Source organism: Pongo pygmaeus, chromosome 4 (genome assembly GCF_028885625.2).
Source record: "Pongo pygmaeus isolate AG05252 chromosome 4, NHGRI_mPonPyg2-v2.0_pri, whole genome shotgun sequence".
In the NCBI taxonomy this organism is placed as follows: Eukaryota; Metazoa; Chordata; class Mammalia; order Primates; family Hominidae; genus Pongo; species Pongo pygmaeus.
In genome coordinates, this window is record NC_072377.2 from 1,356,031 (window position 1) to 1,416,978 (window position 60,948).

The following is a 60,948-nucleotide window of genomic DNA, read 5'->3' on the forward strand; positions in this document are numbered from 1 at the left end:
TGAATTGTGTTTCAAAAAAGGTGGCTTTTTTTCTGTTGTCAGACATCAGGAACCAGTTAGAGGCTGTGACCTTTGGGCCAGTCAAATGAATCTACAGAGATTAAAGGAGGATTGTGGAGTGAAAACCAAAAAAAGCCAAACATAGAGGAATCCATTTACCCTTTCAGCCACGTATTTCGCTGTTGCCGAACCTTTATTAAAATGCATCTCTCAAAGGAAAAATTGTATAGTGTTTTCAGGCTTAAAAAACCCAGGCCATGTGTCTAAAGGTCACTTGATGAACAGCACAAATCCGATGGTAAAGGGCAGGGTGCGGAGGGGTGAGCCTCCCGTCCGGCACCAAAGCGGGCTCTGCGGGCTCATCCCTCCCAGGGAATCCAGCACCAAAGCAGGCTCTGCGGGCTTATCCCTCCCAGGGAGTCCAGCACCAGAGCGGGCTCTGCGGGCTCATCCCTCCCAGGGAGTCCAGCACCAGAGCGGGCTCTGCGGGCTCATCCCTCCCAGGGAGTCCAGCACCAGAGCGGGCTCTGTGGGCTCATCCCTCCCAGGGAGTCCAGCACCAGAGCAGGCTCTGCAGGCTTATCCCTCCCAGGGAACTTGGGTTCTGCACAAACAGTGTCAGAAGAAAAGACTTCTTCAGACATTTTGAAATTAACATTTCATTTGTATTAAAGAGCCCAACCCTCCTTGGACAGCAGGTACTAAATACAGCATCCACACAGCCAGCCCTGTAGGGGAATTTGAGATTGGACCAGAATGGCAGACTTGACAGGTCATCCAGGACCTTCCACCCATCCATCTGCACATCTGTCTATCCCTCCACCTACACATCCACTCATCCATTCCTCTATCCATCCATCATCCATCCATCCATCCATCCATCCATCCATCCATCCATCCATCCATCCACCCATGCATCCATCTATCCATCCACCCATGCATCCATGCATCCATCCATCCACACATCCATCTATCCATCCCCCCAAGCATCAATCCATGCATCCATCTATCCATCCATTCATCCATTCATCCATCTATCTATCCATCCCTCCAACCATCCATAACCTACCCACACATCCATTCACCCATCTACCCATCCATCCATCCATCCATTCATCCATCCACAAATCCACTGGTCCATCCATCCATCCATAACCTACTCACCCCCCACATCAACCCATCCACCCACACACCACCTATTCATTCATCCATCCATCACATACCCACCCACCCATCTGTCTATCCATCCATCCATCATCAATCCATCCACTCACCCATCCATTCACCTACCCATTCATCTATCCACCCATCCATGCATCTATTCATCCAGCCATCATCTGCCTGCCCATCTATCCAACTATCCATTTATCTACCCACCCAACCATAATCAACCATCCATCCACCCAGCCATCTACACACCCCCTTTCCCTCTCACCCTCCCTCCCTATCTCCCTTTCTTCTTTCTTTTGTCCATCAATACATCCATTCATTTACCCATCCATCTATCCAACTATCCACTCATCCATTTATTCATCCAACCATCCACCACTCATCCATTAACCCACCTGTGCATTCATCAATCTATTTATCCCTTTCTCTCTCTCACACCCTTTTCTCTCTCTCCTTTCATCCATCCCTCCTTTCTCCTGTCCATCCATCCAGCCTTCCATCTATCCATTCATCCCTTATCTATCCACCCATCTATCCACCCACCCACTCCTTCACCCACCCATTCATTCATCCATCTGTAAACATATATTAAATGCCACTGCCTTCCATGTACCAGGCCTGTTCAAAACACTGGCAGAAGTGAGTGAGACTAACTCAGTTCCTGCTGGGAAAAGAGACAATGGGCCATCTGCCTTCAATATGACACCTGCTGGGGAAGACCTGGGGAGAATGGGGGTTTCAAGGAACACTGGCCAAGGGCCAGAACCCAAAAGCTCGAGTGGGAACAGACTTACAGTGGTGATGTCTATGGGAAGCTGACATGGCATAGGAGCTAGTGGGTTAAGGTTGGAAAGTTCATGGTGAGAACAGAAAGAAGGTAGTTCCAGATGAGGGAACAAGAGGAAGTACAGGATGGGAAGGAGAGTGAAGCCTGGGAAGGTGTCCCAAGGGCTGGGAGAGTCTCAGGTACCCAAAGGCCCAGGCAGGATGGACCTACTTTCTCTAATGCCCTGGGGACGCCCACCACAAACTGGGCACTTGAAACAACAGAAGTTTATCGTCTCACAGCTCTGGAGGCCAGAAGTTTGAAATCATGGTGTTGCCAGGGTTGGTTCCTGCTGGAGGCTCTGGGGCAGCATCTGTTCCATGTGTGTGTCTCCAGCCCCTGGTGATGGCTTTGCTTTGCTGAGTCTCTCTGCTCTCAGTGAGTCTTGGTTTGCAGGTGCATCTCTTGATGTCTGCCTCCGTAGTCACACAGAGGTCCTGTCCTGGTCTCTGTTTCACTGTGTCTCTCCTCCCCTTCCCAGGACACCAGTTGTGTTGGATTTAGGGTCTCAGTGTCTCTCCTCTCTTCTTATAGGGTCCCTGTCATATTGGATTTAGGGCCCACCCTACTCAGGTATGACCTTGTCTTATCTAATTGCATCTGCAATGGCCTTAATTTCACATAAGGAGTCAGGACTTCAGCCTTCTCAGGGGATACAATTCAACCTTTCCCACTGCCCCACCAGCCAGTGCCACAGCTCACGGGCCCTTCCTGCCATGAGCGCCCACTCAGTGCTGGCCCTTCCTGCCATGAGCCCCCACACAGTGCTGGCCTTTCTGCTGCTCCCAGTCTCAGCTTTTATGGCCACTGCACATGCCTCTCCATGTGTCTCTGTCAGGCATGGAGAGAGAACTGTGGGGCTTGTGATTGTCTCCCTTTGGTTGGAATCCTGCAGACTCTTGAGTGGAGATTGTTGTGCTCCTGACTCACTGGGACTCGCAGGAGAAAACCTGAAGGAGACAGCGGGAAACAGGCAAAGGGAAGGGAGAGGCCGGAGCAGACGTGGTTTCAGGTGGGGTCCAGTGGTCCTGACGGGGACTCTGGACATACATTAGACTGCAGGTCGGGATGGGGGCTTTGATCTCAAGGTGGTCAGGGTCTGTCCCTGGGCCACCCTGGCACAGGCTTCAATCCCAGGGGCCCCTGGACGAGGGCCCAGCTGCCCAAGGCAGGCCCTGGGGGCTCCAGGTGTGAGCTGCTAGGGTGGCACCTGTAGCAGGCGGGGTGTAGCCGCCCCTGAGGGTAAGGGGCATCCTATGTGACAACGGGGAGGGTGGGGGGCACTAGTAAGGCTGCAGGCAGGTTCAGCCCTTGTAGGCAGCCCAGCACTTTTCCTGCCACAGGGTTCACTCACCCACCTGAAACATGCAAGCGTCCCTCCTGTCCACATGCAGCCAGGTGCATGTGGCATGTGCTACGATGCAGCAGTAGCAGTGTCCCCAGGTGCTACAATGCAGCAGTAGCAGTGTCCCCATGTGCTGCGATGCAGCAGTAGCAGTGTCCCCATGTGCTGCAATGCAGCAGTAGCAGTGTCCCCATGTGCTGCCAGGCACAAAGCCGTCGGTGTGGGGTGTGCCCTCAGGCAGTTTGGGGCACGGCTGCAGGTGGGGCTGGTAGGAGTGACGCTTGTCTTATCACAGGTCACTGCCTGGAAGGGGTGGCTGCCATCCTATCACAGGTCATGCTGAGGGCATTGGCATTTGCTCCAAGCACCAGGATAATCCTGGGGTTTCCTTGGGCTGTGGCCTGATCTGTTGGTATCTAGAAGAATCCTTTAGGCCACAGAGCGATGAAAGACGCTTGGACTGAGGGCCAGGAGCCACTAAGATCTGGGATGGGGCTTGGAAGAGGCTCTTGGGTTGGGCAGTGGCAGTGCTCAGGCAGTGTGGTTGGAGTCTGGACACGTGGGGAGCCCACAAGAATGCTGACAGGCAGGTGAGGGACTGGGGGAGAGCAGTGCAGGACGGCATGGAGGTCCAGCCTGAGCAAGTGGGCACGACATAAAGCAGGTGCCATGACCTGCCACAGGGGACCCTGCAGGAGTGTGGACCTGGGTGAGGGTCACCACTGGACCCAATACTGTGTGGCAGCCCAGGGAAGGGGAAACAGATAACACCCGGCACACCTGCATGGGAGCCCAGGGAGGGGGCAGGTCACACCCAGCACACCTGTGTGGGAGCCCAGGGAGGGGGGACAGGTCACACCCAGCACACCTGCGTGGGAGCCCAGGGAGGGGGGACAAGTCACACCCAGCACACCTGCGTGGAGCCTGGGGAAGGGGAGAGGTCACACCCAGCACACCTGCGTGGGAGCCCGGGGAGGGGGGACAGGTCACACCCAGCACACCTGCGTGGGAGCCCAGGGAAGGGGGACAGGTCACACCCAGCACACCTGCATGGGAGCGTAGTGGATGTGTTACCTCTAACATCTAGGCTTTAGGGGAGGCCGGAAGGAGAGATGGGCCAAGAGGCATCAGGTGAGGAAGCTTTGCTGTGAGTGGGCTTGGGTGGGGCGGAAGCTGACCTCGGGGTGTGAGCAGGTGAGCTGGGCCTGTGTAAATGGACGGGGCTCAGCGGAAACGAGGCAAGAGGGCTGAGGCAGTTTTTCCATTGTGGATGTCTTTTATTGTGCTTAGGGACCCACATGATGCTGACTAGAGAGAGGTCAACAGACATGGACAACACCTGGGTTGCTACACGGAGCCCCTCCCCAGAAGGCGATGGGGAAGCCGCTCTCTGTGCTGACTGCAGTGGCCAGAAGGCGACGGGGAAGCCGTCCTCTGTGTCCCTCCCCAGAAGGCGACGGGGAAGCCGTCCTCTGTGTCCCTCCCCAGAAGGCGACGGGGAAGCCGTCCTCTGTGTCCCTCCCCAGAAGGCGACGGGGAAGCCGTCCTCTGTGTCCCTCCCCAGAAGGCGACGGGGAAGCCGTCCTCTGTGTCCCTCCCCAGAAGGCGACGGGGAAGCCGTCCTCTGTGTCCCTCCCCAGAAGGCGACGGGGAAGCCGTCCTCTGTGTCCCTCCCCAGAAGGCGACGGGGAAGCCGTCCTCTGTGTCCCTCCCCAGAAGGCGACGGGGAAGCCGTCCTCTGTGCTAACTGCAGCTGCCTGGCAGTTCACAGGCTGACGGCTCCCACCGAGCATTACACTCCAGTCCCTGGAGTCCACGTCCACTTGCAGGGGACAGCCGTGACTGGCCCTGCACGGCCCCTGCCCTCGGGCAGCACGTAGGCAGGCCCACCAACTCGAGGCATGAATTCAAACTATGGCATCCACTTTCCTGTCAGTGGCAGAGGGCAGTGTGCCATGGAAAGCAGCTTTTGGCCAACATCCTTCACTCAGTATTGCTAATTATTCTTGTAAACAAAAACTGCAATATCAGCAAACAGGCTCGCAGATACTGCATTCTTGAATTTGTTTTGATTCACAGGTAAATATGATTTTAAAAAGCCATTCGCAAACATAAAAACTGTTGTTATTGATGTGACACGCACCTGAGAGAAATAAAATTCCCGTGGGGTCCCTTCCTGGAGGTTATGGCTCAAGGCCAGGCAGAATGTGGTCTGCAGGCTGCCTGCATGGGGGCCCTGCATGCGTCCTGGGGTAGTACACGCTCCTGCGGGGGCCCTGCATATGTCCGGGGATAGGACACACTCCTGTCAGGACTTTCCCTACACCGCAAGGACCCATAGGCTGCCTGAGTGGCAGTAGCCTGAGCTGGTTTCAAGGAGTTTTATTTCTCTCTGCTACAAGAACATAAACAGAATTTCCTGGTGAGACGTACCAGGACCCCTGTCCTCCAATGCCTCTGAACAGTGTGTGTGCAATGTGTCAACTGAACGCTCAATTTACAGCCTCTGCTGGGAGCCACGCATCGGGAAAGGACTTTGCATGAATTTGTGGTTTCCTCCATTTCACCTTCTGCACAGCCAAACCAAGCGGGACACTTGGCTTTTTAATATGGACAAAGTAAATGGTCTAGGAAGCTACTGTGAGCACAGGGATTCTCAGCAGGTGCGTCTACAAGGATCGTGATCCCCGCCTGAGAACACAGTGCCCCTGGGGCAGCCTCGGAGCCAGCGGCAGGGAAGGAGGGAGCCAGCCTCACACAGGCAGCATGAAGTTAGACGAGAATGGGGTGGACCTCACTGCACAGATCTACGTCATTATTACAGCAACACAAGACACGGTGAGGTGCGCTCCCGGCACGGAAAGGTGTAAACAGTCAGAAGAGAGGAGTCTTCTGCTTTGTTGTTTGTGTTTTCAGTAGAGGTTGAAGAGTAGAAGTTGCCCTCCTTTCTCTTGAAACTTAGATTTCCTTGGTTTGTTCGTGTCTCTCCCATTGCGGGATGACTTCCTGGGGTCTTCGTCTCTGCTCCCTCTACACCTTGAGCCAGTGGCGGAGCTGGAAAGAAAACAGGTTTATTCAGAAACCCTGGGGCGAGGCCCCATTTAAGAGCAGCTGAAGGTGGCTAAGAGCAGCTGAAGGCAGTGAGCAGACAGTTTGCAGCCTCCTGGCCATGGGGCCTGCGAGAAGGGGAGGCTCATTGGGGGCCTGGACCAGCACATACTTGACAGGTGCCAGGGATCCGATGCCTCACTCAAATTTCTATAAATCAATTATTACTTGATTTTTTAAAAAGCCGTGAGACAGGTGTGGTGGGTGTGACCTGTCCCCTCCCTGGGCTCCCACGCAGGTGTGCTGGGTGTGGTTGCCGTGGTGGCCATGGTGGCCTCTGGGGCATATTGATTAGCTGCTGAGTCTGAGAGATGCCGGGCACCCTCAGTCCGGGGCTGGTTCCAGATTGTACCCCAGTGACTTGGGTGAGACGTGGTGATGTCACCTCTCCCCCATGTCCGCCCACCTTCCTGGGGGCCTCAGATGCTCCATCTGAGTGACACCCTACCTCTGCAGCTCCGTCTTGCTCTCTGCGACCCGCAGGGGTGCAAGAGCAGCGTGTACTGACTGCTCAGGGACTGATGAGATAGACAAGAGCAGCTATTTAGACCACCAGCAAATGTCATTGCCTGCTATTATGCAGCTGTTAGTTCAGCCTGTTTGTGAGCGTAAAAGCCCCTTGATAGAACTAAATGGCAAGAAGTGTGCTTCATAAACATTTCCAAACAGGGGCACATGGGGCTTGCTTCTGACAAAACCACGCTGGCCATGGAAAGCCACTGAAGCTACCACTGGCCACACCACAGGCTCCTCCCGCCACTCCACCGAGAGCCTGCAGGGACCTCCTCAGCAGGGTGGGATCACACTGCAGGCCACGGGTCTACCGGGGGCCTGGAGCAGCCACAGCTGATGCCAGCACAGGCAGCATCCAGGTACAGCTAGGGGCTCAGTGAAGGAAGCTGGGGGCAGGGAGCCCGGCCAGGACCCACAGCCAGGGGTGGCCCAATGGCCGGAACCCTAGAGCAGAGACTCTGGGTGGCAGCCCCACTTCAGGCCAGCGATGAAGGAGCCATGCTTGGGACTTCAGCTGTGAGCCCTGTACCCCCGGGGTGAAGCAGTTCTCTGTCCTGCCCGCTGACAGAAGCAGAAGGTCCCCTCTGGAGGGAGGTGTGCTTGGGGGCTCCCAGATTCCCACAGATTAAGATCAAGCCATAAATGTAAAATAAAGACTAGAAACAGAAGACAGCCGCCCATTCTAAGTGGGCCCCCAGAAACCAGACTGCAATTTGACCCCAAAGGACCAGAGCTGTTGCAACAGATTCCCGGACGGCCACACAGGGGACTCTCAGAAAAGTGACACACGCACATCACAGTGATGAGAATTTCACAAGAAACAGCAGAGCACACACAGCTTCCAGAGATGAAGTAGAAAAGAGAATGGCTGGGATGCAGACCAGGGGCAGGACAGTGGGAGGTGGAGCGTCCATAGCTGAGCTGTGGTTTGTTCACGTGACGGATGGTCAGGGACCAGTCACGGTAGGTGAAGCGTAGCTATGGACACAGACATTTCTGACCTAGATGGAATAATAGGGACCGAATTTACCCTACTGTCTGAAACAACCCCCAAATAAACAAAACACACGTGCTGATGACCTTCCAGACTGTGGACACCAGACTGTAAGGGTCAGTGGTCCCTGAGGGAAGCCAACAAGGAGGCCCCCCTGCCACACTGCTCGCTGCCTTGAGGGAGTTTCTAGATTGCAGCACAGGGAGGGTGCAGCCTGGTGGACTCCTTGAGCTGAGAGGCTGGAAAGGAGAGCGAGGGAAACGGAGGTGGCTGCAGTTTGCAGGCCAGAGCACCAGAGAGGAGGTGGCCACACAGAGAGAAGACCCGGGACAATGGCCCAGGACCCCCGCTAAGGGTTCATCTGAGCACATCCCGCTGTGTACGAGGAGGCTGGGGAGAGATCCGCCGACAGGACCAGAGGGAACCACCTCTGATGCCCACACAGGGCTGGGCATGGTGCCTGTTCCCCCAGCCAGGAAAATGTCACGATTCTCGGGGATTTGCATGGAGTGTGCACAAGGTCTTGCTTCAGTAGGGGTTGGTTAGGGCTACACCAAATGCTGAAGACAAATAATACACTTTTTAGGAAGCTAGAAATATCTAGAGATGCAACAAATGAAATTGTAACAAGGGCAAGGGAAAGATCAAGCTAGACGCAGATACAGAATGGGTGAGGGGCAGGCAGTTTCCAGTGTCTAGTTTTCCTGCTGTGGGCTCACAAGGGTCTGTTTGTTACGGTGACAAGTTAATAATTTTAAAATGGCCACATGTGGATTAATGATAAGATGCGTTACTCAACTGTGCACCTAAGATTCAAACGAAAACAAAATCTAAGTGAGGTAAGAGACCTGGAGGACCTGGGGCAAAGTGGACACACCAGAGCCTCATAACGGAAAACACAGAAAGGCAGAAGGCAATCTTTCAATGTGTGGCTGCAAAATTCACAGAATGACAAGATTTGTGAATCCACAGATCTGGCCACACAACATATCCAGAGAGGAAAAATAAAAAGAAACCAAATTAGCGGTGGCGGGTGCCTGTAGTCCCAGCTACTTGGGAGGCAGAGGCAGGAGAATGGCGGGAACCTGGGAGGCGGAGCTTGCAGTGAGCTGAGATCACGCCACTGCACTCCAGCCTGGACGACAAAGCGAGACTCCGTCTCAAAAAAAAAAAAGAAACCCAGGTCCCGACACTCCACAGTGAACCCGCGACACAGAAAGCAGAAGAAACTTGGCTGAGTGCAGGAGTCAGGACAGAGCCCACCACAGAGCAGGCTCACAGGGCCACACATCTCAGCACAGCCAGGGAACACTGCTGCCTCCAAAACACAGAGATAGTCCCTGTCAGCCTAGAGCCCTGAGCCCACAACAGTGCTTTTGTGAATGAGAGCAACATAAAGACGTTCCAGACACCAATAGTGAAGGAGGTTGGCAAGAGACCTCCTCAAAGGAATGTCTGAAGGATGCCTTTTGAGAAGCAAGAAAATGGTCCTAGAAGAAAAGAAGTCTATAACAAAAGTATGGGAACCAACAAACACCAAGCATGCACATGAGTCCAAGGAACACGATGAGTCCATACAAAATAATAACAGTGTCTAACCTGTGGGTTAAAAAGAGAGAAATAGATTTGAACAATCATGGCATGTTCATCAGTAGGAGGAAGATTTAAGTCCTTGTAATGGGATGGGGTTAAAATATGGTTTATCTGTAGAGTTTAAGTGAAATATGTATGGTACAACCTCAAGAGTAGCTATTAAAGGAATAGAATAAGGCCAGGCACAGTGGCTCAGGGCTGTAATCCCAGCACTCTGGGAGGCAGAGGTGGGCAGATCACTTGAGGTCAGGAGTTCGAGACCAGCCTGGCCAACATGGTCAAACCCTGTCCCTACTAAAAACACAAAAATTATCCAGGTATGGTGGTGGGCACCTGTAATCCCAGCCACTTGAGAGGCTGAGGCAGGACAATTGCTTGAACCTGGGAGGTGGGGGTTGCAGTGAGCAGAGATCGCACCACTGCACTCCAGCCTGGGTGACAGAACGAGACTCCGTCTCAAAAAAAATAAATAAATAAAAATAAAGTATGTAAGTTCTAAGCAAGTAGAGAGAAATAAACGGAATAATAAGAATGAGTGAACCAAGAAAAATCAATCTATAAAAAGGCAATAAAGGAGAAAAACACTAAAAATGGGACAAATGGAATAGAAAGTAGAATCAAGTTCAAATATATCAATAATCACAACAAATGTAAATGGATTTACCTGTCCAATTGTCAGCATAAAAAATTCTGGGTGTATGCTGGGTTTGCAAAAGACACTTAAATCTTAAGATCACTGCAAAGTTGAAAGTTAACAGATTGCAAAAATATATTTCAGGCAAACTCAAAAGACACCTGGTGCAACTATATTTGTCCCAGACAAGTCAGACTTTAAGACCAAAAGCATCATTAGGGAGTGAAGATGGGCTCATGTCACCAGGAAGAGATGATCATCCTAGACATGTATCAGACTACAGAGAGCAAAACCTGATAGAACTGAGGGGAACAGCAAACAAATATACTATTGAGGAAGAATATGCCACAGGCATCTCTCAATTACTCATGGTGAAGCACCCCTAAAGTTGATAAAGTGTAGACAATGTGGGTAACACGATATATAAGCCTACTCAAATGGACAGAAGCAGAACCATGTATTGACAATTAGAGAATAGCACATTCATCTAAAAGATGTGCAACATTTATCAAAGTTGATCAGGTACAAGGCCCTAAAGAGGTCTCAACACATTTTAAATAATAGGTATCATATGTGTCTGAGAACAATGAAATTAATTTGGAAATTAAAAACAAAAAGATGAGTAAAACATCCCCATATATTTGGCAATTTAAAAACAGACTTTTAAGCAAGTTATGAGTTGACAAAGTCACAATGGAAATTAAAATATAATTAGAACTAAAAGATAAAAATACTATGTAAAAAAATGTGGAATGCAGCACATGGAGTATTTTGAGGGAAATTCATAGCCTTGAGTGCTTACATTAGAAAAGAACGAAGAATGCAATTAATAACCTAAAGTCCAAATTAAAAAGTTAGCAAAACTATAACAGAGTAGATCCAAGAAAAGCAGAAGAAGAAATGATAAATACAGGAGTTGAGATTAATGCGACAGGAAACACAGCAAGAATCTCACACGAAGTCAAAGTTGGATATTTGAGAAGACTAGCAAGATCCTATACAAAGTGTAAGACCCCCAGGTATAGGACTCTCAGAGGAGAGAGGCTCTGGCGGAGCGGGACCGGAGGCCCAGTGGGGAGGGGCTGGTGTCCCCTGGATGGATGGGATGGGATGCCTGGATGCTCCTCCTGTGTTTGGAGCAGGCAAGTCACTGGGAGGACAGAGGAAAGGGTGCCAATGGAGGGAGGCAGAGCCCACACCAGAACCTGACTTGCAGGGAGGAGGAACAAGCTGTGCAGATGTGTGCTCAGAGGCAGCTTCTCCCCACTGCCTCCCAGCCTGTTCCCTGCTCAGCGTCTTGTTCTGCCTGACGTCACCGCCCACCTCCCAGGCACACAGAGACCCCTCCCTCTGCCTGCATCCTTGCTCCTGCCCCATGTGCAGGTCCATCCTGGGCTCCTCAGGCGTGAGCTCATGAGACCCCTGCTGGGAGGACTGTTTACGAGAACGAGCCACAGAGAGGTGGCCAGAGGGAAGAGGCAGGTCCGAGGTGGCGCCGCGGTGCCCTCCATACTACGGCCTTCTCTCCCTTTTGCTGTGCATTGGACTCTGCTGTCGGCATTAGGCTGATGTTAGTGTCTGGAATCAGGTCGGGGCTGAGGCCACTCTGGGGTGGAGGAGGACAGTGCCACAGGCCCAGGGCACAGTCCAGGCTCCTCTCCTGCCGGCCAGCTCTGTGATCTTGGGCACATTCTGGGGCCTCTCTGGGTCTCAGGGACCCTTGTGTAGAGAGAGTGGCGGGCTGCCTCTTAGGGTTGTGGGAGTAAAAACACATCAAGTGTTTACTGTGTGCCCCCGGGAATGCACCTGCTCCACGGCATGTCATGAACATGTGCGCACACACCGTGGATGATTCCCAGGGTGCAGGAAACACCTGGTGTGACCATCCTCTCACTGGAAGTCAGCCCCAGGCTCCCAGGCCTCTCCCAGCCCCTCCAGGGCTCCCTGTGGCTCCCCATGGCCAGGCCCAGGCCTCCCCTCCTGGCACTGTCCCTCGTGCCTCCGTGAGGCGGTGGGGGGGTGTCCCTTGCTGGTCCTTAAGCTGGCTCAGCCGGCCTCACAGGGCACTGCTCCTGTGGTTTGGGACATGCCCAGGTCTTTGCAGGGACCATGCTTTCCTCAGGCGTCTGTGCAGCCACACCTCCCGGGGCCCCTGCATCATGCGCCCCCCGTCCCGGGCGCATGTCTCCACTGTCACCTGCCACCGCTGGCTGCCCGTCCTCATAGAGCGCATGCTGGCTGAGTAAATGAACACCATCTACACCAGCCTTGTCTACACCAGCCTTGGAGCCCTCTGGGGGCTAAGAACACTGAGCTTGGGATCATTCTGAATTCCCCCGAGAGAGGCCCAGCAGGGATGGTGACCTCACCGTGAACTGGCGCACCTCCCCTCTGTCCACCAGCTCGCGGTCCTTCTCGGGCGCAATGGCGTAGGCCAGTTTCTGAAAGAGAAGGAGAGTGCGGGGGTCAGTGCAGACCAGCACCCACCGCCAGCACCCACCACTGACTCACACTGCCAGGACCCTCACCTACCAGCACCCTCACCACCAGCCCTCCTCACCTGCCAACGCCCACCCCCCGGCGTCCATATCACCAGCGCCCATCACTGAGTCACACTGCCAGTGCCCACACCGACCAGACAGCCAGTCAAGCCCGAAGCCGACATCCTGACAGTCCCCTTAAAGTCTAGCACAGAGCAGAACATCAGCATTTGAGCCCTCACTTGAAATAAAACGTGGTCCTGGAGATGGCTCTTGTCTCTAAGTTACCACGTGTGCTGGGCTCTGAGTAAGAAAGTGCCTACACCCAAATGGGCTGCCTCGGGGCCACCTGCAGCTGACATGTTCCAGGAGCACTCGCTTTTTGTCACCTGCAGCTCCTGGGAGAGTGAACGCTGAATCTGCCTTCCTTCCACTGCCTGCTGCAGCAGCTCCTGGGGCCTGGACGGCACCAAGTCCTCCCAGAGCAGGCGGCATCTTCAGGAGCTCACCCTCGGGGGCCTGGATGCCTATGTCTGGATCTCTGAGGCCAGGTGACCTCTCGCAGGGACCCCTGTGTGTGGCCCCACCCCACGTCATCACCACAATTCCACTTGGACCTGACTTAGCTGCTGAGGTTTTACTTGGCTTATGTTCAGTGTCTGGCCGTGCGAGGGGTAAGGGTACTGGCTATTCAGGCCCGCCGGGTTGTAGGCATCCTCCAGCTCTTCGCTGACCTGGACCCCACCTCCCAAGTCCATCCAGCCTCCCAGAGGAGCTCTCTCCCTGCAGGGACTGCCCGGCTGCCTGCTCTTCCCCTGCGCTGGGTCCTGGCAGGTCAGCCCATGGGGGTCTGAGAGGGACTGTCCACAGCAGGGTGCTATCAGCTTTCCTGGAGCCATGGCAGCCCCAGAGCTCCTCCCACTCCACAGAAGCCCCCAGCCACACACTGTGCTTTGCCTGCACTGGGCCCTGGCCTGGCCAGGCTGCTGGAGAGACTAGCTCAGTGCTAGCCTGGGAGCACCTGCCACATGTCTGAGCCCAGGGGACACCGTGTGGCCCTAAGCTGGAATCCTTGAACACAGCTGGTGCTGCTCTGGGGTTTTGCTGCCCAGGGCCAAGCGAGTTCTTTCTGAGAAAGGCTGGGATTTGATGAAGCAGCTTCCGGGAGTTCCCAGTGATGGGATCTCAGGTTAGGGCAACCCTCTTCCAAGGAGGGAGTGTCCTTGTCTCTTCTGGGAACCACAGAGCCAGGGTGTTAAACGGGGCCCTGTGACTGGTCCACCTGCCTTTCTTCTACACAAAGGCAGCAAAACCAAGCAGAGGAAAGGAGATGCGTGTCAGTGACTCCGCAAGGCTTCCTCCACTGCCTGGGGCTCCAGCCGCCCCTGTTCAGCCAAAGCTGGGCTCGGCCCTGGGGGGACCTAGATCACCCCTGATTCTAGCGCCCTCAGATGGCTGCTGTGTCCACCCCACCACATCCAACAGTGTGTAGGCACGCATGCACTCAGCACACACAAACACTTGGACACGCATGTGAGCACAGACCCAGGCCCACACACACGTGCACACGGAGACAGCACATACAGACACAGAGACACAGTGGACGTACACACAGGCACATGCACACACAGACACACGCACACATAGTCACACACAGACATGTGGACATACATAAAGACACACATGAATACACATATGGACGCACACCCATGGGCCCAGGCGTGCAGGTGGACACACACACTGCTGTGGTGGCCACCTCCAGTCTCCTCCTCTTGGTCACAGATGACCCAGGCAGGTGAGGACTGGGGCCATGGACACCCACGCAGCCTTTCTGGTGGCCTCACACTCAGGTGAAGGCGCCCCGTCCGAATACCCACCTCTCGAAAGGACCCAGACAGGCTGCAGAACTTGTAGGCCGCATAGATGGGCACCATGGCCATGGAGGATGTGGCGATGACCCAGCCCAGCGCGTTGGCCCAGTCGGGGAAGATGTAGGCTCCGTAGTGGGGGGGTCTGAAGGTCACGATGCTGACCACAACCACGAACTGAAACCAGCAGATACAGAGGTCAGGCAGCTCTCAGCCGGCAGAGCCAGGACAAAGCAGGGATGGGGCAGGCACTTCATGGCAGAGGGTCTCTCAGCCCCCACAGCTGTGCCTGTGCAGACCCCGGCCAGGCCTGCAGACATGGCAGCTGGGCATCCCGGGCAAGCCATGTCCTCCTGAAGCATGATCTAGCCTGCCCTGTCCTATCCTGTTCTCTCCCCTCCCTTCCCTTCCCCTCCCCTCCCATCCTGTTCCATCCCCTCCCCTCCCCTCCCCTCCCATCCTGTTCCATCTCCTCCCCTCCCCTCCCCTTCCATCCCATCCTGTTCCGTCCCCTCCCCTCCCTTCCCCTCCCCTCCCATCCTGTTCCGTCCCCTCCCCTCCCCTCTCCTCCCATCCCATCCTGTTCCATCCCCTCTCCTCCCCTCCCCTCCCATCCCTGTTCTGTCCCCTCCCCTCCCCTCTCCTCCCCTCCCCTCCCATCCCATCGTGTTCTATCCCATCCCATCCTGTTCCATCCCCTCTCCTCCCTTCCCCTCCCATCCCATCCTGTTCCGTCCCCTCCCCTCCCCTCCCCTCCCATCCTGTTCCGTCCCCTCTCCTCCCCTCCCCTCCCATCCTGTTCCATCCCCTCTCCTCCCCTCCCCTCCCATCCTGTTCCATCCCCTCTCCTCTCCTCCCCTCCCCTCCCATCCTGTTCCATCTCCTCCCCTCCCCTCCCCTTCTATCCCATCCTGTTCCGTCCCCTCTCCTCCCTTCCCCTCCCATCCCATCCTGTTCCATCCCTTCTCCTCCCCTCCCCTCCCATCCTGTTCCATCCCCTCTCCTCCCCTCCACTCTCATCCCATCCTGTTCCGTCCCCTCCCCTCCCATCCTGTTCCATCCCCTCCCCTCCCTTCCCCTCCCATCCCATCCTGTTCCATCCCTTCTCCTCCCCTCCCCTCCCATCCCATCCCATCGTGTTCTATACCATCCCATCCTGTTCTACAACATCACATCCCGCTCTATCCCATCCCATCCCATCTCATCCCATCCCATCCCTTCCTGTTCTATCCCACCTTGTTCTATTCCTTGCTTGAAATCACAACAAAAACAAAACTGACCACACCCAGTACACTGAATCTATGATCATCCATGGCCTGAAGACACAACGGTGACCCATGTGGGACCACCCTAGGGCCATCTGAGCTCCATATCTCTACTCATTCTAGAAGCAAATCTGATAAAGTCACAGACCTGTCTCAGAACCACCACAAAGGTAACAGAGGGTGGGGTGGATGCCACTTGGAGGGGAAGCTTCCTACTCTCCGGAGGCTTCTCCTGAGGCAGCTCACATTTGTTCATCCACTCCACAAACATGCACCACCATCTAAAAAGATCCTCCACATGCCTACATATGCACCTCACATCTGAATGTGTTCTGTGCGCACACATGTGTACTGCACGCCTACATATGTGTTCTGTGTACCTGGGTCCTTCCCAAGGAGACAAGGTAAGCTCTGATAGATATGGTTTATGATGTAGCTTAAAATGCAATTTTTTCCAAATTGTCCACTTTTCCTCAATTTCAGAAAAGTTAAAACATCCAAGCCTTCCACCTGAAAAGCATGTTGGATGCGAGTCTCATGCCAGTCTCAGCATATTCTTCACGTGCTACTTCGGGCCACCTGTAGGTTTGGAGCCAGCTAGCAGGGGACTGGGATGGGGGCTGGGGTTGTGTCTGTCACGAGACCAGAGCCAGGGTGAGCAGAACTTTGGCAAGCAAAGCCAGTGGCCTGCAGCATCTGGGATCAGGGGTGGCTCCCTTGGCTGCACAGAGAGCCCTGAGCATGCTTTAAAGAGCCATGCGTGCGTCCCTGGACATGTCGGTCTTGCGTATCTGACATGTAGGTATTGCTGTAATGTGCTTTCTGGTATTGTTCAACTTCTGGCTAGATATCACTTTTCTTAGAAAGAACTATGCCTCCCCAGGCCACAGTCTGCCCACGTAAGTTGCCTTTGCTCCGGCATAATTTCCCTTTAGCAGTGCTGCAGCATCATCTGCCACAGAGTCATCTGAACAAGTCTGGGGCGTGTACACCCCTTACGACCAGAGGTTAGCACACGCCAGAGGGCAGCGGACTACGCCACAGCCTGAAGAAACAGATGATAACACAGACATTATTTTTCTGCTAAAATCAAAACTTCATAGGAATTGTGCTGTAATATTAAATACAAAATGACATAGAGCAATGAAATTGTCATGTTTCTCTCAAGTTGGCAAAATGAAGTCCTGTTTCGTATAGTTTGTAGTTTTATCTAAAAGTCTACAAAGTGTGTTTCTGTATGAAGTTCGAAGATTTAGTCTAAGATCAGTAGAATATTTTATCTCCTAAGATCAAGGTCAGCCCTCTGGGTGTTAAGAGGAGACACCCCCTCAAGGGGAGCCGACGTCCTCATGCAAAACAGTTCAGTTTCAGCTACAGGCAGGGTAGAGCGGGAGGTGGGCAGGAGGCTGACTTTCCGGGAGGGCTTCCTCACTTTCCCCTCTGAACAGCCGTGTAGTCTGTGTGCTATTAAAAGGCCGCCCCGTGAATCCAGGAACCTTCAACGGGAGCCTCCACAGGCACAGTTAACTGGACTTGGAACACTTACGTGCAGTCACACCACGCGGCCTGGAGCTCAGACACGGTGGAATTTCTACAAGATGCCGGCCTCTCTCACACTATGTCGAGCTCCTCTGGGATAGGGCCTGTCTCTCATCTCTTTCCTGTACCCTGGAACCCCTCTGTTTGCAACTGTGGGGCTGTCCCACCTGCTGTGTGCAGGTGACAAGGGGTCTCCACGCACGCGGGCCCTGCTGACCCCGGGACCAGCCCTTGGTCAATGAGACGGTGCAGCCTGAGTCCCCTGCCCTGTTCCAGGCCTCACCTCGTGCCTGCTGGACTTGGGAGGTGCTTCTCTACATGAGCAGCTCACGGGACACTCTGCTTAGACTTGGACAGCTCTTAGGTTGCCTGCCCAGACCAGGCAGCACAGCTTTGCTTTGTGAACCTCCGGGCCTCTGTGGTTCAGCGGGGGAAGCACTGCAGGCAATCCCTAATGAATGCACGCGGTCACCTTCCAACAAAACTCTATTTACAAACACGGGCGTCCGACGGCCTTGCCGGGTGGGCCCTGACTCAGTGGCAGATGACAGAAGCAAGTGCCTACTGGACGCAGTGATGCTGCTGAGCCAGAGGGAGGCCTGCGTGAGCAACGGGACAGGGCCAAGGCCCCTGCTGCTCTCATCCAGCACTCGGTGTCCTTGGTCCCCGCTGCCCCAGAAGCTCTAACTTCGACCTTGATCCTCACAGGCAGAGGTGAGTGGACAGCCCGACTCACCTCCAGCTTCCCCTCCCAACACAGAGGCGCGGCCCAAGTGCAGGACTCACAACTGACTGTTGTGAGGGGTCCAAGACCACATGAGGTTTTTTCGGTGGGTCTAGAGGGGAGGGTGGAAGGCACCTTCAGGAGACTAGAGATGAGTTCAGGGATCAGCCTGTCCTTCTGGGCTGAGTCCTGAGGCCCCTGACTCCAGCCACGGTGACCTCAGTCTCAAAGCAGCCTTTAGGGGCCCACCCCAGGCCCTGCCCCCAGCCTCCTGTGTACTCAATTTGCTCAAGCGACAACCCACATGTGGGCGCTGGACCTCAGGGCAGGTGCCAGAGTGGGGGCAGTGGGCAGACGGGGGAGGGGCAGGTGGCCCGAGGTCTCTTACCAGGAGGAAGCAGGGGCTGACCAGCTTCCAGCACAGCCGCCAGTACAGGCTGGGCCGCTGCCCGGTCATCTGCTGGATGTCGTCGCTGAACTGCCCGACACCTGAGGGGAGAAGAGGCGGCATTAGCGCCCATCAGGGCAGCGCATTCCCCTGATGCTGGACACATGTGGGGGTCCTCGCTGACTCCCAAGGGCCCCACCTGCCGGCCCCAGGCTTCGGCTGCACCCAGCCTCCTGCAGAGGGGGCCAGGCCACACCCCAGCCCACTGGGTGCCTCGCTGATGGGTGGGAGCCCACGTGCCTGCTCCACCCTGGAGATGCACCAGGAAGAGCCGTGCCCCGGCAGGTGCTCCCCGCGCCCCGGCAACAGCCCCTCGGGTCCTCCTCCCATTCCATAGCTCTCCCTGTCTCCCTCTGCCACTGGTACTTCTTGTTCACTTAAAAAGATTGTGGTAAAATACACATAACATAAAACTTACCATTTTAGCCATTTTCACCTGTAGAGTTCATAATGTATTAATACATTCACATACTGTGTAACCATCACCACCGTCCATCTTCAGAACTCCATCTTCCAAAACGAAATTCTGCCCCCATGAAACGCCAACTCTTCCCGACCCCCAACTCCTGCCAGGCCCCGGCACCATCTGCTTTTTGTCTCAATGAATGTGACTCCTGTGGGAACCTCCCGTCAGTGGAGTCACGCGGCACAGGGCCTCTGCAACTGGTTTACTCCCTGTAGAGTGTCCCTGAGGCCACCTAAGCTGCAGCCCACGTCAGCATTCCCTTTTGTTTTAAGGCCGAATCATATTCCATCATTAGTATACTGTCACCGTGTCTTCAGAAAAGCTATTTCTAGAAACATAATAAACATTTTTTTCTCCCCAAAAGCAAGTACCAGCAGTCCACTTTAGAAATGCATATTTTTCTTTCACTGGTATTATCTAACTTCTTCTAGCAACTGACCCTAAGACCTTAAGAGTGATTTCTCCCCCTACATCTGGCCTGGTCTGTGACTTGAGTAACCGCGGCTGATCTGCTGAGATTTGGGGCAAGTCTTGCAGTTGTCCCGTGTCCCGTCATAAATAAGCCCCCACACAGAATCCCCTCTTCACACCCACCCGGCATCCGAGCTCTGGACATGAGAGATGGACGTGGGAGGCAGCGGGGATGCAGAGAGGTGAGGCCAGAAGAAGCCAATGGAGGAGTCCCCAAGGCCCCTCAGCCCCCAGACCCTGCCTCCCACCAGCAGGTCCCAGGGCCCCTGCCGGAGCAGGAGTCGTCAGCTCCAAGACCTACAGGACTGCAGCGTGCTGGAAGCCCGGCGTATTCCGGCGCATCTTATTAGAGCACAGGTTTTGTTTCCTTTAGATGAGAGGGGTGTGGATTTCTCTTTGGAAAAATAACACAGATCTCGGTCTTCTGAGGCGCAGGTCGCCAGGGCCAGCTTCTCCCCATCTCCTGTGGTTCCAGAGGCCATGGCGATTCAAGGCACTTTCTCCCTTCCCTGTGAAGGTCTGTGTTTTGTTCAGGGACGATGACAGTGAAAGTGATAGACAAAGTATTGATTCCAGACACCCGTGAAAGTACAACGAGGTTGATATTTCCCTTTTCTGTGGAGCAACACTGAAAACGATGTTCTCAGAATAGGAGCTATTTGTCCTATTTGTCTCAAAGTCAGGGCGTTTATCTGGACAGAGAAAATGACCCCCTTGTTTGCAGGCGAGCTGGGCGTCCTCCGAAACCGGGGCTCACGCAGCACCACAGACGTTCAGCTTTCAGCCGGATCCACACATTTTTTTTTCTTTTTTGAGACGGAGTCTCACTCTGTTGCCCAGGCTGGAGTGCAGTGGCGCAATCTCGGGTCACTGCAACCTCCACCTTCCGGATTCAAGCTGAATCATATTCCGTCGTAAGTATACCGTCAGTGTCTTCAGAAAAGCTACAGCCTCCTGAGTAGATGGGATTATAGCCTCGTGCCACCACACCTGGCTAATTTTTTTTTTTTTTTTTTTTTTTTTTTTTTTTAGTGGAGATGGGGTTTTACCATGTTGGCCAGGATGGTCTTGCTCTCTTGACCTCATGATCTGCCCGCCTTGGCCTCCTAAAGTGCTGGGATTACAGGTGTGAGTCACCGCGCCCGGCCCGCACATTTATGGCGAGATGCCCTGGTTCGGCCTTGCCACCTCCCTGGAAGTGACCTGGCCAGGTAAGTGGAGCTGGCACTCCAGCCCATTTTACAGAAGAGAGAACTGAGGGGAGTCGAGGTGACTTGGCCAGGTCAGCACACAGGGAAAGGGCAGCCCTGGCTCCAGGCTGGGTTCTCTGTTGCTGTTTAAACCACTGGTGGACATCCCAGGACACAGCTGGGGCAGCACAATGGGCCAGGAGCTGCACCCCGTTCGAGTGCCGCCCGCTGATCATCAGGCCCCGACTGCTCTGGAGCTCTGGTCAGCAGGGAAGGCGATGACGGCACCTTTGAAATGCACCATGTCACATCCCTGCTGAAACCCCAGCATAGATCTGATTGTGTTCCCCTGTGTGGGATGGGCTCGCCGGTGCCTCTAGCGTGGAGGAGGCAGAAGACGCCCAGCTGCTGTGAACACCTCTGACCACAGTATGCGTCTTCTGGCTGCCATCCAAGCTAAGCACCTCACTGATCCCATCAAAGGGACCAGTGCCAAGCCCCTCCCCTCTGCGGAGCTGTGATGACCACAACCCAGGCTTCCCGCAGCTGAAAGGTGTTTCCTCGCGGCGGCTTTGCCAGAAGGGGAGCGGTACAGCCACCAAACAAGGGGGCACCGGCTTGGCTGCCTCCCCCAGACTCACCGTAGAACCAGGCCACTCCGATGGCTTCGACGAGCACTCCAAAGAGGATGGAGGTGCCGGCTGCAAAATGGTCCAGGAGTGTGAAGACGTAGATGCCACCCTGGAAGAGAGGGGAGCCTGTGGACTGCAGAAGGGCTTTCCCCAAAGGTAAACCAGCCTGGGGACTCAACTGTGCACACAAATTGTTTCATTCACTGCAAACTCTGGTTTGAGTCCCTAAAATTCAACCCACATGCAGCTTCTTAGGGCCACGTCTATTACAAAAAACAAAAATAAAAATGACCTCTCCTTTCCCTTCCTAGGGCTTCATGTGCAATTAGAAATGGAAGCAACCGAATGTGGAACTTGGCAGTGCCTCCCCTGGAGAGGGAGTGGCCTGGGCTCCCCCTCCCACATAGATAGGCTCTGCCACCACACCCACAGCGTCCCCCAGTCCCCAAACCCTAGAAGGAGGCAGCTTCAGCCTGTGGTGCTTCTGGGGGAGCTGTCCAGGTGCTGAAGTGACTCTGGGACCAAGCTCTGGATGTGCAGTTACCCTGCGCACTGCTATGAGTCATTTTCTGGGGTGGGTGGGTACGCCGTTTCCTGGAAGTGCTGCGGTTCTGTCTGGCCTGACAGTCCCAGCCGGGGTGCCTCGTGCCACATGCTAAGGAGACATGACCAGGAGAAGGCGAAGCCAGCGATGGTACGTACGTTGGTGACGCAGAACAGGGAGAGAAGGAAGGTCGCCAGGACGATGAAGAGTGTGAAGAGCTCACGGTGTCTGTGCAGCAGCTGGAACTCATCAATGAGCCCGGTGATCACTGACTCCATACCGCCCATCTGCACACAGAGCACAGGGTCGGGCTGCAGGCTGGCGGCGCTCCTGACCGCAGCCTGGGCCAAGATCTACTTGTCACCCAGTGAAGGCACACCCGGGGATGGACACAGAACAGGGGTCGCGCGGCCGTCCAGGGTGCAGGATGCCTGGTGGTGAGGACAGCTGTTAGCGAAGGCTACTATGGCGGCACGACCGCAGGAGAGAGGACCCAGAGGGACCACTGTATCCACGGTAGGGGGTTTGCAGCCTCTTCGACGTCTCTGGGCGGGTAAGATGTGGCATGGCTAAAACAATGCCACCCCGTCCACTGCTGCTGCACGGGCTCAGCTCGGCCAGATTTTCCTGAGCAAGATGCACCCCCCACACAAAGCTTTCGGCTGCACCTGGCCTTGTCATTGGCTACGCCTTCCCGACGGAGCCTCCCGCCTCCCGCCTCCCGGCATCCTCCTGTGGGACACCGTCCAGGCACCTGACTCCTGCTTAGTGGCCTTCTTCACCTTGCTCGTTCCAGACCCCCCTTCGTGCTCTCACGTCAGGAACACGAGGCCTGTGGCCAACCCAGGAGCTGTGGCCAAGCTGGAGAGGCTATGAGTGGGGGCCGGGTGGGTGACCAGCGTTTATAAGGCAAGGGATTCTGGGTTCTTCGGTCCCAAGCAGCTGACAGGGAAGAAGGAGCCTGAGAAAGTCCAGCAGGCCCAGGGCCGATCGAGGGCTGGACCCGCCACCCCCAGCAGCTGGAGGTGCAGGGGCCACACACAAAGCATTCAGGGCCAGGCCTGGGATTGGTGGGTGCCAGAAACTTCTGTTGCCCTCCTCATTCCTCGTGGGGTAGCCGAGGGTTCCACGGAAAGCCACGAGATATGAAGGACCTGCTGTGTGCCCTCCAAGGCCTCACCACTCTGGTGTCCTGAGCCAAGTCTTTGGTGGCTGGGGCCGTGCTTCATGTGCATGCATGGGTGTGCGTGTGTGTGTGTGTGTGTGTGTGTGCATGCATGAGTGCATGCATGTGTGTGCATGTGTGTGTTTGTGTATGTGTGCAAGTGTGTGCATGTGTGTATGTGTGTGTACATGCATGTGTGTTCGTGTATGTATGTATGTGTGTGTGCGTTCGTGTATGTGTGTGTGTGTGCATGCGTTCATGCGTGTGTGTGTGCACATGTCCAGGATCTGTAGGTGGCTCAGGGCAGGGCACATGGGTACCCCAGCGTAGGGGGATAAAGGGAAAGATAAACTCCAGTCACCACTCACCCTAGCCCCAAGAAAGGTCTCCCAAATAATCGTGGGGCTCGCCCAAGTCAAGCACAGGAGGTCTGGGGGCCATCTGTGAGCCCAGGGATCTTGCCTGGCCCTGGGAGGGCAGGGCCCCCTCGGGTGGAAGGAACCCAAGTGCCGAGGACAGGGCCGGACGGTGCGGGTTACTCACGGCACTGTCGATACCCAGGGTGAGCAGCATGATGAAGAAGACCACGGCCCAGGCCGAGGACAGCGGGAGCGTGGCGATGGCCTCCGGGTAGATGATGAAGATCAGCCCCGGCCCTGAAACAGAACCCGCCCTGTTTGCCACAGAGCCCACGCTGTGCTCTCCCACCCATCCTGCCCCACCCAACCCGGAGAAGCATGGCCTGCCACAGGCCTGTAGAGACTAGGGCTGGTGCGGCCCTGCTGAAAAGCCCCCCTCCTGTACATTCAGCAGACCTGGCCTGGGACTCAGGAAAGCGGAAACCCAGAACTGATCGGAGGGCTTTGGTTCATGCCTACCACCCAGCAATGGGGCTCCTCCAAATTACCTGTGTCCTTGTGGGCCATGGGGTGCTGGGGGAAGGAAGGGGCAGAAACAAGGAGAGGGCAGGAGGGGTTTCCAGGCTGGTCCTGCCCTTCATCGCAGGGACACCTGCTAATGTCCTTCTAGTTAGTTTTTCCTGCACATATCATGTAATTTACACACACAGACACATGCGCGCACATGCATGAACACTCATTTGTGCATTCAAACTCATACACACAAGAACATATCCACATGCACACACACAAACAGACTCATGCACGTACACGCACAAACACACACACAAACACACACAAATCACACACGTCCACACGATTTAGTAGCCTCATTTCTAAAATTAGCAAAACATTAGAGATACGTTCCTGACCTCTGCCTTCCAGGCACACGAGGAAGCTGAGGTCCTCCCACCCTCCCGTGAGGTTAGACGTGGCTGCCCTTGGCCAATGCGCTGTGAACCCACAATGAGCGGGTCCCTGCGAGTGAAGCTTGGTAGAGGAGTGTGTGGCTCCTTCACCACCTCCCCTGCCGCGGGGTCCTGGAGGCCACATTGAGACAGGCTCCTGTCAGCTGGGGCCCTGAGGGCTCAGAGGAGCAGCACATCCTGACGGATACAGGGGCCCAGATGGTGGCTTCGAAGATAAGAGACAAACCTGCTACCTTGCTATCCCTGCAAGCGAGGGGCACGCCAGGTTGATGGCTGCGTGGCAAAGGTGGAGGAGGTGTCCCCCACAGCTCTCTCGGGAAATGACACGTGCTTCCTGCTACCAGCAGGCAGACTCAGATGGAGGCAGAGGGGATGAGAGTGTGGCAGGCACGCGACCAAAAGTCAATGCGATTTGGTCTCCAATGACCCCAAAGTAAAAACCAGTCCCAGAGGCAATTGACCTTTGACCATTTCAGAAGCCTCACATCCTCCACTGGCTGGCACCGTCCCCCGAGCCCGATCTGCCTGCAACAGAGTCCCCTGTCCTCAGCAGGCACGTGCCTGGCCCTAGCCTGCAGGAATAGGCCTGTGCCTGGCCTTTTAAATAATCAAAGGCCAGAGCCAGGGGCCGTTCCTAAAGGTCTTTCAGGAGCCTCACTGTCAGCCAAGCAGCAGGGTCAGACCTGGGCTCTCGCAGCTCCCAGATACCCTGGTGGATGGGGACAGCCTCTACGTGGGGTGGGGGAGGCAGGCTCCCCTGAGATGTTCCGGGGCTTAGATGGTACCAGCCAGGAGGCTGGGAAGGTATTCATCAGCTCGGGGAATGTAATGTCAACACCCTTGCCTTCGTTTCTGTGCCTGAGTTAACATTTCACCCTATTTTCTTGAGAATTAAGGCTGTAAATGACATTTACTTTGCTTGTCATGAAACGCACAGAAGAACATTCGACTTTATTTTCAGGGGTTAATAGAGGTTTTTGCAAACTATGCTAGTTATCATAATAAAGGGCAAAAAGAATGAAGAAAATGCATAAATGTGGCACCGAGTAAATTTCACTGCTCTGCATTTATTTGCATGATGTTCCCTTTCTCCCGCTTTGACTGAATTTTTTTTTTCCCTAGAGGAAAGAACATGGGCTTAGGAGGCCCACCTCTGAGCTGTGGCTCCAGCCCTGACCCTGGCTTTCTGTTGCAAGCATGGAGGGCCCTTTCAGGTCTCCGAGCCTGTTCCTACCTGCGGTGCGAGGGTCCTAGTGCCCCACTCTGTGAGACTCAGATGGGGTCAAGGCTGCCCCCGCTTGGTGCTTGTCGCTCCCCGCCCTCACTGAGCCCCAACATCCAGGCAGAGATCAGTCAGCAACAACATCCACACGGGACAGGGGCTTTTCTGAGCACAATCATTCCTCACAAGTGTAGTACCCCACCCCCGGAGAAGACAGTCCAGAGGAAGCAAGGATGGGGACGCAGGATGGGAGCCCACCCAACCCAGGCCCGTGTCTGGAGGGAAAGGGCCTCCTCCACATCCATGTGGCAGAGCAGGCCTGGAGGCAGGCGGGGGCTCTGCTGGCTGACAGAGATGGAGAAGCCTCGGGACTCCCTGGAGCTCTCGGTTGGCCCAAGTTGGGGCTGCCAACACCACAGCTTTCCACTGCAAGCACCAGAGCCAGGCAAGTGGCCCCAAGTGCCTGGGCCCACTCTCAGCCCCTGCATCGGTGCCCGTCCTGCCAGCTCCATCCTGCCTGGCACACTTCTTGCTACAGCCGAGGCCTCCCTCCACCACTCACCTGTGCCTGCCCAAGCCCTGGACCCCTCCCCACCCTCTCGGAGACAACTCCAGGCGTGCAGGGACACTCAGCGTCATGCGTCGGCCTGGGGAGCAGGCAGGCACACCCTGTGCTGGAGGCCTCAGGGATCTCCCGGCTGCTCTGTGGCCAAGCTGACGTTCGCGGCATCCCAGCCTGCCTCCTGGTGTTGCTGGAACAGCTCATTCCTCCCCTTCCCTGAGCTGCATGTTCCCACACCACGTGGCAAGCAAACATCTAGAGGGCCCTCAGTGACAGCATGTACGCCAGACCCTGGTGGGGCAGCCTCATGTGGCATCTGCAGGGAGCAGCCAAGGGACCGAGGCACCAACTGTGCTGCTCAGCTGCATTTGGGCTTGAGGTTCCCCAGCCCAGGGTGGGGGGCCGGGGAGAGGCAGGGCAGGGAAGGCGCTGGGTGGGGGGCAGGTCTGTACTGGGATGTGTACCGCCATCCTTCAAGAGTGAGGCAGCAACTCTCACTGATGTCGCTCAGGGCCCGTGTGTCTCCTTCCTCTTTCATAAGGAAAAAGGCTTTGCTGAGAGCTCGGCGCTGGTGCTACAAGGAGCAGGCCCAGGTGCAGCAGGAGGGGCTCACCGTCCTTGGCCACGTCCCCGATGGGCACACTGTGCTTCTGTGCCATGTACCCCAGGAAGGAGAAGACGACAAAGCCGGAGGAGAAGCTCGTCAGGGAGTTGATGGAGGTGGTGACAATCGCGTCCCTGTAAGAACAAGACACGCCGTCTCAGGAACCAGCTGAGCTGCAGCAGTTACAATTTTCCAGTCATTATTCTTAATTTACTGTGTCTGGGGAAGGGGGCGGGAGGTCTTTGGAGGGGCCACTTTTCCCAGTGAGCACGGCCAGCTCCTTAGCAGCCTGGCAGAGCTGTCCGTGGGCCACCTTGGTCCCCTGGCTGAGCTGCTCAAGGCTCAGCCATCAAGGCTCAGGGTGGGCAGAACAGACGGCCACCCCTGTGCCCCGCGAGTCTTGCTGTGGACACCTCACCTAGGGCAGATCTTGCAGAACCTTTAGGAGCACACACCTCCCGGGGACCTCGCTAAGATGCAGATCCTGACTGGGCGGGTCTCATGGGGTCTCAGGGGCTGCGTTTCCCGTGAACTCCCAAGGGCGCTGGTGCTGCGGGCCTGGGGGCCCCACTCTGAGGGCTGAGAAACCAGAGGGCTGGAGGCAAGCGAAGGAGGAAGAGGGAGGGTCCTGGGGTCGGTCAGGGCACCAGCATCCTCCTCCTGGGTTCCAGTGTGGCCTGTCACTGGGGTGGAAGCACCACACACTTCATCTGCAGAGCACCTGGACCCAGGTGGACGCAGGTGGGCAGCGGGCAGGGGCTGTCTCGGGACCTGCCTTCCAGCACCCACTTTCAGTGGAGCCTGCCTGTGGTCTGTCTGGCCATTCTGCTGCACACACTGTCCTTGTATTTTTACCGTGTTTCTATCCTCATGATGTGAAAGAAAGTAAGCACAAGTCCATAAAGGTCAAAGAAAGCAGGTCCCGGATAAAATTCTGTTTCTGTTTTTAGGAGGATTTGGGTTCCGGCATGGGGCTTCAGGTGCCTGCCGGTAACACGGGGTGCACATGGGATGGGGGGACACACTCAGGGGGTTGTGAAGCCGGACGCTGAGCAAGGGAGGACAGAGACCGCCCCGGGGCTGGTGTGAGGGAGGAGGGTGTGTCCTTGTGGAGGGAGGGGCTGGCCTTGCCACTCGGGGTCCTCAGTGGGGAATCTGGCCGCAGGTCAAACCTAGGCAGGTCCCTCCCAGGAGGCGACACACCCACTGGCTTCAGTGCCTTCTTTAAAGTTGAAATCAAAATCGTGCTGGGAGCTGCCTCGCTGTCGCTTCTGTCTGAAAGGCCACGCAGCTCACAGGTTTGCGGGTTCAGTGGATCCGCCCTGTTCTCATCCAGGGACACACTATTTCTGGAAGTCAGTGACCTCTCCCCAGTATTGATGAGGCCCCTGCCTGGCCCTGCTAGGGGCTCACCTGTAGCAGTTGTTGGTGAACTTGTTGTAGCTGGAGAAGGCGATCAGCACCCCGAACCCCACGCCCAGGGAGAAGCACACCTGGGTGGCCGCGTCGATCCAAACCTGCAGAGCCAGAGGGCGGTGAGAGGCTGTCCCAGGAGAACGCAGGGCACAGGCAAAGGACCTGAGCACCCTTCCTGTCCCAGCCCCACACCGAGGCCTCTAAACTCAACACCATCCTCAAGAAGCAAATGGCAGCAGACGACTGGTGGAAGACGCAGCCTCAGGAAGTGAACCCTCCCAGGCCAGCGGCCTGGAAGAGCCTGAGAAGCAGGGGGCTGTCTGTGTTCATTGATCTGGGATTCCCCATGGAGTATCAGGGCAGCGATTCCACAGAACCAGAGGTGCCCTGCTCCATAGCCCTCAGAACAGCACGGACTCATCTACACACAACATGACCACAGCGTCCTAATAACCCTCAGACCAGCACGGCCTCATCCACACACAACATGACCACAACATCCTAATAACCCTTAGAACAGCACGGACTCATCCACACACAGCATGACCACAACATCCTAATAACCCTCAGACCAGCACGGCCTCATCCACACACAACATGACCACAGCGTCCTAATAACCCTCAGAACAGCACGGACTCATCCACACACAGCATGACCACAACATCCTAATAACCCTTAGAACAGCACGGCCTCATCCACACACAGCATGACCACAACATCCTAATAACCCTTAGAACAGCACGGACTCATCCACACACAACATGACCACAACATCCTAATAACCCTTAGAACAGCACGGACTCATCCACACACAGCATGACCACAACATCCTAATAACCCTCAGACCAGCACGGCCTCATCCACACACAACATGACCACAGCGTCCTAATAACCCTTAGAACAGCACGGACTCATCCACACACAGCATGACCACAACGTCCTAATAACCCTCAGAACAGCACGGACTCATCTACACACAACATGACCACAACGTCCTAATAACCCTCAGAACAGCACGGCCTCATCTACACACAACATGACCGCAGCATCCTAATAACCCTCAGACCAGCACAGACTCATCCACACACAACATGACCGCAGCGTCCTAATAACCCTTAGAACAGCACGGACTCATCTACACACAACATGACCACAGCATCCTAATAACCCTCGGAACAGCACGGACTCATCCACACACAACATGACCGCAGCATCCTAATAACCCTCAGACCAGCACGGACTCATCCACACACAACATGACCGCAGCGTCCTAATAACCCTTAGAACAGCACGGACTCATCCACACACAGCATGACCACAGCATCCTAATAACCCTCGGAACAGCACGGACTCATCCACACCCGACATGACTGCAGCGTCCTAATAACCCTCGGAACAGCACGGACTCATCCACATGCTGCATAATGGCGGCACCCTGATAACCCTCAGAAAGTCATGAACTTACCCACACACAACATGATGACGGCGCCCTGATAACCCTCAGAGCAACTTGGACTCATCCACACACAACATGATGGCAGCACCCTGATAACCCTCAGAAAGTCATGAACTCATCTACACACGACATGACCGTGGCGCCCTGATAACCCTCAGAACAGCATGGACTTATGCACACTCACACCAGCCCTAGCAGGGTCTCCATCCTCCCTTGATCAGGGTCCGGCTTCACAACCCCCTGAGTGTGTCCCCCCATCCCATGTGCACCCTGCTACATGATGGCGGCTTCCTAATAACCCTCAGAACATCATGGATCATCCACAAGCTGCATGATGGCGGCGCCCTGGTAACCCTCAGAACAACATAAACTCATCCTGAGGCTACATGATGGTGGCACCCTGATAACCCTCAGAACAGCATGGATCATCCACACGCTACATGATGATGGTGTCCTGATTGGACGCACACCAGCAGTGCTTGCTTTGTATCTTTCCCAAAACATGAGCAGTACAGGTGCACAGTGGCACCTGGGCATGGCCAGGAGCCCACCTGCAGCTTAGACGCTGGTGCTGTGCCTGCCCAACTTGGTGGATGGCACCCACAACTCTGGACGTGAAAGGAAAGGTGGGTGGGTCCACGATTGGACCATTGTGGTATTTTAAAAAGTCAGCACAACCTGCTAAGGTGAGGGCACTGTGGAGACCGTTTAGTGACTCAGATGCCCACCTTGCCCCTCCCTGGGCCTTGGATGGGGGAGAAGGAGCAGCCAACCTCCCTTGGAGACATTTGAGGGACTGGTCAGTTAGGGCTGTTCCTGCAAGTCCCTGGAGCCCATGGTACAGGCCTGTGGGCCAGGATGCTGAGGCAGAGACACCAGATGCTCCTGCTGGGGAGGCCAGGTGGGTCTCAGGGCATCCCAGGTCCCAGGTCAAGCTTGCCTGAGCTTGACTGAGCAAGGGAACTGGGTGCTGCAGAGGGGGCGAGGCCCTCTGTCCTTTGGGCAGCATGTCAGAGCCTCAAGGCAACCCCAGTTCCTGGGACAGTGTGTTTGGAGGCAGATGGCCGGCCCCGCAGTCAGGGCTGTGCAGGTGGCCAGTGTTTCAGCATGAGGGGAAGAGCCAAGCCAAGAGTGGCTGGGTGGGCAGTGGGTGGAGAGGCTCATACCCTGATGTGGCTCCCATGCTGGTCATCAACCACCTGCCTGGCTAGATAGCTGCAGGCTGGATCAAGTGTCACAGGGGAGTGCCTGCTTCCTCCTCACCCTGAGCTGTGTGTGCAGCTCAGGCCTCTGCCCAGTGCCACCCCAGAGCCAGTGCCCATGGCTGCCTCCCTGGGCCTCACCTCATGCACTTTCACTCCAGGACTTGCAATTGTCCTTTCCTTCCATTTCTTTCCTGATTTCTTTTCACTATACATTAATCCATCATCTATTATCTATCAATCAATCATCTATCTATCATCTATCACTGTCATCTATCAATCCATCACCAATCTATCATCTATCTGTCATCTGTATAATCTATCAACTGTCTATCATCTATGAATATATGAAGTACATGTGTGTGTATGTATCTATCTCCATCCATCCCATTGTATATCCATCCTATCTACCTACCTATCATCCGTCCATCCACTCATCCATCATCCATCCATCCACCCATCCATCATCGATCCATCCATCCATGCTATCCAGCTACCTATCATTCATCCATCCACCCATCTGTCCATCATCCACCAATCCACCCATCATCCATCCATCCATCCACCCATCCATCCATCCACCCACCCACCCATCCATCATCCATCCATCCATCCATGCTGTCCAGTTACCTACCTATCATTCATCCATCCACCCAAACATCCATCATCCAGCAATCCACCCATCATCCATCCATTATCCATCCGTCCATCCTATCTAGCTACCTACCTATCATTCATCCACCTATTCACCCATCCATCATCCAGTCATCATCCATCCATCCATCAATCCATCCATCCATGCATCCATCCATGCTATCCAGCTACCTACCTATCATTCATCCATCCACCCATCCATCCATCATCCAGCAATCCACCCATCATCCATCCACCCATCCATCCCATCCATCATCCATCCATTATCCATCCGTCCATCCTATCTAGCTACCTATCTATCATTCATCCACCCATTCACCCATTCATCATTCATCCATCCATCCATCATCCATCCATCCATACTATCCAGCTACCTACCTATCATCCATTCCTCCATCCACCCATCCATTATCCATACATCCAGCCAGCCAGCCAGCCTTCCATCCACCCATCCTATCTATCCATTCTATCTACCTACCTATCATCCATCCATCCTATCCACCTACCTACCTAGCATTCATCCATCCATCCATCCATCCATCCATCCATCCAATCTATTCACTCTCTCCACCTAATTTTTGACATCTCGTCTTTGTAATTTGTTCTCCAATGAGCATCTTTTCACATGCACTGGTGTTTGTTTTGCCTCCTCCTGGGGCTGCCTATTCTTCCTGGCTGGAGCACTAGGCTCTACGCTGTCCTTGTGGTATTTTTCTTTGATTCTATAACATGCCATGGTCCTGCAAACACACCCCTTGGCTTCATTTTGGCCTTTCTGGGGTCCTGACGCCCTGCTGACTTCATGGTTTGTCCGGCTCCAGCTCTGCACTTGTGGGCCCCCCGCCACAGCTGATTTTGCTGCCCTGGTTGTCCTCCTCTCTCTTCCTTGGTGCCCGTGGGCCACACACCTGCTGCACTCATGGCTCCTGTCTCCACAGGGCTTCCCCTTCAGTGCTGCAGACACACTTCCATCCCCACCCCCACCCAGCTGCTTTGCAGGCTCATAGGTGCCATGTCCAGGTGCCTTCTCTCACTGCACCTGTCAGCTGCTGCCTCCCTGGGGCTTCCTGGGAGGCTTGCAGCCATGCCCGCCCATCCCTTCTCCCCTTCCTTCCCACTTCTGCCTTGGGTTTACACTTGCCTCATGACCCCCAGACCTGGCTCCACCGGCCCACCCACATAGGACAGCACCTCTCAACGGCCTCCTACCTCACACCCCAGCTGAGATGGCCCTTCCCCTCTTGCCGCATCGTCCTCTCACAGCAACATGGACGCCTCTGGGTGGCTTTGGGGCCTGCCACCTCCCCCACTTAGTCCACCTGATTTCCAACGATGCCCCAAGGGAGCTGCCATTTTTGTCATGCCAGCCTTCCACCAACAGCTGCTTCTGTTTCTGGGCCTGTTTGCCCGGAATGGTGCAGCCCTTTCTCCCCCCTTTCTGGACAAGGGACCCATCCCCCATGGCCCAGCTAAGTCTCCTCTCTCCGGGAGGCTTTCTCCAAATATTTTAACCCTGAATTATTTCTTCTTTTGCTGACCAAATCTGCAGCCTGAGTCTAGATGGAGTTTTTGATGTAATTTGATTTAGATGACTCATACTGTATCACAGGTACTTGGGATTTGGCTTCCTGAGGAAAGAACCCTGGTGTCTGCAACTCTGACACATCTCAGCCCTGGCAGGCAATGAATATGGAAACCTGGGAATGCCAGAGCCCCTGTGGACTGTGAAGCAGTGAGCGGATTGTACTCACAGACGCCTCGCAGAGCCGGTAGAAGTCAACGCTCAGGTATGCTCTGATGCCGTCTATGGCTCCAGGGAGGGTGACCCCACGCAGGAGCAGGGCAGTGAGGACCACGTATGGCATGGTGGCTGTGATCCATACCACCTGCGGGAGAGGACAGTATCACCAAGCTGCACAGGCGGGGCCCTTGCTGGGAGCAGACACTGGCACAGGGGCACCGGGTTGCCCTGACGGCTTGTCCTCTGATTGGGAGGCCCAATTCCCAAACATTTCCTGGGACGCCAGCTCAGCAAATGCTCATTGGAGTGAGAAGGTCAGACACTTTCTGTCCTGCACACCCTCCCCAGGGATGGAATGGGAAGAACAACTTGGCGGGGAAAGCACATTCCTTTTCTGCATTCGGTCTGCCAGAGTAGCTGGGAGTGGCTGATGGAGGTTTTCTGATGCGTGGGACGTGAGTGGATTCACACTGGTGAACGGCACTGTGGCACGCTGAAGGGCAGCTCTGGGCTGTGTCCCTGCGGGAGACTCCCATGGCTGGTGCCATACTACCCGCACTATTCCAAGGGAGGGGTCGTATCTTGGTCAAAACTGGCTTTGGCCCATATAACAACCAAAGTATTTTTTTTTTTTTTTTTTTGAGATGGAGTTTCACTCTTTTTGCCCAGGCTGGAATGCAGTGGCATGATCTCGGCTCACTGCAGCCTCTGCCTCCTGGGTTCAAGCAATTCTCCTGCCTCAGCCTCCCACGTAGCTGGGATTACAGGCATGTGCCACCACGCCTGGCTAATTTTGTATTTTTAGTAGAGACGGGGTTTCATCATGTTGGCCAGGCTGTTCTTGAACCCCTGACCTCAGGTGATCTGCCCGCCTCAGCCTCCCAAAGTATTTTTATCAACAAAAAAATCATGTTGTGTGTGCCTTCCTGCCAGAAACGCTGCCGTGGGTGCTTCCTTCCTGAGGCCCTTCCCCGAACACAGCTACATATGGACCCAAAACCCAACTGTGCCATGTGTCCACCCAGCCCAGCCATGGCCACGTGTCCAACTCCCCCCACCCAGCCATGGCCACGTGTCTACCCAAGCCAACCCGGCACAGCCACAGGTGTACCCTCAATCATGGCCACGTGTACACTCCCAACCTGATCATGGCCATATGAGTCCCCCAAACTCAACCATGGCCATGTGTCCACCCCAACCTGGCCATGGCCACATTTGTAGCACAAAACCCAACTGAGGCCACGTGTGCATCCCCTGTCCAGCCACGGACACATGTCCACTTGGTGGCCCCATGTCTACAGGCCCAATTGATGACCCCCAAGCCTCACCTTCCCTGAGGTCTTCACGCCCTTCCAGAGGCTGAAGTAGAGCAGCACAATGACCAGCACCAGGCAGGCTGTGAGCTGCCACCGTGGAGGCCCCAGGTCGTCGATGCCATGGCTCTGGTGGAGGTGCAGCACGCCACGTCTGCAGAGGGGAGTCAGCGGGGGACTCTGTGGGTGGCTGTCAACCCACCTGGAACTGGACGGCTGAGCTTGCCCAGGGACCTGCCCTCCCCATCTCAGCAGGGCAGAAAGCATCCAGTCTGATGGACAAGAGATGCCTTCCAGGGAGGTCTGGCCCATAGGCCTTGGCAGAGGTGTCAGGGCTGCCCTTGAAACCCGTGGAGCACATGGGAGGCCCAGGAAGCCCTGCCTCACCGTCTGCCCTTGGCACCCCTGCTCACTGGAGCTGGGGAGGGAAAGGGCACCTTGGGTCTTTGAAGAAAAGGAGCCACAGAAACCAAAAGGAAGTTGCTGAGCAATGCTGGGTACCCACCACTGCCCACAGTGCTGCCCATGGTGCTGGGTACCCACTGCTGCCCAGTGCTGCCCATGGTGCTGGGTACCCACCACTGCCCACAGGTGCTGCCCACAGTGCTGGGTACCCACTGCTGCCCACAAGACAGCCCCAGGGTCCCTCTCCAGGGATGAGGCCAAGCAAACTCTAGCAATAATGCCAGGCACACAGGCGCCAGCCAGCACTGTTTTCTAAGGGGACGGCTCACGACACCTGCTCACAGCCCCTGCTGCTATGAGGATTCCACAAGGAACAGATTCAGTGGATGACTCTGCTCCAGCAGGAATCACTCGCAGTTCCACTGTTTTTTGAAGGATCCCTCAGAAAGGGCAGAACAGAGGGTGAGGGATGGAGCTGACCGTCAGCCGTGCTCCTTGCCCCAGGCACAGATCCTGGGCCCCCTTTCTGTGGGAACTCATTCCATCCTGGTGACACTCTTTGCAGGAGAACGTGCACCAGGCTACATGCAGTCAGCTGCATCACCATTGCAGACTGTGACTTGGGGCCAAGGCAACTGTAACAGCCGTGCCGCTGCCACTGTAGAGTCAGGAGCTGTGACAGCCAGGAGCCGCATTATGAAAGGAGCTCCCACTGCCCAGGTTTGCTTCTGTTGTGGGTCCACTGAGGTCCCCAGGAGATAACACCTGACACCCACGGTGGAGCCCGGCCGACTGCAGCCCTGGGGAGCTTTCCACCAGCTGCGAGGCATTCCAGGGCCATGTCCCAGGAATTCGGCTCTTCAAACTCCAGAATCATACCAGACACCCTGGCTGCTGCCAATAGGGAAGGCCCCACAAGCCCTGAAAGGGCTGGACAGTGCCTCCGTCCTATCCTGGAGGGTGTCCAGGCACAGGCCCCAGGTTGGCACAGGCCCCAGGTTGGCTGGGTGGGCAGATGGCTGCACCACTGAAACCATCACCACCATTCTCTGCTCTTCTCCGGGGGCAAGCCGCTCAGTCAGGAGGCTGTCCGTCACCCGCACTGCTCAGGGAAAGTCGTCTGAGCTGGTGGAGGTCATGCCTGCCCTTCCTGGGGCAGTGGGGACTCCCAGGGCCTTCCTCTCACTCCTCCTGCCACACACCAGGCTCTGCTCCTGCTGGCCAATCCCTGTCGCTCTGCTCCCCCAGCAAAGTCTCATCACTGAGAGCTTCTGAGGCCTCACAGCAACTTTGTGCAGCCCGGACCACTCCTCACTCACTTCCCGTGGTGTTGCTGACCCCAGCATGCCACCCACCCACGCCTTGGCAGCCTCGGTGCCTCACACACACATGTGCATGAATTACACACCCAGACCAGACAGCACACCCTCTCCCCTTTCCCAGGTGCCTGGAGAAAAGGCAAACTCAGTCAATGCCCATACGTGGCACAGGCCCTCCCGGACCTGATGGGGAGGCCCAGGGAAAGTGCGCTGCCCAACTCGGGGCCTTCTCACAAGGTTGTGTCCACAGCACACACAGCTGGCTCAGCATCAAACACGAAAGCAACTTCGGACGCAGCACCTTGACACACTGGGTCGAGCCCCTTCTCGAGATTAGAAAGTCACTGTGCGTTGAGGTTATTTGAAAACCCACAGACAATTTAGAGAACCGGACACTCCTGAGTGCTGTCAACCTGAGAAGAGGGGTCCCCACAGCTGACCACAGCATGGGAAGCAGCCATGCCAGGAACAGGGGAAAGCCGTGCATCTCACAGCATGTCCATGCTTCTGAGGGCAGGGCAGGCGAGACAATCAAAGGACGTCTGGGAAGGGGCATAAGTGCAGGCCCACGTGCAGGCGTTTCATAAGCCATAATAGTTGGGAGGACCAGAAAAGCATTGGCCCAGGATGTTCGCCAGGCGTGGAAAAGGCACGGCACCTCCCAATTTCTGCTGGGCTCTTTTTCCTGGTGAATTCGTGGCCATGATTCAATTGGGTGACAGTGGAGCCACTGGTGGTGATCCAGGCATGCTCAGGCCTCCCACGCATCATTGTGATGACCTCACAGCAGCCCTCTCACCCCGTTTTACCAAGAGGGAGCCAAAGCAGTGAGGTGGTGAAACAAGCTTCCAAAGGATAAAATTGTGCCAAAGCACGTTAACTTCCTATTAGAACAAATCTAACTCTCTAAACAAAGACAACAAGAGCTAAGTACCCATTAGTATAAAACTCACCAAGTCTAGCATCTAATAAAAAATTACTAGACATGACAAGAAGCAAGAAATGTGATCTACAACCAGAAGAAAATCAGTGAACAGCTACTTCACATGATATAGAAAAATTAACCCAAAATGGATAAAAGAGCCAAATATAAGGGCTAAAACCATAAGACTCTTGGAAGAAAACATAGGGTAAATTTTCATGATCTTGGACTTGGCACTGGTTTCTTAGATATGACACAAAAGATGAATTAGACTTCATCAAAATTTAAAACTTTTGTGCACTGAAGGATGCTATCAACAGAGTAAAAAGGAAAACTACAGAATGAGAGAAAATATTTGCAAATCATCTATTAATCTGATAAGAAAATAATACCTAAAATATGTAAAGAACTCCTAAAACTCAACAACAAAAAATCTGACAGCCCAATTCAAAAATGGGCAAAGGACTTGAATAGACATTGCTCCAAAGATGGTATACAAATGGCCAATAAACACATGAAGAGATGCCCAACAGTCACTAATCATTAAGGAAATACAAATCAAAAATACAATGACAGACCACTTCACACCCATTAGGATGGCTATTATCAAAATAAACAAGCAGAAAGTAAGTGTTGTCAAGGATGTGGGGAGATCGGAACCCTTGTTCCGATTTGCATCCACTGTGGGAAACAGTGTGGTGGTTCCTCAAAAAATTAAACACAGAATTATCACATAGCTTCAGCAATTCAACTTCTGGGTATCTACTCGAAAGCAGGTACTCAATACTGAAGTTCATAGCAGCATGTTTTTACAGTAGCCAAAAGGTGGAAGCAACCCAAATGTCCATCAAAAGATAAATAGATCTGGCCAGGTGTGGTGGCTCACATTTGTAATCGCAGTGCTCTGGGAGGCTGAGGCAGGAGGATTACTTGAGCCCAGGAGTTTAAGACAGGCCTGGGCAACATGGCAAGACCCCACTTTACAAAAAATTTTAAAAAATTAGCTGGATGTGGTGTCACATACCTGTAGTCCCAGCTACTTGGGAGTCTGAGGCAGGAGGATTGCTTGAGCCCAGAAGGTCAAGGCTGCAGTGAGCCGTGATCATACCACTGCACACTCCAGCCTGGACAACAGAGTGAGATCCTGTCTCTAAAAGGGAAAAAGATAAATGGATAAACAAAACATGATATATCCATACAATGGAATTGGAATATTATTTGGCCTTAAAAAGGAATGAAATTCTGGTTCTGAAATTCTTCAATAAACCTTGAAGACATATGCTAAGGAAAATAAGCCAGTCACAAAAAAAGTGATTCTACTCAGAGGAGGGACCTAGAGTAGACAAATTCACAGAGACAGAAAGTAGAGGGAGGATGGGGACTTAGTATTTAATAGGGACAAAATTTCAGCTTTGGAGGAGGAGAAAGTTCCAATGGATGACGGTGATGGTTACACAACATGTGATTGTACCTAATGCCACTGAACTGCACTGAAAAATGGCTAAGGTGGTAAAAGCAATGCTATGTATAGCTTACCACAATAGCCCCCCAAGAAGGCACAATACTTTTGTGTAAAGCCCAAGCTGAATCACTGCCAGCAAGTCTACGCTATGAGAAATGTTAAAGGAAATTCTTTAGATGGAAGGAAGATGGTCTTAAATGGAAACCCCAATCTACATACAGGATCGGACAGCACTAGAGATGGTGACTATGCAGGTAAATATAAAACATTTCTTTGTTAGATTTATTTAAAATGTAAATGCTTAAAGCAGAAATAACAGCAAGGTATCATGGAGTGATACATACTGTAGAAATAAAATCTATGACAACAATTGCACGAAGGATGTGAGGGAAACAGAAGTCTACTGTTGTAGGCCCTTCTGTTCTGTGAAACGGTATCATGTCACTTGAAGGTAGACTGTGATAAGTTAAAGATCAATGTTGTAAACCCTATAAAATCCATGAAAAAATGAAAACAGAAAGCTATAGTTTATTAGCGAATAGTGTTGACAAAATGAAAGCCTAAAAAATTAATTCAAAACAGGGAATAAATAGAGGAAACAAGAAACAAAGAAAAGATGGGGCAAAAAATTAGCACAATGAAAGACTTAAAGCCAGCCATGCTGACAATTATTGAATGGAAACTCTAATTAAAAAACAGAGATTGCCATATTGGATAAAAAGCACAACAAACTCGATGGTGTCTACAATAAATCCATTTTATATATAATGACACATATAGTTTAAAAATAAAAGGCTGGAAAAGATAATACCACACAAACAGTAATCGTACGAAAGTTGGGGTGGCCATATTACTATCAGACAAAGTAGACTTCAGAATGAGAAATCTAACCCAGAAGGATAGTTCAAATGGTAAGCAGCCAATTCAAAGACTAATAATAATAAACATGTATGCACTTCATAGCAGAGTTTCAAAATACGTGAATGAAGCAAATACTGATAGAAGGGAAAAGAAACAGACAAATCTACAATGATAGTTGAGATTTCAGTACCCCTTTCTCAGTAACTGATAGAGCAAGTAGACAGAAAACCAGTAAGGATGTAGAAAACCTGAAAAACACCATGACCTAACATGACCTCTCTGACATTTATGCAACTCTCCAACCAAAGACAGCAGAATACATATTCTTTCTAGGTGCACGTGGAACATTCACCAGTGTAAACCATCTAGTAGGTCATAAACAAGTCTCAATATATTTTAAAATATTAAAGATGTATAAGCATATCATCTTGCCAAAACAGAATTAAATTAGAAATCAATAACAAAAATATCTAGCAAACCTCCAAATATTTCAAATTAAACAACAAACTTCTAAAAATGCCCTGTTAGTCAAATAGAAATCAAAAGAAAGATTAGGGAATACTTTGAACTGAATGAAATGAAAACACAGCATATCAAACTTTGTGGGATGCAGCTAATGCAGTCCATTTGAGGCAAGTTAATAGCTTTAATTTATAACTTTATAATTTATATTGGGCAGTGTCGATAAGTATTTATGGAAGTGGGGAAACTGTAAACTGGTCAGAGTTATGTGGTCCTGTGTTGGGGTTTTGAAATGAAAACACAGCATATCAAATTTGTGGGATGCAGCTAATCAATAATCTCCAGGTTCCTACAAGGAAGGGTTCCTTTCATTCCTCTGCAGGAACCATGCCACCTCCCTCTGGTGGGTGGGCTGCTGCCCAAGAAGGAAGTGGCAATGCAGGAAGGCTGGCTGGGAACCCTGGGGGCCAGGGGTGCCAGCAAGTCCCACAGGATATGTTTCATTTGCCAACCCTGAGGAACACAGGGTGCAGGAGCCAGCACTGCACACGGCATTCATGGCACATGGAGGAAGCACCATCAGTGGGGCAGCTCAGCAGTCTTTTCTGACTTAGGGCCCAGAAGACACGGCCAGCGTCTCACCCAGGCCTCATGGTTACTTCCTGAGGACCTGTAGTAAAAACGCACGATAAAGCCCTTTCAGATCTACTCTTGCTAACATCTTAGTTGTCAAATTTATGACATGTTTCATAACATGCGGCATGTTTCGTGCATTGTGTAGGAACCTCAATCCCTCTTGTGGTTACTGACAAAGTCAGGCATGCCCATTATCTAGGACAAAGAGCTGCACTGTCATACATCACAGCCACTCTGGCCTTTACGGCCTTTCACGGTGAGACATCCACTCCCTGATTACATGCGCTGGCAGGAACCTGACATCCTTTGTCCAATGGTCTGCTTTATAAAGCAGGTTTGAAATCCAGAAAACCCCTGGCAGATCTGAGCACATTACGACTGTCCCCCCTGCTCCCCAAGAGTCACCGGGGCCTGTTTCAGGGGAACCTCAGTCCCACTGGTGGGAAAATCAACTTCAGAAGGTGTGGGAGGAGCGCCAAGCGCCTCAGTGCCCTGAGTCATTAATCATTTGTGAATTGATCTTAAACCTTCTCCAGCTCCCCACGTCTGCTCTTGAGCTGTCGCCAGCTAAAGTGTACCATGTGCCAGTGCGGACAGGGCTTCTGAGTGAAGGGCTGGGCACCTTTCTGTTTCCTTCCTTCCTTCCAGACTGAGAACTTCCAAATAGACTTCACTAGTCTGATCGCTTAAAATAATAACACGTGTTCTTTCCTTCTAGCATTCTTAACAATGAATCACTGGACTAATCATTACACTAAGTTTTCCTCTCCAATTTTGTTATCTTAACATCACTTAGATGAGTCAACATTTCCCACACTGCCCAAACAAAAGGCAGTCCCCACATGGCTGCACTTGGCAGCTTTAACAGGGCATTGGGTACCGGGAACTCTCAGGCTCTTGCCCAGGTGGCGCCTCTGCAGCCTCTGCCCCTGTGTGCCCCCCCACTTTCTCCTGCTGTCCCATCTCTTTGATCGCATGCTAACCCTGAGAGCTGGGCACACAGCAAGAGCACATGCAGCCCAGGCCTGGAGTGTTCATGGGGTGTTTAATGAGGGAAATGTAGGTGTGAACAGCCCATCCACACGCAATGGGAGTTTTCTCCCTCGAGAATGTTAAAATCTACTTGGACAAATGGTGTGACTGTGCATTATTTGGACGATTTTATCATTTCCTCCTTGACTGTTACCCACGGGAGTCCTGCCCAGACTCTCCCACGACGTTGCCTGCAGCTGCATTTCCTATGGCGATGCTCGCCCAAGTGTCTTCAGGCAAACCAACCAGGACTCATCCCGGGTGCATCTTCTCTCCCGCCTGCCCCACCTTCTGAAACCAGCCCTCCTCCCACAAGTGCCTTCCTGGCACCCCAGCCTGGACTCTCTCTCCTCCTGCTGGGTACTTGGTGGGCCCCTCTCTCCCATCGTGGCACCGTCCTCCTCAGAGTTCGTCACTCCTGTCCAATTCCCAAGCCACAAGAAAGGCCCACACAACGCTCACCCCACGCGACCCGTGATCTTCCTCATGCTCTAAGAAAAACTCCGGGTAGCCCCCCAAAACCTGCCTCCACCCCGGCTCCTCACCTCCGAGGCCAGTCCCGGCAATATGCTTCCATGTCCGAGGAGGAATTCTAGAACCAAGCACTTGGGTTCTGAATATCTGAGAGCAGAGCAGTTTGAGAGACTGAACACCCGCCCACCATGAGAACTGGCCCCTTTCCGGCAGCATCAGCCCTGCTTTCTCCAAGCCACACCCTCCGGCCTGCCCGAAGGCTCCATCTCAGCCATCTCTGACAAGACCCCCAGGAGAGGGCGAAGGTCCCTTCCTTGCAGGAAAAGACCTCAGTGATGTCTGTCCATACGGTTTTCAGATGTAGAAAGCATCTCTCTGGGAGGCTGTGCACCCCAAAGGTTCCTTTGCAGACCAAGACCAAAGTTCTCGGGGATGATCCTCCCCCAGCAGAGGCGAGGTGGGGGCTTCTCTGCTCACCTCCCGCCTGGCTGTTCTATGACCATGACTTGTACAAACATAACATGAGATGCTTCATTTGCTTTCAAGCTCCCTGTTTTCTGACTCAAAACAAATTTTGCAAAGGCACCTACTGGCTGTTAAAACTGGAATTATTCTTATTAGTCAAAGTTCCTTTTCCTACCTTGAAGTGGACTCATTTTTGCATATAAACGTGAATAAGACGCATCTAACTAGGCAAGCGAGCCCCCAGACAGGAGTGTCCTGGCTGTCGAGGAACAGCAGATGTGAGGAGAATCGCGCAAACGTCCTCTTGTCCTCTCCGAAATGGCGGCTGAGTTTAAGCGTCCGCCTGTCAGAACGGCGACCCGGCACGAGGCCCCAGGCCCGGCTGGCGAGGGCAGGAGGATGTGGATGGCACCTGCCAGGTCCGGATTCTGGGAGGGGTCCAGGGGAAACAGGGAACCCCTGGGGGTCAGTCACGGCCCTTCCAGGCTGGGCCAGGCCATTGGTGATGAGGGAGGGCCAGCAGGAGCTGGCACGGGGCCCAAAAGGACTTCATCGGAGACATCGGGGTCCAGGAAAGCAGGTGCTGCAGGTGGATGGTGAGGGGCGGGCCTGGCCTGGGTGGACAGTGAGGGACGGGCCTGGATGGGGTGGACTGTGCGGGTTGGGGCTGGCCGGGGTGGACTGTATGGGTTGGGCCTGGCTGGGATGGACAGTGAGGATCAGGCCTGGCCGGGGTGGACAGCGAGGGACGGGCCTGACCAGGGTAGACAGTGTGGGTTGGGGCTGGCCGGGGTGGACGGTGTGGGGTGGGCCTGGCCGAGGTGGACAGTGAGGGAGGGGCCTGGCTGGGGTGGACTTTGTGGTTTGTGCCTGGCTGGGGTGAACAGTGAGGATCCGGCCTGGCCGGGGTGGATGGTGTGGGGTGGGCCTGGCCGAGATGGACAGTGAGGGAGGGGCCTGGCTGGGGTGGACTTTGTGGTTTGTGCCTGGCTGGGGTGGACAGTGAGGGTTGGGCCTGGCTGCGGTGGACAGTGAGGAACAGGCCTGGCTGGGGAGGACTGTGCAGGTCAGGCCTGGCCAGGGCAAAGGGAGGAGATAGAGCCCCAGGAGACTGCTGGACATGGGATACGCCAGCATGGGAGGTGGAAAGAGGCCCAGAGACAGAAATAAAGCCGTGCACGTAAACAACGAAACAAAGTCTTGGGAAAAGTGGATGGCTGGGTCACCCTGGAGACGGGGCTGCCTACTGAAGCCAGAGAATTCTTGTGCAGTGACACCCAGAAACGTATCTTTTCTGGAGAGGGCAAGGGCCTGAGTGAGGCAGTTCGGCCCCAGGCTACGCACAGAGGAAGAGCAGGGAGGAAGGGAGCCCAGACATGGGGCTGACTCACTCCAGAGGCGCCACTGCAGCTCCCAGAGACTGGAGTTTGCCCACCTTCCACACAGGGGCTGCTGTGTTCCCCACCAGCCCCCTCCCACCCTGAGCCACTGCTGGGAGCAGCCCGGGGAGCTGCTCAGTGCCCCATCCTTGCTGAGGGCTCACCCTACAGGAGCTTTGCTGAGCTCCTGGAGACCACCACAGTGATTCAGAAATGTGCCCCTCCAGAGCATCAAAGGGATGGAGTGCAGGAACAGATTCCCCCTCCCCGCACCCTGGGAGTCAGTAAGGGCTGGTGTCCAACCAAGGGGCTACCATGGGGGACCTGGCTGCGCCATCTCTCCCGTTCCCGAGGACCCGACTCCCACTTACTCAAAGTACTCGGCAGCAGGTGTGGTCCCAAAAGTGTCGTTGAGGCCTGGGCTGTCGCCACTGGAGTCACCAGGGTGGGCATCCGAGCAGTTGGGGCTGTTCCAGGAGTTGTTGCAGTGGATCCAGGGGAGCTCCGTGGTGAAGGAGGAGAAGAGATAGTGCAGCGCCCAGGCGATGATGACGTTGTAGAAGAAGCCGACATACAGCGAGATGAGGATGACCGTGAAGCCCACACCTAGCGGGAAGGGGGAGGCCGTGGAGCCCACGCAGGTGGAGCACAGAGCCACCATCAGCAACGCGTCCCTTCCGCCTCCCCTCACAGGAGACATTACCCTGAGCCCACAGCTCCTGGACAGCCCTGATGCCAGGCAGCATCTTCAAACATGCAGGGGAAGGCCCGTGAAAGGCCTGAGATCAGATTTCATACTGTGACCACAGAGAAGAAGCTGCCCACTCCCCAAAACCATGCACTTCTACACAAGGACTTTCAGGGGTCTCTGAGGGACATCCAGAGCCAGCAAGGTCACCCAGAGCTATGGTGAGTATCCAGGGCCACCCTTATGCACCCAGAGACCCCCAGGGACACCAAGGTCACCCCCAGCCACACATGGTCATCCATCCCCACCACAGCCACTCAGGATCCATAAGGGTGATCTTCATCTAGGATCATTGAGGCCATCTAGGGGGTACTCTGGGTGACCCAGGGCAACCCAACCCATGGTTAACCAGGGCTATCAGGCCCATGTGAAACCATCAGAATCATCCACGGCCACCCAGAAGCACACAGGGCTACCTAGGGAACCCATGCAATAGGGCCATCAAAGGTCATCTAGGGTTACCCAGGAACACCCAGTGTCTCCCAGAGCCACCAAGACTGCCAGTAGTCACTAAGGGACACCTGGGGTCCTTGACAGCCATCCACAGCCACCCACAGCCACCAGGCTCATTCAGGACTATGGAGGGCACCCAGGACCACACATGATCACCCAGGCTAATCCAGGGCCACTTTGAGTTGCAAAGGGCCATCCATGGCCATCCACAGCCATCTCCATTCATCTACAAGTATCCACAGTCAGCTATAGCCATCCACAACAATTTATGGCCATCCACGGCCATCCACAACCGTCCACATCCATCCACAACCATCCACATCCATCCACAGCCATCCACAGTCATCCATGGCCATCCACATCCACCCCTGGCCGTCCACAACAATCTACTGGCATTCACAACCATCCACAGCCATCTACAGACATCCACAACTATCCACAGTCATCCATAGCCATCCACAACTATTCGTGGCCATCCATGGCCATCCACAACCATTCATGGCCATCCACATCCATCCACGGCCATCCACAACCATCCATCCATCCACAACCATCCACAACCATCCACAGCCAACTAAACCATCCACATCCATCCACAGCCATCCATAGTCATCCATGGCCATCCACAACCACCCACATCCACCCGGCCATCCACAACAATCCATTGCCATCACAACCATCCACAGCCATCTACAGACATCCACAGCCATCCACAGCCATCTGCATTTGCCCATAACTATCTGCGGCCACCCATGGCCATCCACAGCCACCCACGGCCATCCAGAGCCATCCATAGCCATCTACGGCCATCTGTGGCCATCTATAGCTGCTCATGCCTCTCCCACAAGACTACTCAGAAGAGTCATCTGAGCTCATTTACAGCCATGTGGATCCATCCAAGGTCACACTACCCATGCATGACCATCCAGGGTTTCCTAGAATCACCCAGGGCCACATAAGACCACCAGGGTCCACCCAGGGCAGGTAAGATCATCCAGGGCTTCCTTGGGCCACCCAGAGCCTTGCATGACTATGAAGGACTACTCAGAGTGATGTTTGACCTTCCAAGGCCTTCCAGGGCCATGCAAGACCATCAAAGACCAGCCAGGGCCATCCATGGCCATCCAGTGCCATCCAGGGTCTTTTAGAGTGTCCTTTCCAGGATCACAGACCTGGAATTTGGGATCCATCATTTATGGGGTCTCCTGGTAAACTGGAACAGAACTCAGTGGTCAGCAGTCTTTGGAATGGTGTCAGCCTGATTGGTGGGCAGATGGGCCTGGTGGTCAGATGGCTTCCTCCTTGTTCACTGCTGGATGGGCACTATCATGTTCTTGCTACTGGGGTTCACTTTACTAAGCTCCGGGAAGAATTTTTTTCATTTCCACATTTCTTCTCAGTTTGCTGACATGATTAGTTTGGGTACAACTTTGATTTACTTTATTAAAACCCAGTAGGCGCCATGCCCTGTCTTGCCTGTTCATGGCCAGGGGTAGGAGCATACCTTCAAGGTGATTTTTGCAGGGAGTGGCCTGGGTTGCTTTTTATAGTCTCAATCCTTAGGAGAAGCTGTTCTCATGCTCAGGGCACCTCAGTAAAGTTCTCTTCCTACCTTGAAAGCAAAAAGAAGGCTCAAAACTTTGTTTTAAACAGACCTAAGATCAGGAGTGCGGGTAATCCCTCTTGGAAAGTGTGCTCAGTAGTGGTGATGATGAAAGCCAAGCTGCTGCCTTTGGAAGGTCTTCTCCCACGTGGATCTGGTCCATATTAAATAATTCTGTATTGCAGTCTGTCACAGATTGCCTTTGGAAGGCCTTCTCCCATGTGGATCTGGTCCATATTAAATAATTCTGTATCACAGTCTGTCACGGATTGCCTTTGAAAGGCCTTCTCCCACGTGGATCTGGTCCATATTAAATAATTCTGTATCGCAGTCTGTCACAGATTGCCTTTGGAAGGCCTTCTCCCATGTGGATCTGGTCCATATTAAATAATTCTGTATCACAGTCTGTCACGGATTGCCTTTGAAAGGCCTTCTCCCATGTGGATCTGGTCCATATTAAATAATTCTGTATCACAGTCTGTCACGGATTGCCGTTGAAAGGCCTTCTCCCATATGGATCTGGTCCATATTAAATAATTCTGTATCACAGTCTGTCATGGATTGCCGTTGAAAGGCCTTCTCCCATGTGCATCTGGTCCATATTAAATGATTCTATATCACAGTCTGTCCGGAGTCCCTTAGGAGAGAGGCTGGGTTGTGATCCACAGTGAACTCACCCAGGCAGCCAGGCTGGGAGCCACACTGTCGAGGAGCCAGCCACATTGTTTCCAGAGAGCACCGTGGAGGGTTTTCCATGGTGGTAACTGACAATGGATGCCCAATTTGAAAATTTTTCAAGGTTAAAACTTTCTGTATCAAGTCCTTAGCTTGAAACCCCGGGAAGTCTTTGATCAAACACCACCAGAGTGGATCCCAACCCAGAGTCCGAAGGAAGGGCTGACTGTGCCCTGGGTCCTTCCAGAGCCACTGCTTTTGTTTCCTGCCCTGCATCACAGATCGGCAGGGCCACCATGGGATCATGACATCACCATGGCCACTATGCATGACATCACCATTGGCCACACTGGCTGACACGGCTCCCAGAGCAAATGGGCCTGCTCTGATCCATGGGACAGTGCAGCCCCTACACCAGAGTCCCCCTTACCAAGAGACCCCTCCTGGTTGTGGATGCTTCCCTGGGCACCTGGGTGAGGAAACGGCTCCCTTGAACAGTGTGAGCACTGGCCAGGCATTTGGTTGCTCCAAGCCCTGCTCTTCGGGAAGGCAGAGCCCCTGACCTGGGCCACCGATGTGTGGCCCCTCACCAACCAGCCAACTTCACCACGAGCTCCTCAAGCTCACCAAAGGCCCAGACACACAAAACCCACTACCCTGTTTGCTACAGAACCTTCTAGTGATCTCTGCTCATGACATCACTGTGGGCTCCAGATGAAGCTTCACCTGACACATTTCTTAAACACCGTTTAGTGACACGGGAGGCCCTCTCCCCAAGGAGGTGGCAGGCAAAGTCCCTGCTCGCGTTTCCAGGGAAAACATTCATGAGAACGTGGCGCTCCCCTTCCCTCCTGTCTGACTCCCAGGAAGCTCGGCAGTAAGTGTGAATTTCAAGCATAGCTCTTAAGGTCCATCTCCTTAAATTTATTTTTGCTTAGTACCTTTTTTTTATATTAACCTTGTGTGTAGTTTGTTTTGTGTTTGAGAAATCACACTAAAATATGATTGACTATAAAATATTTTATATTCAATACAATCGAATGGTAGGGTTTCCAGGACGTCTGTAAAATGGGGTTGCCCTTGGCAATGAAACCAAAACCTGACAAACAGAAGCCGGCTGAGGGTCATGCCTGCCAATGGTGCTTTGCCCACCCGAGCACGGCCGCCCTGCCCCATCCCTGAACACCTGTACACCCCAGGGCACCCACGAGAGCTGGCTTCAGGAGAGGGTGTTGTCAACGCATGCATGGATCCTGCTGGAGGAAGCCTCTGGTGGAGCAGCCCCTCCACACCTCACAGGAGGCATCAAGCAGGTCTTTGGAAGAAAGACGGGAGAGAGCCGGGCGCGGTGGCTCACGCCTGTAATCCCAGCACTTTGGGAGGCCAAGGCAGGCGGATCACGAGGTCAGGCGATTGAGACCATCCTGGCTAACATGATGAAACCCCGTCTCTACTAAAAATACAAAAAATTAGCCTGGTGTGGTGGCACACACCTGTAGCCCCAGCTACTCTGGAGGCTGAGGCAGGAGAATCGCTTGAACCCGGGACACGCAGGTTACAGTGAGCCAAGATCGGGCCTCTGCACTCCAGCCTGGTGACAGAGCGAGATTCCGTCTCACAAAAAAAAAAAAAAAGAAAGAAAGAAAGAGGGGGTAGGACGCCTCTCTGTGTCAGTCTGGGTGTCTTTAGTATGTGCTTGCTGTGTGTGTTTATGTACCAGAGAGACAGAGAGGAGAAGAGACAGAACAGGAGAGACACAGAGAGGAAAGGAGGAAAAGAGACAGAAAGAGACACAGGGAGAGGGAAAGAGAGAGAGCGAGGGGAGGGGAGGAGAAGGAGAGTTTTAAAGACCCAACTCTCAGGACCCTGGGGTGTACTGCGGGGCTGAAGGCCCCAGAGGCCCCTCTGGCTGTGGTGCCCATCTCAAGCTGCCCTGGCGAGACTATGGGAAATGCAGGCGAATCATGGCCTCTGAGCAGCTGGGCCTCACCATGAACTCCACCCCCTGGCTTTTGAGGGTGGATCTTGGCTCCCAGTTAGGAGCAGGGAGCAGGTCTGCAGGAGGGGAGGGGCCAGGGACAACCAGGCTCCCTGGAAAGCTAGCTTCGTTTCCCCATGGAATTGCCACCTGCTCAGGGCTGGATGGTCTTTTAGCTCCATAATGATTGTTTTGGGCACTTTAGCTGATGTCTTAATTTACCACGTGGCACTTCTATTCAGTGAGACATGAAAACGCATGCATTTTTATTAACTAAATTTTTAAAAAGGACAAAGGCACATGTATCAGGGTGCCGGGGGTGCATGGTGTACATCTAATTTCATGAGCAGTGTCAGTCTTCTCTAAACTGGCATCCTGCGGTTGACAGGTAGGCAGAACAAACGGGACACTGGCACCGGAACCTGCAGCGTTACTGAGATTCAACAACTCAATGTGTCTCATCTCTAAAAAGTCCAGCTTTCTTGCACTGATTCATCTATCCCTTTGTGGGTCGAACAGTTCACTTTCTGTGATTTGCAATTTTCCTTCCTCACCAGGACTAGGTGAGTGTGAACAAGCTCTTCCCAAGATCCGCCCGCAGGGCCACGAGCCTTCCTTCCTGCGGCCACGCTTTGCAGCCCTCCTCTGGGACTAGTCTTCAGAACGAAGCTGGCGGCACGGGATGCGGTATTGTGGGCACAGGGGCTGTGACACGGAGGAGATGACTGCCCAGCTTCCCCCAGCTGTGCATTGTGGGGAACACGATGAGATGCCCGCATCCGCCGGCTGCATTTCTTCAGAATGAGGTGCCACTGCTCACGCTGACGGAAGTCAGAGGTTCTCTACTAGCCCAAGTCAAGTTGGTGCTCTGAAATTCTTAGAAATTGCTTCTTGACATTTTATGGACTGCATCATGAAGACCCACACCGGCAGCTTTGTTGGTGAACATCCTTTCCATGTGACAGACAGAAGGAAATGAGCTCTTATCTGCGGACCCACAGGCCCCTTTTCCTCCTGCCCTCCTCACCTGAATCTTGCATGTGAAGAGGTGATTTAACTTGCTCCAACACCAGGCTCACTGGCGGGAGTGGGGCATGGGGCTGTGCCATGTAAGACACTTGTGACAGACTCCAGGGTGGCTCTTGAAAATCCAGCAAAGCAGTTTGACGTCGCTGCAGCCTGTGCCAGAGCACAATGTCATCTTTCCCCAGTTTCCCCTACCCCAGTGGGCCAGCTTCATCTCTGACTCAGCAGATATTCTCCAACACGGACCACGGTGCAAGCTCAGCGTCGCTTACGACTGTGGGCTCAAAGGCAGCATCTCCTCCCTGAAACACATCCGTGGCACTGGCCAGGGCCAGGGAGGACACAGGTAATGTGTGTGTGTCTTGAACTGTTAGCCTGGGTTCACTGCAATGCCCGATTTGACACGCGCACCTGTCTGTCTGTAACGACACGCTTGGGTCTTCCATTAGCTGCTACATTCCTCCATCGGGGACCTGATATCGGGGACCTGACGACGGGGATGGAGGCATGTTCTGAGCAATTCTTGTACGGTTCGACTTCTACCTGCAGATCTCGCCAAGGGGTCGTCTGGCACTGGTGCATGCCTAAAGCATCTGTCTCTCACTCTGAAGATGTGTGTGGGGTGGGGGTGGGGAGGGAGGCCTCTTTTCATAGCTCCATTTCAGTGCAGTTCAGTGAATATGGAGCCTAGGAAGAAACTACTGAAGTCGTAAGATTCACTAAGTAGCCCATTAAGAATGAACAAGTCTCGTGCCTGGGAAGAGCCATCACACCTGACCAGTGGGAAAAGCCATCACACCTGTCCAATCTCAGCATTTCCACAGCTGCGAGAGTGACTTCTCCTCCTGGAGCCTGACCTCAGCAGCTGTGAAATGCCATCTGTTCCCTCTCCTAAGGGAGGTCAGCAGCTCACCTCTGAAGGCCCACCCCTGACCCTTTGGTAATGTGTCCTGGGGCTGTGCTGGGCTCAGCTGTCTTCTAAACACACAGCTTTTCCAGAACTTCTATAAGTATCCAGAGGCTGACCTTCTAGTAGTCATTTTCTTAATGCCAATTTTCTGAGTGGTGCCTCTGAGTAAACGCCTGAACCCTCCCTGAACCACCAGCCCCTGAGAGGTGGCTTTGGCCCACTGGGGAAGCGTGACCTGTGTGCATGGATTGGGGAGTCAGAAACATCTGGGATCAAATCCCACTCTGCTCTGATGGGGACACCAGGGGGAACGACCCCAGCCCTCTGGTCCTCAGCATCTGCATCTCCAACACAGAGACATAGTGCGTGCCCTCCCCAGGGTCTCAGGAGGATGGAGTCAGAAATGCCGGGAGAGGGCCTGGTGCTGGGCAGGCCACCTGCACTCAACACGAGGTGTGTCCATTTCATGGTGCCAGAGCAGGACACCAGCAGCCAGAAAGGTTCAGTGACAACTAGATGGATCAATAGCTAATAGATAGGTGGATAGGTTGATAGGTGGATGGATGGATGGATCCATACATAGATGGATGGATGGATGGATGGAACAATGGATAACAGATGGATGAATGGATAGATCATAGCTAGAAGATGGATGGATGGATAGATCCTTAGATAGATGAATGGATGAATGAACGGATGGATGGATAGATAGATGGATCGATAGGTAGATGGATGGATCAAGAGATAATGGATGGATGGATGGATGATAGATCCATAGATAGATGAATGGATGGATGAATGGATGGGTGGATGAACGGATTGATAGATAGGTGGATGGATTAATAGAAAATGGATGAATGGGTAGATGATAGACAGGTGAATAGATGATTGATAGATAATAGATAGATAGAATTGTGGGATGTGTCCCTCCCCCAAGTTCATCTGTTGAAGTTCTAACCCGCCAAACCTCAGAATGTGACTTTATTTAGAGACAAGGTCTTTACAGAGGTGATCAAGTTAAAGTGAGGTCATTAGGGTGTCCCTGATCCAACAGGACTTGTGGCCTCATAAAAAGGGGGAATTTGGTTACAGAGATATGCATAGAAGCAAGCAGTATAAAGAGGCACAGGGAGAAGACAGTCTCTGAGCCAAGGAGAGAGGCTAGAACAGATGCTTCCTCACAGCCTCAGAAGAAATCAACCCTACTGACACCTTAATCTTGGACTTCCAGCCTCCAGAGCTGTGAGACAATAAACGTGTGCCTTTTAAGCCTCCCAGTTTGTGTCATTTGTTACAGCACCCACAGGAAACAGATACAGATAGATGATGAGGATGGATGGATGGATTAGGTAGATAGGTAGATAGATGGGTGAATGATTGATATAAAGATCAATAATAAAGATAGATAGTGGATAGATAGATAACAGATGATTGATGGATGGACGGGTGGATGATAGGTAGATGGCAGATCCATAGATAGACATGTGTTTTATCTTTATCTTAACTACATTTTAACATCTTGACAAAGTAACACCACAAATGAATTGCAGGACCCTCACCTAGAGCAAGGGAATGAACTATCCAGTCCTTGTCATCACAGATCTTTAAGGTAAGACCCAAGTTCAAGTGGCGTGTGCCATGCCTGTGTCTTAGCAAAGCAGGGCTGGATGCCCATGATGCAGCTGGCTTGCTTTGAAAGCTCCAGCATCACCACCGTGATCCACACTGCGCCAGAGTGAAGGGAGGCACCCGCACATTACCTTTCAGTACGGGGCAGATCTTCCAGACACCAGCGGCCCCTTCCCTGTTGAACTGGCCGAGGGCCAGCTCCATGTAGAAAAGTGGCATCCCAGCAATGACCATGAAGAGCAGGTAAGGGACCAGGAAGGCACCTGTGAGGCAGAACAGCACCTCGAGTTTGGGGCCTTGGAAGGGTCCATCTCTCCTCATGGGAGCTCGGGCTGCTACCCCAGTCAACCACCCATGTCCTGGCCTGACCCTTTCACCCTACTCTCCAACGGGAAGTCCCAGGCTGGGATAGATGAGTCCCGAAGCCCGCCCTCCACTGCTGTCAGTGCCTGACACGTCCCTCCTGGATCCCCTTGTCATTGCACACCCCGAGTCATGAAGTCAAATCCAAGAGCAGCGCAGGGAGGCCCTGCCCATGCTCGGCAGTGCTCTAGGTACTGTCCTTCCCTGTGGTGGTTTGGGGTGCCCTTCCCTGGCCTGCATCCCCCCACTTTGCCCTGATCCTCTTTGCCTCTTGAGTTGTGAATCTGTGACCCCCCCAACTCTGCCCCTGAGCTGAGTGGGCCCTGCATCCTGTCCCCAGCTTCCGGGGCCCTCAGAGGCTGCCCCCATTGACAGTGGCTGAGGGTCTTTGCTGCCCCAGGTGCTGGGCGCCCCACCAGGGTAGAGCCTAGTTCCTTTGAAACCTGCACCTCCCCCACCCCCAGCACAAAGCCCAGGGCCCCTGGTCTCAACCTCCAAAATCCCCTCTGCTTCCCTGGTCTGACTGGAGTGAGGGAGAGCTTTGCCACTCTCTCTCCTGGGGAAGGGGATGGGGAGGCATGGGGCCCCTCAGCTCTGTCTTTGGGCACCTTCCTGTACCTGCTGAGGCCTCTGTCTTCCCCTCTTCAAGATGGGCATAAAAATGCCAGCCTCCTCCAGCATCCTGTGAGGCTTCCCCCCAAATTCTTCCCCAGGCCTCCCTTCCCAGACCTAGCATAGAGGCTAATGAGGGAGGCCAGGCAGGCAGGCTGGGAGGCCCAAAGAAGCTCCTGGGAAGGGATCACCAATGTTCTTGGACGTCCCGAGTAGCCCTGCCTCGATCTTCGCTTTCTGGCTCTGTGGCTGGGTTCTGGAGGGTGCAGGGGACACAGGCACTTTCCAGGGGCCTCCTCTGCCACTCCAGGCTCCAGGGCCTCCACATGCTTTGCAAAGGCTGCCAAAGTCAGCCAGAGGCTGTTCTTTGGACCTTTGAGAATTTTCTTTCCAAAGTGAAAATAGCCTCTGGAAACAGGAGGCAGAGCCAAGCTGCTCCATCTGCCACCCCCCACCCCCCAGCTTCTTCGCTGGCCTCTCTTTCCTGAATTCTGAAATGCAGGCGTGGGACAAGGCAGCTCCCAGCCCTGCTCTATGGTTTTGTGATGTCCTCTGGGAAGATCTGCACTGGCTGCGAGCTCTCACAGGGAGCTCCGTCTTCATGCATGGGTACAGCTTTATCTCGTTCTGGTGCGTGCCTTGGCCCCGGCTGCCCCCACGACCCCCGCCCAGCCAGCGTGCTCAGGAAGGCTGAGATGGGACTTACCCCCGCCGTTTTTGTAGCACAGGTAGGGGAACCGCCAGACGTTGGCCAGGTCCACAGCAAAGCCAATGACGGACAGGAGAAAGTCGATCTTCTTGCCCCAGGTCTCCCGATCCTGGGCTTCCACGGGGCTCTGCCGCGGGTTGGTGAGGGTGGAGCTGGTGAGCTGCACTCCGTTCTGCTCCTTGACAAGGATGAGCTCCACCTCCTTCGGGCCCATGGCGTTGGGTTCCTTAGCCGGGGCCACCACGGAAGACATGAGTCCCACGGAGCATTTGCTCTTACTCATGGGCACACTGGAAATTGAGGAGTTCTGTGCTTCTTCCCTCTTGGTCTTCAGCCAATATGAAAAATAAACACACAACAGGAATGCGACAATCCAGCAGCCAGGGCTAGGGACGCGCCTGTGTGGAGGGCAGAGCCCCGAGACATTCACGGGCATTCCTCTGGGAAGGGATGGGTGCATTCCCAGCACCTGAGATGACACAGCTGGGGCACAGGAGCTGGGAAGTGCCAGCCCTCACCACAGGGCTGGGGCACTGGCCCATGGAGGCCTCAAGACAGACACTCTGGTTTGCCCCTCCTTCCCCTGCACCCCTCCTCACTCCTATCAAAGTGCAATGCTGTGTGAGCTCTAGCGTGGCTTTCTAATAACAATGCATGGATATCACTTCCACCTTCCCCCACACTTCCAGAGAGCAATTTTACAATCTTCAAAGAACATTCAATAATGTCTTTATGACTGTTCATCTGTATTCTTTTTTCTTTTTTTTAACATGAGGTCTCGCTCTGTCACCCAGGATGGAATACAGTTGTGATTACAACTCACTGCAACCTCAACCTCCTAGGTTCAAGTGATCCTTGCACCTCAGCCTCCAGAGTAGCTGAGACTACAGGTGTGCATCACAGCACTGGCTAAGTTATTTTTGTGTTTTTTTGTTTGTTTTTGTTTTTTTGTAGAGACAGGGTCTGACTATTGTTGCCAAGGCTGGTTTTGAACTCCTAGTCTCAAGCGATCCTCCTGCCTCAGCCTCCCAAAGTGCTGAGATGACAGGCATGAGCCACCAAGCCTGGGCTTGTATTGTTTATACTCCGTAATAAAGAGCAAAATTTATATAAGCAAAATCAGCCACTGTAAAGGAGAGTTTAGACATAACCACCACAACTGCTTCCTCAAAGTGTCTGTACAAGCCACATCCACCTAGGGCAGGTGGCACCACCCCACCTGAGAGAGCTGGGTGGAGGATGGACAGGGCTTCATCGCGGGAACTAGCTCCTGGGCCAGCAGGGCAACCCGGGAAATCCTGTCCAAATGGCTACATAAACCCCCCTGCAATGCTGAGCAGGAGAGCCGGAGCGTCTACACCGCCCCAGCCAGGGTGACTTCTGGCATTTGGATCCAGCAGCAGCATGTTTCAGTCGAGCGCACGCACACACAGACACACAGACACACACAGACTCACAAACACACACACACTCACACACACACAGGCGCACACACATACACAATGACTGAAACAGGTCGCAGGTGGAGGCTCCAATAGGCAACTTTCCCTGCATCCAAGTTTGCACAAAACCTCACCCATGAGCTATCACGAGCTATGCCACGCACCCGGTGACAACCTCAACCGGCACGACCCCTCCGATGGGTAAAACACCCGCCGAAGGGGTTCCGCGGCGCGAGCAGGAGGCCGCGTTGGGAGAGGGCGTCGGGTGCGGAGCTCGCGAGTCTCCGGCAAGCCGCCGCCGCCCTGGGGCCACCTGACCCCGCTCCTGAACGCGGGGCCTCAGAGGCGAGTTTTGGGTCTACACAGCAAAATGTGGCCCGTTAGAAAGCGTCCTTCCTCACCGCGCCCAGAGCAAGAAGCGGCGCTGCCTGGCGAGTCCTCGCCCGGCCTCCCCGCCCTGCCCAGAGCACCAGCGCGCAGCCCGCGCCCGCCACCACCCCCAAATCAGACAAAGCCCCCGCGAGATGGGGCGGCGGTGTAGAAAACTCACTCCGATCGGATCTGGGGTGCGCCGCACCCCTAGTAGGGTTAAGTTCCACGAGAAGAAACCAGGACCCCCGAGTCACAGCCATAGACACCCACGCGTCCCCTAACCCGGTGACTGCACTAGGTGCCCACCCGGTCCTGAGCCTGGAGCGGGGCCAGGGGGCAGCCCTGCACCCTCCTCGTGCCTCGGACGGCCTCAGGGTCCCATGCGGCGCTATCGGGGGGCGCTCGGCACCTGCGACTATTGGCGACTTTGGAGACGGCGCGGTCTGTGGGACGCGGGGACCCCAGACTGTGCCCGGCCCCCGTCCCCCGCCCCTGCGCCCCACTTCGGGGTCTGCGGAAGGAGCGGCGCGCCCCGATGCCGGGAGCGACCCTGGCCTCACCTGGCCGCCCGGGCCTGGGCTTTGCACGCGAGTCCTGGCGCCGAGCGCGTTCCGCGAAGCCTCCCCTCCCGCTCCGCCGCGCTGGGCGGTCTCAGCCTCGGCCTCGGGCTCTTATCCAGTCGCCAGGGTCCGCCCCGCCCCGCCCCGCCCTCCCGCCGTCGGGGTCGCCCTGGCGTCCTGGCTCCTCCTCTTCACCTCCCCGGGCCGCGCCCCCGCCCCCGCCCCCCGGACGCAGATGGCTAGGAGCAAGCGGCGGCACGGCTCCACGGTCCTGCGCGTCCTGGAGCCTCGGACACGGGGTGCGGGGGCCTGTGGGTCCGAGACGTCGCGGATCTAGACGGGCGACTTCCACGCGAGAACTGTCTGGGCCGCCCTGCGCCCTCGCCCGCACCCCTGGGGGCTGCCCCGGGCACCCGCTATCTTCGGACGCCCAGGGCTGGCAGCTCCCAGCTGGACCGGGAGGGAGCCGAGCGGCTGCGCGCGGGGAACTGCTGGGACCCCGTTGGGCCGACCCTTCCCTCCCTCCCCATCCGGGGCCCCTGCGGTGGCCCCGCGCTCTGGGGACCACGTCCCTCCCAACCCGCCGCTCCATGCTCTGACCAGCGGGCTCGGGACCCCGCCGAGGACTGTCCACGCTTCCCGGCGTGCGGGCTGCGGAGACGCGGGTCCTTCCGTGGCCTTGGGGTCTCCGCGACCTCGAGGCGACCGAGGTCCCCTAGGCCTTGCCGGCATCTAGTGCGCCTGCATCGGAACCGAGGGGCCCGCCTCGCACTCGCCTAAGAAAACCATTTCCCGGACGGGCCTGGAAAGCCCTGGCGGTTGGTATCCGGCTCCAGGGCCGAACGGACTCCGAGGCTTCCCTCCGAGATGCCCGGGCGGGATTTCTTCCATTCAGCGCGCTGAGGAACGGAGCCCCCGGGCCGCCAAGGCCCAGGATGTCCAGGTCTTTAGAAGGCACCGAGGTGAGTGGCGGCGCCCAGCTCTGTGCGTCGCCCCTAGGGTCACCCAAACCCCAGCGTTCCTCCCCATGTACCCTCTATGCTCCCGTGAGCACCCTGCCCTGGGCGTCCAGGCGAGCCCTGGGGCTCTCCAGCCATTCCAGCCTGCAGCCCGCGCTCAGCAGTGAGGGAGGCAGGGACCCTTGGTGCCTTACCCTGCAGTACTCGCCCGCAGCGCGGTGCCCCACCCCCTGCGCCCGCCCCGCACTCCCCGCACACAGCCCCCCACCAGCCCGCCCCGGGGCTGGCACCCAGGCAGAAGGCACTCAGGGCTGTGACTTCATGCTGAGTTGGAATCAAGTGGGAGCCTAGTGACCCCCTGGGGCTGCTATGACAAAAAACTCCACAGCCTGGGGGCTCACACAGAAGCCTTTAGTTCTAACAGTTTCGGTGTCCCGAGGCCAAGACCAAGGCCTGGCCGACTCTATGTCCGGTGAGGGCCGCTTCTGGGTTGCAGACAGTTCTCTCCCTGTATCTCCCCATGGTGGGGGCTGGGGAGAGCTCTCCGGGGTCTGTTTTATGAGGGCACTGGCCCCGTTCCTCAGGGTGCAGCCTCCTGGCCTGACCACCTGAAGGCCTCCTGACACCACCTCCCGTCAGGGGTGGGACTTCATGGCCAGGGAGGTGAGGGGACTTCAGGAGAGGGGGATGTGCCACCTCGAAGCTGTAGTGTGTCGGTGGCTGCCACAGAAGGGATCTCTCTACCCCTATAAGCTCCATGGCACAGGTTTCAATAAAAAGGAGTGAGCCAGGGCTTGGCCCCGGAGCAGCAGGGTCGAGGAAACAGTCTCCCAAGGAAAAGACTTTGCAGGTGACTAAGGGAGGCTGTTAAATAAAACACACAGAGAGAATGGATGTTCAGGTATATTAAAAATACACAGGCCAGGAGTGAGGGCTCATGCTTGTAATCCCAGCACTCTGGGAGGCCGAGGAAGGAGGATCTCTTGAGGCCAGGAGTTTGAGACCAGCCTGGGCCACATGGCAAAACCCTGACTTTGAAAAAAAAAACTAGCCAGGCATGGTGGCCCACACCTGTAGTCCCAGCTACTGGGGAGGCAGAGGCGGGAGAATAGCCTGAACCTGGGAGGGGGAGGTTGAGTGAGCCAAGATTGCACCATGGGCCAGAGGATGAGACCCTGTCTCGAAACAAAACAATACACAGGCAAACAACATGTCAGAAGGGATTGCAAGCACTGCAGTAGTGCAGAATTGTGACCCAAAGCTAACAGGGTACAGGGCAGGAAGGAGCAGGGACCAGAGGTCACACAGATCCAGGTGGCCACATCCTTACTGACCAGTAGCACACAGAGAATGCACCTGCCACACTCAGGAGGGGCCACTGAGTGATCACACGCATGTAACCTGCACTCTGTCAAGACAAAGAGCATTCCTCCACCCCTGCCTCAACCCCGACTTCCAACCACATGAATTAGGATAAAGGAGCTTTGGGTGTTCTAAGAACAAACTAACTGTGGGAGTTGGGCTCATGGATGACACAGAGAAAGCGCAGCGGCCAGACCCATGGGTCTCCATCCTCCCACAACAGGAACGCTCCGTGAACTGTGCAGGTAGAAGCAGTGTGGTTATGAGCTGATCAGACCTGATCAAACGGCTGACCTTTGCATGCTTGGAACTTTGCCCTAAATGCCAAGCCGACTTGATTATCGTGGTTGCTGCTGTGGCTGCTGTGGCTGCTGTGGGCTCAGGGCGTTGGGTGCAGGCAGGTGGAGCCCCCCTGTCTCTGCACTTCCTGCCCATGCTCGGTGCCCCTCCCCACTGGCTGGGACTGCAGCTGCAGAGCCCACAGGGAGCCCCTGGCTGCTGACTGCTGTCTCCAGAGCAACCTTGCCCCACGGGTCCCCCCGTCCTTGGGTGCTGCCTCCTGGGAGTCTCTCAGTGCTGGATGTTGCGCTGTGTCTCGCCTGATTTGGAAGACAGCGTGGGTGCTCCCCCCATGAGTGCCGTATCTGAGAGGGGACAAGGACAGTGGCAGTGAGATGACAGTCATTTACCTGCCCACGTATTTACTATATTGAGGGTGTCCTGGGTGCTTTCAGAGGAAGTCCCAGGGAGCCCAGCTCAGACTTTAAAGACCCTGACCTCTCACTGGTGCTGGGAAGGCCCTGGGGGCAGGGGGCTTGGGGAGGGCAAGGGTGAGGGGCCAGTAGGCAGGAATGGCTTTGGTCCAGGGGTGTGAGAGGTCAGATCCCAGACCTTGTATGTCCAGGTTCTGAGAATGATGGAAGGCGCTGGCCCCAGGCAGGAGGCCCTGCTCACTGCTGCACCCCTGTGCCCTCCCCGGGGGCCACCTCAGGAGGAAGATAGTTTCCTCTCGCGTGGCAGGGACAGCAGTACACTTCCAATGTCTTCTCTCAGAGCTGTATCATTTTCCGGCTCATTGCTGGTTTTAGTCACAGACATCTTGATGGTCTTGCCACTGCACAGCATGTCACAGTGGTCTGCCACACTGATGACATTGGGCTGAATCAACCTGGGGAGCAAAAAATGAAAAATGCCAAGATGCCTTGGTAAGACACGTGTTTGCTAAAAATTGAAAGAGAAAATAACACATTTTCAAAACCTGCCACTTGGTGAAGTTTCTGTGGGTCCATTGGTCTGATTGGTCAAAATATATATCCAAAATGAAAGAAAACACTCTGTCTCTGGCAAGCAAGACTACCCCTAAGAAAGAAGTATCGTACCTGGTGAGGCTCTTCGGATTTGCGAGGCGAGGTGCAAGACACTCGGGGATGCTTCTCTGGCCCGTTTTGTGTTATTCATAAAGCGTTTGGTTTCGAGTAGGGCCCAGAGTAAGAAAGATTCTGCTTCTGGTCTGGATGGGCAAACTGCTGTCCCGGGAGGCCAGACAATCTGGTGTTGTTCTCAGACTTTAGCCGGAATCAGAGTCACCTAGAGAAACCTTTAGATGCACAGGACGCGCAGATCACCTCGCTCCATCCTCAGAGACGCAGGTTCAGTA

At 54.4% G+C, this 60,948-nt stretch overlaps 1 protein-coding gene across 2 annotated transcripts; it reads right to left on the bottom strand.

Annotated features, from left to right (window-relative positions):
- Window positions 1-5,707: 5,707 nt before the first annotated feature.
- On the bottom strand, window positions 5,708-57,051 carry SLC6A3 (solute carrier family 6 member 3). 2 transcript variants are annotated; one of them, XM_054489658.2, is made up of 15 exons: window positions 56,971-57,051; window positions 54,594-54,924; window positions 53,044-53,175; window positions 44,262-44,496; window positions 34,489-34,627; window positions 33,171-33,305; window positions 28,104-28,207; window positions 26,700-26,824; window positions 23,519-23,631; window positions 21,969-22,097; window positions 21,276-21,375; window positions 18,448-18,548; window positions 14,541-14,708; window positions 12,553-12,624; window positions 5,708-6,395 (listed from the first exon to the last, which is right to left on the bottom strand). In XM_054489658.2, exons 2-15 carry the CDS (start codon window positions 54,877-54,879, stop codon window positions 6,372-6,374), a joined length of 1,863 nt encoding a protein of 620 aa, XP_054345633.1. In that variant the 5' UTR covers window positions 54,880-54,924; window positions 56,971-57,051; the 3' UTR covers window positions 5,708-6,371. The 2 variants fall into 2 exon arrangements, with proteins under 2 accessions (XP_054345633.1, XP_063520703.1); XM_063664633.1 differs by lacking the exon at window positions 53,044-53,175 and having other exon boundaries at window positions 56,971-57,047.
- Window positions 57,052-60,948: the final 3,897 nt, after the last annotated feature.

Bases quoted from the DNA above. Each gene is read 5' to 3' on its own strand.
- SLC6A3 (XM_054489658.2), bottom strand. From the start codon at position 54,879: ATGAGTAAGAGCAAATGCTCCGTGGGACTCATGTCTTCCGTGGTGGCC. The intron at 33,306-34,488 runs GTGAGGCTTGGG...CCTCTCCCGCAG, and splicing joins GCGTGAAGACCTCAGGGAAG to GTGGTATGGATCACAGCCAC. The intron at 6,396-12,552 runs GTGAGGTCACCA...TTTTCTTTCCAG, and splicing joins GGGAGGTGCGCCAGTTCACG to CTCCGCCACTGGCTCAAGGT.